Raw genomic sequence first — 72,089 nt, 5'->3', positions numbered from 1 at the left:
TAAACAGTGGTCCTCCTGGATACAGCAACCAATTCTGATTGTCAGGGATGGTGGGTGGTTACTTTTTGTTCTGCTTACTGTTGGCCGGGGGGGGGGGGGGGGGCAACACTTACACATGTTCTAAATTACATGTCTGTACTGTTGTTGTTTTTTATCCCCCAACACTATTTTAGTATATTATCAGTTCCATGCTGACACTCTTCACATTCTTCCATGACTCAGCTGTTTTTTTTTTTAAGTCCCCACACTTGTGAGCCAAAATTACAAGAAAAGGCTGTATTACCAAAAAATAAATAAATAAATAAATAATCATTAACAGTTACTTTCTTTTAACTGGGCCTCACTGTGGCATGATAGAGGTATTAACTATTTAGAATTTACTAAGAAGACAAAAAGTATGTCAAATACAATTGTGAAGAGTAGGGAGCATTAGGGAAGAAATTGCAAATTACTTATTGGTTCTTTCTGCCCAGTTTAAGAGGCTATATAAAAATGTTATTTATTTATGAAACAAAAAAGCAAATGATTTAAAGGCATGAGAAATTCACAACATATTCAGCATTCTTGTGAGCTAAAACCACCAAAATTGTTTTATTAAGGTTCAAGAGAAGAAACAAATGCAAGTATTCCAGGTAAGGTTTAACAGACAATGAAGGCTTGTACCTATATTTGCAATGGTGAGAAAAGCATCGGATAGTCTAAATCAGCAACAACATACCGTATTTATCGGCGTAGAACACGCACTTTTTAGGCTAAAATTTTTAGCCTAAAGTCTGTGTGCGTGTTATTCGCCGATATACCCCCAGGAAAGGCAGGGGGAGAGAGGCCGTCGCTGCCCGCTTCTCTCCCCCTGCCTTTCCTGGGGTCTAGAGCGCTGCTGTCGGCCCTTCTCACCCCCTGGTTATCGGCGCCGCTGCCCGTTCTGTCCCCGACTATCGGTGCCGGCGCCGACAGACAGCCCATTGCCGGCGCCGCTGCCCCGTTGCCTCCCCCCATCCCCGGTGGCATAATTACCTGAGTCGGGTCCGCGCTGCTCCAGGCCTCCGTCGTGCATCCCCGGCGTCGTTGCTATGCGCTGAACGGCGCGGCGCATGACGTCAGTGCGCCGCGCCGTGCATAGCAACGACGCTGGGGACGCACGACGGAGGCCTGCAGCAGCGCGGACCCGACTCAGGTAATTATGCCACCGGGGATGGGGGGAGGCAACGGGGCAGCGGCGGCGGCAATGGGTGCCGCTGCCCCTTCTCTCCCCCTCGCTGTCGGCGCCACTTCTCTCCCCCTGGCTATCGGCGCCGGTACCGATAGTCAGGGGGACAGAATGGGCAGCGGCGCCGATAACCAGGGGGTGAGAAGGGCCAACAGCAGCGCTCTAGACCCCAGGAAAGGCAGGGGGAGAGAAGCGGGCAGAGACGGGTTATACACGCGCACACACGCACCCTCATTTTACCATGGATATTTCGGTAAAAAACTTTTTTTACCCAAATATCCTTGGTAAAATGAGGGTGCGTGTTATAGGCCGGTGCGTGGTATACCCCGATAAATACGGTAGTTCATGAGGTCGACAAAAGTCCATCAAGTTCAACCTATATATGTCTATTGTGTCCCTACTGTGTTGATCCAGAGGAAGGCAAAAAAAAAAAAAATTATGAGGCTGATGGAAATTGCCCCATACCAGGGGGATAAATCCCTTCCCAATTCCAATCCCTCAATAAACTTTCTGTCCTTATAAATCTAATATCTCTAACCTGTAATATTACTCTCCAGAAATGCATCCAGAGCCCCTTTTGAGCTTACAATGACCACTTTCACTGTGAGAGTTTCATAGAATCAATGCTCTTACAGTAGGAAAACCAGTCTGTTCTTGTGTAGAAACTCCCGCCATCCGTTTTTTTTTTCTGTCCCTGCCTATTGCCCATCTATCCCTAACCCCTCCCTGCCTTTACTTTTTTTTTTTTTACTATATTAAAATGGCTTTTTGTCTGCCTGGTAGTGTGCTCACTACCAGGCAGACTTCCCCAGCAGGCGTGACGTCACTGATGCCTGCTGGGGCCGCCAGTCCGGCCTTAGTTCACTATACAGGGTGCCTCCAGCTGTTTCACCACTACAACTCCAAGCTTGCCCTGACATCTACTGGTTGTCAGGGCATGCTGGGAGTTGTAGTGGTGAAACAGCTGGAGGCACCCTGTGGGGAAAATAATAACTTTGTGCAGAGCAGCAGCGGCACGGCGCTTCCCCCCATACCTCTAGTGCAGAGCGGAAGCGGGTAGATGCTGGGAGGCGGGGACGGCGTGTCAAGTAGCGGCGGCGTGAGGTGAAACCCCTCACAGCGGCGCTCCCCCAAACCCCCCCCCATACCTCTAGTGCAGAGCGGCAGCGGCATTTAGATGCTGGGAGGCGGGGCAGGCATGTCAAGCCAGGGAGCCAATCCACTCTCAGCACTCGCTCCCCCCTGTCTGATTGACAGGCAGGGAGCGAGTGCAGGCAGAATGAATTAGGACTGATGCCCGGCCAGCATCAGTCTGAATTCAGGCAAATTCAGACGTCACGCCAGCCTGCAGCCGGACACTAGGAGGGAGACCCCTAGTGGCCAGTTTTCAAACAGTAAAATAAACAATTTTAATGAAAATTTTTTTTTATAGGTTTATATTAGAGATATGTTGTAGTACATAAGTACAACATATCAAAAAAAAGTTTGGTGACCGTGTCCATTTAAATAAATCATAATTCGTAATCGTAATTCTGATAATCTTTCTGAGTACTGTAGTCCCAGCATTCTAGGACTATTCTGGTTGCACGTCTTTGAACCCTCTCCAGCTCCACTATATCTTTCTTGTACACTGGTACCATTAATAACAAACCTCTGTTTGCTGTCACAGCCACTTACGCACATTGTCCCTCAGCCCAAGCATTCTCATTTTATACACCAACCTTGTATGTTGCAGTTTTAAATGCTTTGTAAAAATCAAGATATACGAAATCCAGTGAATTCCCCGGTCCATTCTTGAGCTCACCTCCTCATAAATGCTGATCGGGTTAGTTTGACAGGACCGATCCCTCAAACCCATGTTGATATGGAATCACTTATTTTCATCAAGATACGCCAACATAACATCATCGTTTAACCTCCCTTGTATGTAAATTGAGGGTTTTCTAACACGCCTATAAATTCCTGTGGACACTTTAGCCCCTTTTTTTAATATTTGCTTCATTTGCACTGAGTCAGTCCTGGGGAACACACTAATAGGGACTTGAACACTTGTCTCAGATCCCCAGAAAGCATTGCTTTCAGCTGTAAGCACATACATCTGAAAGCTTCATGTCAGCGTAAGCTACAGGACCTGCGGCCTACACTGAGAGGAGACAGGTGACCTCCGCTCCAACACTGATGGAGCCAATTACATCACTCATAGGTGCCTGCACTGTGGAGGAAATCATGTCCAGCCTGCGCTGCAGAGGAGATTGAAGGAAAATGAGGGGAGTGGGTTCCCCCCCCCCCCCAGTCTTTCATTCTTGCATCTTGAGGGAGGGTTGACTACCTACAGGACTTAAAGGGAATGTGTCACCATATATATATATATATATATATATATATATATATATATATATATAAATAATATAACCATTATATGACCTAAAAAAAAATAATTATATATATATATATATATATATATTTTTTTTTTTTAGGTTATATAATGTTTTCACATTTTTTAAATATTTAAAAAACATTTTTTACTTGTCACAAAATGAAACATTTTATAACAGGTCATGTTTCCCACTATTGACCAGCAGAGGGAGCTAACATGAGGAATCTGGGGAAGGCAAGCAACTTGTGAATATACTGTTGAAAATCTGATCTCGCCCGTCTACCTTCCCTTTTGTCTGTGTGCATGAGGGGAGGGGTTGTAGTCTTCAGTTCCACTGTGTGCACCATTTTGTTGGTGTCTAAAGAGTGGTAAAAACAGACAACAGGATGTCACCTCTAGAGCCAGGTCATTGCAGACAAAGGATATGTTCACACTATGGTATGTCCGCACAGAGAATCTGTGAGGACATCTGCAAACTGCACAGGAATACGCCGTCTCAGACACATTCATAAAATAGCGAAATAATAAGTACAGGTTTGGAGGTGACGGGAGGATAAGTGTGTTACAGTCAGACCCTGTAATTATTACAGGGCCATGAGTCATTAGAGTTTGAATGTCACACACAGCTTTCCAGGCTTCTGAATGGCACATGATCTGACTAGCACTGACACATTCCTTGCCATTCAGAAGCTATTGGAAAGTTGTGTGTGATAGACACTTATGTCTCATGGCTCTGTAATAATTACAGGGTCTAACGGTCACACACAGCTTTCCCAGGCACCTGAATGGCTAGAAATGTGTCAGTGGTAAGTAGGTCACGTGCCATTCAGAAGCCTGGGAAAGCTGTGTGTGACAGTCAGACTCTGTAATCAATACAGGGCTATGCGTCATTAGACAGCCTGAATGTCAGATACAGCTTTGACACAGCCTTAACAGACCTGCAGCCGTCCCTGGTGTAAATCCTCCTTCAGCGCAGGGTCGGACCTCATCCCACATTCTTTGTCCCTTCTCATAGCAGCAGTTCACAGCCAGGCCTGCCATGTGATCGGGTACTCATCATGCAGACAGTCAGAGAAGTGCTGTGCTGCAGACACCAGCTGCGGGGCTGATCCTCCGCACTCCCCCAGACCGAAAGGCAGAAAGAGGTGCAGAGTCCAGGTCCCAAGGCAGCGGAGCACTGCTGAGGTAGCCGGAGGGCTTACCTCACATCCTATGTCGGCTGAGAATGATAAAGCCTGGCAGGACTGGAGGCTTTATCAAATCGAGCGCAGAGCACACAAATCAATGTGGTTGTATATAAAAAAAAAATAAAAAAAAACATTGATCTGTATAGGGAATTTAATGATTCCTCCTAAGTGTCCCTTAACCCCTTAAGGACGCAGGACGTAAATGTACGTCCTGGTGAGGTGGTACTTAACGCACCAGGACGTACATTTACGTCCTAAGCATAACCGCAGGCATCGGAGCGATGCCCGTCACATGCGCGGCTGATCCCGGCTGCTGATCGCAGCCAGGGACCCGCCGGCAATGGCCGACGCCCGCGATCTCGCGGGCGTCCGCCATTAACCCCTCAGGTGCCGGGATCAATACAGATCCCGGCATCTGCGGCGGTTCGCGATTTAAATGAACGATCGGATCGCCCGCAGCGCTGCTGCGGGGATCCGATCATTCATAACGCCGCACGGAGGTCCCCTCTCCTTCCTCCGTGCGGCTCCCGGCATTTCCTGCTCTGGTCTGTGATCGAGCAGACCAGAGCAGGAGATGACCGATAATACTGATCTGTTCTATGTCCTATACATAGAACAGATCAGTATTAGCAATCATGGTATTGCTATGAATAGTCCCCTATGGGGACTATTCAAGTGTAAAAAAAAATGTAAAAAAATGTAAAAGTAAAAAAAAAGTGAAAAATCCCCTCCCTCAATAAAAAAGTAAAACGTCCGTTTTTTCCTATTTTACCCCCAAAAAGTGTAAAAAACATTTTTTATAGACATATTTGGTATCGCCGCGTGCGTAAATGTCCGAACTATTAAAATAAAATGTTAATGATCCCGTACGGTGAACGGCGTGAACGAAAAAAAAATAAAAAAAAGTCCAAAATTCCTACTTTTTTAATACATTTTATTTAAAAAAAATTATAAAAAATGTATTAAAAGTTTTTTTATATGCAAATGTGGTATCAAAAAAAAGTACAGATCATGGCGCAAAAAATGAGCCCCCATACCGCCACTTATACGGAAAAATAAAAAAGTTAGAGGTCATCAAAATAAAGGGATTATAAACGTTCTAAATTTGGTTAAAAAGTTTGTGATTTTTTTTAAGCGCAACAATAATATAAAAGTATATAATAATGGGTATCATTTTAATCGTATTGACCCTCAGAATAAAGAACACACGTCACTTTTACCATAAATTGTACGGCGTGAAAACAAAACCTTCCAAAATTAGCAAAATTGCGTTTTTCGTTTTAATTTCCCCACAAAAATAGTGTTTTTTGGTTGCGCCATACATTTTATGATATAATGAGTTATGTCATTACAAAGGACAACTGGTCGCGCAAAAAACAAGCCCTCATACTAGTCTGTGGATGAAAATATAAAAGAGTTATGATTTTTAGAAGGCGAGGAGGAAAAAATGAAAACGTAAAAATTTAATTGTCTGAGTCCTTAAGGCCAAAATGGGCTGAGTCCTTAAGGGGTTAAGGGTACTAGAAGTGAAAAAAAAAATGAAATAAAAAAAGTTTTAAAACACCCATTAACCCCCTTCCTTATTAAAAGTTGAAATCACCCCCTTTTCCCAAATTCCATATAAAAATTATGTAACCATAAAAAAAAAAAAAAAACACATGGTATCGCTGCGTGTGTAAATGGCCGAACCATAAAAACATAATTAAACCGCACGGTCAATGGCGTACAGCAAAAAAATTCCAAAATAGCGTATTTTTGGTTACTTTTTATATCATGAAAAAAATTTATAGCAAGTGATCAAAAAGTCAGATCAATACAAAAATGGTACTGCTAAAAACATCAGATCATGGTGCAAAAAATGAGCCCTCATACCGCCCCATACGCGGAAAAATAAAAAAAAGTTAGAGGGCAGAAGATGACTATTTTAAACATTAATTTTCGTGCATGTAGTTATGATTTATTCCAGAAGACAAAATCAAACCTATATAAAGTTGGGTATCATTTTAACCCCTTAAGGACTCAGCCCATTTTGGCTTTCGTTTTTTCCTCCTCGCCTTCTAAAAATCATAACTCTTTTATATTTTCATCGCCAGACTAGTATGAGGGCTTGTTTTTTGCGCGACCAGTTGTCCTTTGTAATGACATCACTCATTATATCATAAAATGTATGGCGCAACCAAAAAACACTTTTTGTGGGGAAATTAAAAAGAAAAATGCAATTTTCCTAATTTTGGAAGGTTTCGTTTTCACGCCGTACAATTTACGGTAAAAATGATGTGTGTTCTTTATTCTGAGGGTCAATACGATTAAAATGATACTTTTATATTATTGTTGTGCTTAAAAAAAAATCACAAACTATTTAACCAAATTAGTACGTTTATAATCCCTTTATTTTGATGACCTATAACTTTTTTATTTTTCCGTATAAGCGGCAGTATGAGGGCTCATTTTTTGCGCCATGATCTGTACTTTTTTTATACCACATTTGCATATAAAAAACGTAATACATTTTTATAATTTTTTTTAATAAAATTTAAAAAGTTGCAATTTTGGACTTTTTTTTTTACGTTCACGCCGTTCACCGTACGGGATCATTAACAATTTATTTTAATAGTTCGGACATTTACGCATGTGGCGATACCAAATATGTCTATTAAATAAATTTTTTACGCTTTTTGGGGGTAAAATAGGAAAAAACGGACTTTTTACTTTTTTTTATTGGGAAGGGGATTTTTCACTTTTTTTTAAATTTTACTTTTACATTTTTTTTTTTTTTTTTTACACTTGAATAGTCCCCATAGGGGACTATTCATAGCAATACCATGATTGCTAATACTGATCTGTTCTATGTATAGGACATAGAACAGATCAGTGTTATCGGTCATCTTCTGCTCTGGTCTGCACGATCTCAGACCAGAGCAGAAGACGCCGGGAGGAGGAAGGTGAGGGAACCTCCGTGCGGCGTTCTGAATGATCGGATCCCCGCAGCAGCGCTGCGGGCGATCCTATCATTCATTGAAATCGCGTACTGCCGCAGATGCCAGGATCTGTATTGATCCCGGCATCTGAGGGGTTAATGGCGGACGCCCACGAGATCTTGGGCGTCGGCAATTGCCGGCGGGTCCCTGGCTGCGATCAGCAGCCGGGATCAGCCGCGCATGACACGGGCATCGCTCCGATGCCCGCAGTTATGCACAGGACGTTAATGTACGTCCTGGTGCGTTAAGTACCACCGCGCCAGGACGTACATTTACGTCCTGCATCCTTAAGGGGTTAATCGTATGGACCTACAGAAAAAAAAAAAAGGTGTCATTTTTACTGTAAAATGTACTGCATAGAAACAAAAGGCCCCCAAATGTAAAAAAAAGTTTTTTCTTCAATTCTGTGGCACAATGGATTTTTTTGGGGTTTCACCATGGATTTTTGTGTAAAATGACTGCTGTCACTGCAAAATACAATTGGTGGTGCAAAAAATAAGCAATCATATGATTTTTTTTTAGGCGCAAAATTGAAAGGGTTGATTTTTAAAAAGGTAAGGAGGAAAAGACGAAAGTGCAAAAACAGAAAAATGCTCCATCCTTAAGGGGGTTAATGGGTTTTCGTATACTTCAGAAGGAAGGTCCATTATCTACCAAATCTGTGAGCTGACTATGAAGTAATAAAGCACACTGTTTTAAAGTGTAGGGCAGAAGTCTCATTCTTATCAGATTAGATAAATACAGGACAGAAGCATCCAGAGTTTGTTTCGGTTCAGTAGCTCAAGTAGACATCAGTCCTGTCACTACATGAGAAGCAGTAGGGGGCAGTACACACTGATCATGTCCATCTTACAACTGTATAAGCTTATAGATTTAGTCAAGGACACCTATTTCAAACACTGACTATGCATTGGCAGATAACTTGTCAGCCATGCCTTCTTAAAATGCATGTATTTAGAAATATATATTTATTATGAAGGATACTTAACCGGTACATGTGGTGGGACAATCCTTTCAACTTTTCCCTGCACTGCAAAGTACCAGTACAACGCTGAAGGGAAGGCGCACAAGCATGTTGCTACTATAGTAGCAGCGCAGTAATAGCACAGGCTCAGGAGATCAGCAGGAAGTATCAGCCATAACATGCATGTGACACCCTAGCTCCCATTCTGAGAACATCATGCAGATGGTGGAATCCATGTGGTTAGATTGACTGCGCTCCTAATGCAAGACTTGAGAATCCAGTTTGATCTGATATAAGCTGATTTTAATCTTCTCTCAGGCAGGGGGCGTGTCCCTCTCTTGCCCTCACTGTATATGACTAAGCTTCCTCCCTCAATGTGCGTCACTGAGCTGGCAGCTGTCCTTACGTAATTTCCTTAATACTGGGCTTGCAGACTAACAAACCCACTCCCCATCTCATTATTGGCGTAGATGTGGCTGAACATGCTGTCATTCCTGCTCCTCTATGCTATGGACTGACTGGTGCACTGAATCATTGTCATTCGATGCTGCTCAGAGCCGGGGAGGTGTGAGGCCTCTCAGCCAATCACAGCAGCTCACTCACTGCCAGCTATCCTCTGCTCTGTGTTCGAAGATCTTCACACAGGGAGCACACACGTTTATAAAGCCTCCCCCTCACTTCCTGTATTCCGACTGAGACGCTGATGTTGCTAGTGTCGGTAAGACCATAGTAAAACGTGTGGGACATTTTATGAGGACCTCTAGTGGCCACTTTTATAGGAGCAGTTGTCTAAGGGAAAAAAAAATGTAATAGTATTAGAGATATATTTTACACAGCTCAACATACAGGCAAGTCCGCATTCATTTACATGGGGCAATGTGCAAATGGATAACAATTTTAGGCCTGCATAAAACAATGCTGATCACTGGCTCTTTCACATGGGTGAGTTTATTAGAAGAGACACACCCCAACAAAGACGTGGTCTCAAATGGCTGGAGATGCTCAACACCAAATGCAGTTGTGCATTTATACTGGGGGAGCAGATCCTGCCCTTGTAGTCTGTTGCTAGGGGCAATGCCCAGCATACAAAATGCATGCACTAGAGGATGCCTGCAACAGACAACAAGTGCCACAATGGCATCCTACACCAGATAAACAGTGTGGATGTGTAACAATTAGAATACAATACTGGAATTTAGGTGCACTACTGTGGTAGATGTAAACAATAACCTTGGCTAACCCTCAACACTGATAAAATTGAGACATTAGCCAGTATATCCTTGTATGAAGGACATACCAGAGCCTGCACACCAACGCCAAGGTTTCTCAAGTGGCACGTGACCTAACGCTAAACCTACCTGTGCGTGATAAGCAAAATCAGGAGCCAGTGGGCAATTATTGCAGCATTAGGCCGACTCACAGCATCCTCCCAGGTACCCTCCAGCGTGGTTAAGCACACATACAATGGGAGGAGGGAGGCAGACTACACACCCCACCTAAGTTGGCTGATTTAGTTGCCGGCCTCAAAGGTGCTCCTTAATGCTGCCTGGAAGATGTTCAAGGCCCATTATATATGGAGTTTACACACCTCCAAGTGTAGAGTTTAAAGGTGTACTCCTTTGAAAACCTTTTCTCTTTTAAATCAACTGGCTCCGGAAAGTTAAACAGATTTGTAAATTACTTCTATTAAAAAATCTTAATCCTTCCTGTACTTATTAGCTGCTGAATACTACAGAGGAAATTATTTTCTTTTTGGAATGCTCTCTGACGACATCACGAGCACAGTGCTCTTTGCTGAAGTTATTATAAGTCTTTATTTATGGTTGTCCTTAGTGGGATTTGAACCCAAGGCTCCAGCACTGCAAGGCAGCAGTGATAACCACTAAGCCACCATGCTGCCCTTAGCATACATTTGCTAAAATGGACAGAGATGTCAGCAGAGAGCACTGTGCTCGTGATGTCATCGGTGTTCCAAAAAGAAAGGAATTTCCTCTGTAGCATTCAGCAGCTAATAAGTACTGGAAGGATTAAGATTTTTTAATAGAAGTAATTTACTAATATGTTTGTTTAACTTTCTGGCACCAGTTGATTTAAAAGAAAAATGGTTTTCACCGGAGTACCCCTGTAAATAAAGACTTGGTCTCAAATGGCTGGAGTTTATACTTGGGAGGTGTGTAAACTCCATATTTCTTTTCATTTCAGATACCTGAATGCGGAGGACTACGTCAGATTCGGTGGACTGCAACGATGACCAGCATTTTTTTATTTCAATAAAATGGATAACAAAGGGAGTGTTTTTTTAAACACATTTTTTTCAATGTTTTTTTTTTTTATAACTGAATTTTTAGTTTTAGTAGTGGAACCAGTCTTCTAGACAAAATCCATTACTATGCCAGGGCTTAGCATTAGCCCCAAAATTAGCCAACACTAACCTCTAATTACCCCGATACCCGCCGCCACAGGGATGCTGGGAAGAGCTAGTACCAACAGGCTCGTAGCGTCAAAAATTGCACTCCTTGGCCTAGGCGGTAACAGGCTGGTGTTATTTAGGCTGGGGAGGGCCAGTAACAATGGTCCTTGCCCACCTGGTACTGTCAGGCTGTTAAAAAAAAAAAAAAAAAGTTTGTGGTTCCCCATTTTTTCATTATCAGCCAAATACCAACCAAGCAGCAACAACCTGATGTTACCAGGGTGGGTGAGGACCATTGTTACTGGGCCTTGCCAACCTGTTACCCCCAAGGAGCGCCATTTTTTTACGCTCCAAGCCTATTGGTACCGACTCTTCCCGACACCCCTGTGGCGGTGGGTACCGAGGAGTAATAATTGGGGGTTAGCACTACCTGATTTTGGGGCTAACGTTAAGCCCCGGCTTAATGGATTCTGTCTACAAGACTGCTTCCACTACTAAGCCTGAAAATTCGATTATAAAAAAAAAAACCACATTGAAATAATGTTTTATTAATAAAAAATAAACTCACCCACAGCCCTCATTAACCCTTTTGACAAAAAAAGAAAGAAACACCGCTGGTCATCGTCGCAGTCTGCCAAATCCGACGTAGTCCTCCGCATTCATTTATCTAAAAATGAGAAGACAACCCCAACCATTTCTGTGATTTCTTCACTAAAAGCTGGTGTGAAATTTTTTATTTTTATTTTTTTAAATGTAAACTGGACTCACTTTTCGAAAATATCATGTAAAGCAGACAATATACGTGGACACTTACAAAACTGACGTGATCAGTGTAAACCGCAGAACAAAGCTCTTTGAACTTTTCGCGGCAAAATTATTTGAGAATCTCCCCTTCTATGTACTTTATGAAGACTTATGATTTTACTATTGTGCAGTTTTGTTCAGCACACAATGCTGCTCCAGCACTTCTAGCTATGTGAGCAGTGTACAGCGGGAAAATGCCACAACTCTTTGTAGTGTGAGGTAGAGAAGGAGTGCAGGGTAGATCGAGGGGGGGCGTTTCTATATTTGCACAAGTGCGTGCACAACTTTTGTAAATCTTGAGCAAGTGTAAATTTGACAAGCAGTGTAAAGGGGTAGATCTGTGTCTACAATAGACCCCTAATGATAAATCTCCCCCTAAAAGCCTTTTTATAGGGCAGCATGACCCAGAGTGTATACATTTTTTTTTTTATAATTATACATAGTTTTGTAGCAATAAGACACGTGGGTAACTTTTTAATGTCAAAATAAATAAAATAGATACAAATTACTGACTGAAATCACCGACAAATCAAAGTTAAATAAAAGTTATTTATTTGAAAACAAGTTACATACAGTACATCAATCTTATGGGCCTAGAACTAATGTGGAGCACATTATAAATGCTGCCAAGTGAACTTTCCCCAGACTAAACTGCCTGAGGAAGCAGATTTTTATTACAGAGAAAAGGCATGTAAAATATACAGGTGGCTTTAAATACCATTACTATACAAGACTGACAGCTCACTAAAGATAGGAGGTAGCAATAGTACAAGCCAGCAGGCAAGGTTAGGTGGTCGGAGGTAGGATATTAAAAGGGGTTGTCCCAACAATAACACATCATCTATCCAGCATTAGGACTGCAGCACTCTTAAGATTGGGGTTGCTGTATAGAGCGACAGTCATGCATTTAATCACATTTTATACACAGTCTATCAAACTACTGGTTACAGAACTCTGCAATTAAGGTCAGTCCTATAGACAATGCATAACTGACTCCAACTCCATTTAGATTTGGGGGGGGGGGAAGGGGAGTGTCACTTACTTATCCATAGGAAGAAGGATAAGTGCTGTAGGTGGGACAACCCCTTAAAGGGGTACTCCCATGGAAAACTCTTTAAATCAACTGGTGCCAGAAAGTTAAACAGATTTGTAAATTACTTCTATTAAAAAAATCTTAATCTTTCCAGTACTTTTTAGGGGCTGTATACTACAGAGGCAATGCTTTTCTTTTTGGATTTCTCTGATGTAAAGACCACAGTGCTCTCTGCTGACCTATGTTGTCCATTTTTGGAACTGTCCAGAGCAGGAGAAAATCCCCATAGCAAACATATGCTGCTCTGGACAGTTCCAAAAATGGACAGTAGAGTCAGCAGAGAGCACTGTGGTCATGACATCAGAGAAATCCAAAAAGAAAAGCATTTCTTTAGTATACAGCCCCTAAAAAGTACTGGAAAGATTAAGATTTTTTTTAATAGAAGTAATTTACAAATCTGTTTAACTTTCTGGCACCAGTTGATTTAAAAAAAATAAAATAAGTTTTCCACGGGAGTACCCCTTTAAAGCATGTTATTAGTTGGACAAGCCCTTGTGTTCTCAATCCAAAGGTCCAAAGGGGCAATTCCATTCAAAGAAAGGTGTTACTGAAGATAACCCTAATTTTCCACTTTCTTTATGTCACACAATGTAGGTTTCAGACACGGGAGCTACTTTGTGGAATTTGAATACTGTAAAACCGCTTAAACCATGCCAGTATGACAGAATGGGGACATTGTCACATTGGTTCCCAGTGTTCTCTGTATATTGACAGAAGTATAAAAAGTATTGCAACTCTAAATTCTTGATCACCTGAGAATGTGAAAATTTGATTTTTGGACATAAAACTAAGGCTGGGTTCCCATTAAGTTTTCCCCCATACGGGAGCGTATACGGCAGGGGGGAGCTAAAACCTTGCGCTCCCTTATGTAATTCATTTCAATGAGCCGGCCGGACTGAAACGTTCAGTCTGCTCATTTTTGTGCTGCATGCGCTTTTTCCCCCGGACCTAAAATTGTTTTCAACCATGGTTTTAGGACCGGTTGTAAAAGCGCATACAGCGCAAAAATTAGCCGACCAGACTGAACATTTCACTCCAGCCGGCTCATTGAAATGAATTACATACGGGAGCGCATATGAAGGCATTCAGGAGCCAGAGGTTTTAGCTCCGCCCTGCCGTATGCGCTCCCGTATGGGGGGAAAACGTAATGGGAACCCAGCCAAACTGAAATTAAAGGATTTTACATAATTTTGAAAAACAAATCCATTTTCATCTTAAACAATGCCACACCTATTTTCAGGCCATGTGTGGTATTGCTGCTCAGCACCATTTACTTTAAATTGAACTGATCTGCAATACCATATTTAACCCATGGACCAGTGTAGCGCACAATCCAGAAGAAAGCAGTCCATGCTTTTTCAAGTCATGTACAATCCCTTTAAAAAGGAGCATGTCTGAAAAGGGCCTAGTTTACATTTCATATTGTAATTTACAGGGAGACACTGCGGGTAGGAAACAGGTTGGTATAAGTCAATATAAACAGTTAAAAATGCGACCCTTAGTTGCCCCTTCTATTTGAAATGGGCATCGCCAAGTATATATGCTGCTGACCTAATTCGTTTTGAAACAATCATTTAGAAAAGAAGAACCATATTCGGCTGCGTGCACACTGGTCTTTGGAACTTCTGTTTTCCTTTCATTATCTGCCAAAAATGGGAATAGATCCCAGCACAGGACAGAAGGAGATTATCAGACATCCTAGAGTTGCAGCCCTGAATGACACGGAATGCAGCCTAACACTAAAGGCATTATCTGAAATAAAACTAATGCAGATTTCTCCTAAAAACAGCACCACCGCAATCTACAGGTTATGAGAGATATTGCAGCTCCACTAAAGTGAAAGATGAACTGCAATAAACCCCAACCTATGGACTGGTTGGGTGTAGTTTTTATAAGAAAGCAGCTGTGTACAATTTAGTGTCTGCAGTGTTAACAGGCACATATAGCAATGATTATATGGGAAAGCTAAAATCACCTATTCTAAAGCTGTACAGCTCACAATAAAATTCTACTTCATCTTATGAATCCACAATATCACTATACAAAATACAAGTCACTAGTCATGATGTAATCCTGTCAGATTTTTTAAGCTTGATTTAAGAGCAGTACGATGGAAGCATGAGATGGTTAAAACAAGATAAAATCTAGTGAAAACTGTCACGAACACAGTGGCGGATCCTCGATAAAAAAGTGTGTTCAGAACAGAACAGCAATGCCCTTCAGCTGCTGGAAGATTTTACACTAAGCCACAGCCATCTACAGCATTGCAGACGTTAATACTGGAAATACGCACCACATCCACACGGCAACAGAAGCATTACAAAAATAGTTTACAATTCAGAAACCTGACAGACAAGGCCCTGAAAATTATTTCCAATGATTGATGTATTGTAGCAGCATCTTATTTAGTGGAAGTAGTCCTCGGAAGACAGAACCCAAGCGTTGCGTATGGGTGAGCCTTTTGTCTAGTTGTTCCTGGGGATTAAAACCTTCCACAGGAGGAACTGTGGGTCATACCAATATAAAAATAAAAGAAAAAACACTGGTTTACAGAAGTTTTTTTTAAGGGGAAAAATATTAAAATAAAAATGGATTTGTGAAGAACATTAATAAGGCACAAGTTAGCATTCCAGCCAACTGAAGAGTTAAAATTGCAACGTTTAGTTTCTGTCTGATGAAATGTTTCATAGATCTGCTAGAAAATAAAATATATAAAAAAAAAGAAAAAAAATGTGTTTCAAATAAGGCTTTAAAATAAATCCTATCCTAATAGGATACTATTGTGCAGTATCTGTGTCATGTTCTGACTGTGTCCATTGAATAAAACCAGCAGTCTCATATGTTGCTTTCCTCCTCTTTCACTACTTCATCAGAATTCTGAGGAAGGACCGAAATCTCATTGTTGACTTTGGGCTCAGCCTCTCCACCATTTGCCTCCTGGTTTCTCTTTTTCTCTTCGGCTTTTTGCTCTTTTGCTGTGAGTCTGTAGTGGATCGTCATGCCAATAAAGAGGTAGACTGAAGCAACAATAAGCACTATCCCACAGGCTTGGTAGGTATACCTGTAGTCACCGTACATGTCATTCAGTTTTCCTAGAATTAAAAACAGGATTGAAGTCAACATTCCTTAAGAACACGTTTTCTGCATGTGTGAGCAATTGTGAGAAAAATAAATAAAAAACACAAGCTATAGAATCCCAACGCATCTAGTAGTGCTACAATGCCTAACATTAAAAAAGGCAAGACTTCAATTAGGCCAGAGAACAAGAAACTTCTATGACACAGGGTACAACCAATCCAAACGGTAATGATGTCCCAATGAAAGTGGACCGATACAGAACATATCAATCACCATTAGCCGCAATATGTTTCAGTTCTAGTATAGGATGGATTGGTGCATTTTATATTGCTCTACTTCGTGTAAACAATGTCACAGTGTGGATCGTTATGCCCTGTATCATGGAGGTCTCTTGCTCTGCAGACAGGTCCTGGACTAATCAAAGTCTTTCCTCACATCCTAGTGGTAGTCAACGGGTGGCCCCATATGGTGCAGTTAAAAAAAAAATTATATATATATATATATATATATATATATATATATATATATATATATATATATATATATATATATATATATATATTATATATAAATAATTCATGGTTTACCTCCAGTGTATAAAAATCTATTTTGTGTTCTCTGGTCCACAGACAACATGGAACACTGACAGGTTCTCTTTAATAGGAAATCTGTTATCGCGCCCCAACCTATCGATACAGGGTTAGTGCGGAGGACACTGATGAAAATCAGACTTACCAATGTTCTGTCAGCGGATCCATTCTTCCTTAATCCCCGGTCTTCCGATATGGTAATGAGCCTACTTTGTTCAAGGATCCATGTGTGCTGGCTTCCTCAATGGCCTCCTGTGTTGAATAGAGCACCTTGCATAACAGCTCTCCTCCGTATTCACAATAGCTGCAGCAAGAGCAGTTATGCGGCAGAATGGAGCTCCACTCTGCAGTATAGCAGTCTCTGCACAATGAAGCGGGCAGTGCACAGAGATCTTTAGAACACCAGGTGTCACTGTGCATAGCGATGCCTGGGAGATCTGCCCCTTGCACCAAGCAGGTTGATTGCCATATCTAGAAGACCGGGAATTACAGAAGAACTATTGCATTGACAGAATATGTATGATGAAAACCACACTGTGTAGATCGGACATATTCTGGAGAGCTGTTATGACAGGAGCTCTATTCAACACAAAAGGAGGCCAATAAAGAAGCCAGCACACCCAGATCTAACACAGGATATCACTGCATGTGGGGCTTGGGAATGCACCTGTGCACAAGTAGGCTTTTACCATATCCAAAAGACGGAGTTCACCGAAGAATGGAGTCGCTGTCAGAAAATTCTTAAGTTTGATTTTCATCAGTGTCCTCTGCTCTATAACCCTGTACAACAGGTTGGGGTGGGATGACAGATTATCTTTAAAGAGAACCTGTCAGTGTTCCATGCTGTTTGTGGACAAGATAACATTAAAGATTTTCAATTTTCCAGGCAGAGTACTTTTAAAAAAGCACCAATTCATACAACCTGAAGCTGTAAATTCGCTCAACACTAGACAATAGGTTAAATTATGGTAAGTAAGAAGGTGAAAAAAAAAAAAATCTGAAACTTTTGCATTTGTACAACTTCAATATTCACAAAATTTGCTGTAACCACAATACTTTTAAAAAAGTAACCTGCACATCTGAATGACATTTTAACTTCGTCAATCATTTTGCTTTATACTGTATCCTCTTCTGAAAAAAAAAAATCCCTATAAACATGAATTTTACAGAACTAGCAATTGTTCAAATAACCAATTTTTCTTACCTAAAAGGGGTGGCCCAAGGAGCACAGGGCAACATTCTACGATGGTTACCAATCCAACAGCACTTGAAAACCTCTGTGCACCAACCAAGTCCATCAAAGTTTCAAAGAGGACAGAGCTGAGCCAACCAAAAGCAAATCCAAAGAAGGCAGCATATAAAGCAAAGCCAACATAATTTTCTGACATGGGAGCAAAGAGGTGGCACACACCATTATAAAGTACAGCAATGGCAAAGAAATACTGCACCTTTGGTCTCACCAACTTGGTATTTGCTACTATTCCCATGGACGGTCTTGCAACCATATCTACAAAAGCAAGAATAGAAAGCAAGAAGGCAGCAGACTCATTTGAAATATGCTTGCTTTTTGCATAATTGCTAAGGAAGACTAAAGGTGCAAAGAGTCCAAAGAACATGATTGTGTGTCCAGAAAGGTAAATCAAGAATCCACGATGTGTAAAAAGAGAAAAGTCCAAAAACTTGTTGATTGTCTGGAAAAAGGTTGGCTTTGTTTTTGCTTTGCCATCAATGAGATCTTTGTTAGCTTCTCCATCTTCTTTAGAAGTGCATTTTCCAGCTTCTTCCAAAACTTCCTTGGTCACCTTCTTAGCGCTCTCAGGTTTTGGCCCAATGGGACGCATTAAGGAACCTGCAACACAACAATTTAGCAGAAGCCCTCCCAGGATCAAGAAGCTTCCCCGCCATCCAAATATGCTATAGAAGTACTGATTCATAGGAGCTAGAGTTGATAAGAATACAGGGCTTCCTGCCATGGCAATTCCATTAGCTATTGGTCTCCTCTTATAGAAATACTTTCCAATCATAGTTAGTGCTGGATTCAAGTTAAAAGCAAGCCCAAACCCTGGGGAGAAAATACACAAAAAAAGGGTAGAAATTAAAAATTAAGCTTATAATTTAAGGCAATAAATGTCTTAATCACTGAACCCATCTCGGTTGGTACATTAAGATTAAACTATAATCATATTGTTAAAATGCATATAACATTCTGTTACATTAGGGCTTCCCTACCCAGTTTAAAGTCATCTGCAATGTTACATCAAGGTTTTCCAAGCTATAATCAGAATAACGGTCTGTTCCATGAAAAATTCAGTTACGCAAGCAAATATACACTTAGGCTAGGTTCAGACTGCGGAATTTCCGCCTACAATTTCGCTTTGAAATTGCAGGCAGAAATTCCCCTTCCTAAAATGTATAGTGTAGTGAATGGTTTTCCGTTCACAAATTCACACTTCGGAATTTGTGAAGCGGAATTTGTTAACAGAAAATCCGCTTGGAAATTTCCACCTGAAGTAGTTTTTCTTCAGCCGGAAATCCGCACGGAACACATTGCAGTCTATTGGAGACTGCAGTGTCCGCGCGGTCCTAGCGCAGACTGATTCAGTCAGCACTGGCCGCACTCTGAATCTCCGGGCGGAAATTTTCTTCCCGGAGATTCCGTAGTCTGAACCTAGCCTTACTATTTTATGCTGCCATTTACAAGGACCTACAAGGTTTATAAGCATATATGCACAGGATCGTTTCACTTCAGGGTGTTAGTGACCAGGGCCTTTCCACAATTTAGAAGGAAACAGCATATATGTCAATTGGAATTTACAACCCCAGTTCATGTCTAAACCTTTATATAACTAGTAGTAACTGTTTGATAAGAGTGCATGAGAGTATTCTAAATATACTCTAAAGGGAGAAATAAGTGAGCCAATAAAGACAATACAGTGGTCCTCCTGCATGGCTGAGAAACTTTAAAAAATAAAATAAATAAAAACAAACAGTGAAGAGTTAAAAGGGGTGTTCAAAACATATGGGATAAGAAACCAATGTTTTGATCAATGGGGGTCCGACTGCTAGAAACGCCACAGACAGCATGAATAGAGGAAAATTGCTCAGCCCTGTGTAGAAGCACATACAGAATAAATAAAAAAAATGTCTCCATCTACATGATCGTGGGGGATCAACTTCTCAAATAGGGGATAACTAATCTCTTGCTGATACAGCAAGAAAATAGTGTTTAAAGCAAAAAACATACCAAGATCAGACCTTTGTTTAATTTTTTTTAGTATACAACCCTGTCTTCACATACCACAATAAGAGGGAGGGGAACTTACCACCAATGACACCAATACAAAAATATAGTTCGGTCACCGTATTACAGAATGAGGCTGCGATTAAACCTGTGCCTGCAAGAAGTCCACCAGCAATCATGATAGGTCTGCTTCCATATTTGTTCACCAACACACTGCTTATGGGACCTAAAGAGAAATAAAATAAAAATATTCAACATGAAAAGTTATTCGAACACTTAGTTTTAAGCCCATATGCCAGTCTGAAAACTGCAAGATTTTAAAAGGAAAACTGTCAGATATTTTCTCCCGCACTATCCACAGTTCTGGTGGATAGTGCAGGAGACTGATTAAAACGAGCCCTACCTTACCCGGATCCGCCCGGCTGTTCGCCCACAATTTTACTTTTATTCTATGTGTATATCTTGCTGCAACTGAAGTCAGCGCCGCTTATGAATATTCATCCCCCCCCTCTCTCCAGTTAGGAGCGGTGAAGAGAGGGGGGGGGGGGGGGGGTGAATATTCATAAGCGGCGCTGACGTCAGTTACAGCAAGATATACACATAGAATAAAAGTAAAATTGTGGGCGAACAGCCGGGCGGATCCAGGTAAGGTAGGGCTCGTTTTAATCAGCGTCTCCCGCAATATCCACCAGTACTGTGGATAGAGCGGGAGAAAATATCCGACAGTTTTCCTTTAAGATTTTATAATATAGATCAGCGTTTCCCCAATCTGTCAGGCTCTCTAGCTGTTGCAAAACAACAACTCCCTTTATGCTCTGGCAGCCTTTGGCCTTGGATGCTCGCGATTCTGTAAGGACATGGTGGATCTAGGTAAAATGTGATGACCCTGGTGCAACCTGGTCCATAGACAAAATGTGCTTTGTGCCAGAAAAGTTAGTATATCTTTTAGGATATATGTAGTTATCTAACTCTAAATGGTCATTAACCTTTCTGGACCAGACACCCAGTTACAGCTCACTAGTTCCTATAGCCTGTTTTAACCCCTTAAGGACCAAGCCCATTTTAACCTTAAGGACCAGGCCAATTTTACTTTTGCCCTTAAGTACCAGGGAGCCAAGGCATACCTGTACACTCTAGGTCCTTAAGGGGTTAAATGGGATAGGAAAAAAAAACTGCAAGTTTCTTCCAACAACAGCACCACCTCTGGCCTCAGGTTGTGTGTGGTATTGTAGCTCAGTAGCCAAGTTTTAATATTACACAACCCGAGGACAGGGTGGTGCTATTTTTTGGAAGAAGTTATCCCTGTATTTCTATCCCTTGATATCCCACTTTAATATGCAGTCTCAGGTCTATGATACCAAAATGAACCTTATGCAAGAATAAAGTAATTTTTTTGAAAGACTTATGGAAAACTTCTGGAAGCATTGCAGATAATTCAGCCTAAGCACAATTAAATGTTTGTGACTAATGTTCCCAATTAATGAAATGACAATGATGTGCTATTTCATACGATTTTAGAGCCGTTTGCTGAAGCCCCGCAGTAAAGAAACAATCTCGTCTGCTCACACTAGCTCCGCACAATTCCATATAAACCCCCCTTTCCATCTGACAGGAGCTGCACTGTGCCTTTACTGAACAGCAGGCAGGAAAAGGACAGGGGAGGTTTTCAAGGTGAACCAATGGGAAAAAGTCAGTACTTTTAGCTGAATGGAAAATATATTTTGAAGTCTGTATTACAGGGTAGGAATAAACCAAACCTAGTTTTCAAAAGTTTGTGGAAGGATAAAAAAAATAAAAAAGAAACCCTGGAGTGTACAAGGAGGTATTTTAAAAGGAAAGCAAGGGCGTAAGAGAAAAATTGCCAACCAGTCATTTGATTAGGTTTGGTCAATGAATAAGCTCTGAAGGTCTTACCTAAGCTGAACACACAAATTGTGCAAGAGGGGGAAGAAATATCTACACACTAATATATACACAGAGATATAGATACACACACACACACTGGGGAGATTGCATTTTGCAAAAGACTTGTTAAAAATGCAAGCAAACTGATTGGTTGCTACAGGCAACTTTTCCTCTGGACAGATTTTGATAAACTTTCCCCTATATGTCCTCCTACATCTAAGCTCATAGGGCACACTTGGCAGTCATATGTGCACCATTATATGTGACATGCACCTAAAAGCTATTTACTAGGCTATGACGGGTCACCAGTACTTGCAGTGAACGAGACAGACCTCCATATCTCCAGAAGATAATGAAGACCAGATAGTATAGCTAAACACTTTCAATCCTTCCTGTTAAGTATACGTGGCTTCCCCTTTAAAATCTTCCCAATGTGAACCCCATTGAAACTGCAGTGTGTTATGCATTCCCACTGAGAGCAGCAAATAAATTAGAGATAAAGCACTGCCTGAGGTTCAGGAAAACCAGCGTCGAATCTAGAGCATGACAGCAAATAGTCAATGAACCTGCAGACTGATCACGCCATGATATGGGGAGGGGCTGCTGGATACAAAGAGCATTCTATAACACAAACACTAACACTACTGTAGTTCTTGCACGCTCTTATTAAGAGGAACATAGAATACTGCCTCTTTTCTGAATAAATTCCACTGTTTTTGTTTTACAGCACTAAAAGATCTTTTGAAGACTGCAGAGTTTCCCAGGTTGATCATTTTTATCTTCGTTCCAAACAGGTGTTTTCCCCTTTATTTTTCTATTAAAAGATGCACTCCAAAATGTGATATGGGGCACTAAAGAAGTCATCTGGTGCCAGAAAGTTACTTCTATATAAAAGTCTTTGCACTTGGTGGACTGCGTCCATATTTGTCCGTTTCTGCTTTTGTACGTCTTAATAAAGTAAAGAAATATTTTCATGTTACCCCGCTGGTGAGTGCCTCCTACATCTTTGCATACGTTATAAAAATCTTAAGCCTTTCAGTACTTAGCTGCTCTATGCTCGAGAGAAAGCTGTAGTTCTTTCTAGTCTGACCACAGTGCTCTCTGCTGCCATCTATGTCCATGTCAGGAACTGACCAGAGCAAGAAAGGTTCACTATAGGCATTTGCTATAGCTATAACACACGTAATGGTAAAGTATGGTATTAAAGGAGAGGGAAGTGAAGGAAGGTATGTACCAGTTTTTTACTGCCGGCAGTTTGGACGATAATTTTCCTATTCCAGAGTTCTCCTTTAAGCAGTGGTCTCCAAACTGTGGTCTGCCGCATATGTCAACACTACAACTTCCAGCAAGCCCAGACACCACAGCCAACTTCGTATGGAGCTTTAGGGGACTTAGTGCTGCCAAGCATCCTCTACACAAGTTGCAAGAATTCCATGTCCGCTGTAGTACATTTGATTAATGTTCATAAATTTTTTGTCATTTCAAAAAGGAGAACTCCAGCAAAAGTTATCCCCTATCCTGTGGATAAGTTAAGTAGCAGATTATGGGAAGTCCAGCCACTGGTACACCCACGATCTCCGGGATGGGACCCTGGCTCTCAGTGAGGAGCATGTGTTTATTGGTAGAAACACAAGCTCCATTAATTTCTATGGGAGCACAAATTAAGCCCGAGTGCTGTATTCATGGGAGCGCCAAAAAGACCAGAGTACAGCACTCGGCTTCATCGACGCTCCCATAGAAATGAATGGGGCATGTGCAGTCTGCAGCACAAGCTCCTCACTGAGTGCCAGGTCCTGATCCAGATCACAGGGGTCATTGCGGTCAAACTCCCTGTGATCAGCTACTTGCCCCCTATACTGTGGATAGGGGGGATAAGTTATAGTTTGCAAATGTTTTCCTTTAATAAGGGTTGTGAGAAACAAAATCTGCACACAAGAACCTGGAGGCCTGAGGTCCAGTATAGCATGTATGTTTTCACATTTTTTTCTATTACTAAGCCTTACCTCCAGCATACATTACAGCCAGCATAATAGAAGAAATCCATGAGACCTCACTACTTGTCGCTCCAAATATTACTTCTATGTCTTTAAAAAAGACTGTGATTGATTTGGGAAAGGCATAAGAGAAGCCGATTGACACAAAGGCTCCAACCACGACAGCCCAACCCCAGCCTCCTTCGGGCGGTGTGTAACCAACAGGTCCTCCAATTGCAGGTGGCATTTTGCTGATATTTTAAAGCTCTTCCTTGAAACTTCTGAAACAAAAAGAAACATAGTATCAGCTAAAAGTTCTAAATGTTATTCAGGGAGGTATATTAATTGCAGAGCATGCAGAGTTTAGGAGAAAAAATAAAAAGCCACTTCAATTCATCACAGGCTACAATATGCCATCCCTTTAGGGAACTGGGATATGAATAAGGATGGCTGCCGATCAGGAGTGTCATTGTGCAAAGAATAAAGGGAAAGAAAAAATAAAAAAATCAGTGAGGAGTCTGCAGTGCTTAACCCAGAGATCAGACCCCTTCACCATAAAGCAATGGCATCTCTCACTATTAGAAAGGAACAGCCCTTGAAATGTTTTTTTTTTAAACCCTTGTATAACATTTAAACCCTTGCCTAAATATGTGCAGGGTTCCCTTATACCTCATTAGCAGCACATTCTTTAAACGGGTGCTCCGAGTTCCCCTTTAAGTCCTGAGGTGTGGCCTCCGTGGACTAGACTGGCAGAGTTAAAACCTTGGTTTTTTTACTTCAAACCATTCCTGAACATTTTTTGCTGTGGGGAAGGGAGTATTATCCTACTACATATTAAAGTTCCTACCATTAAACAATACTGTTACCACGACAAAGTATGTTTAGGTATATAGTTCAAGTTACAGTAATGTCTACATAAGTGCTAGGACCCTAAATTTCCCAGCAGAACATTACACGGCCTCTTATGTATTCTAGTGGCATAATTTTCCCAGATTACACATGGAATAGAAGAACTTGACTTTCCTGTTGCCACTGCGCCCCAGTATTGCACTACAGTCCTCTGCTGGTTGTCAACATGTCAGACCGCTAATCAGCAGCTAAGGCAGTGTGACATCAGGCCCCAGCACCAAAAAGGACAACCAGTGGCCCCACTGCTGATCAGCCCGTCATCAGTCCAGGCAGGACATCGCTGTCGCCCCCCCCCCAACAATTATCTATACAGTAGTGTGACACAACAACCACCAGAAAGAATACAGCAGAGGAGGGGGAGCAGCAATACCAGGCAAGTCTAGTTTGTTGTTTTTATCCAACAAGGGATAAGTTAAGGGTGTCACTCATCGAGTTGCAGTGTCACGGTAATCTTTATTGTAGACTCAGCATAACAGGGTGCATGCATAGACTGTCTTAACCCCTTCACGACGTGTGACGTACATGTACGACGCCGCAAAGTGTCACTTGGTGTGCGGCAACGTACATGTACGTCGCAGGGTTCCGGGAGCGCCGCGTCAACGGTAGCGGTGATCGGGCCGGGATGACTGCTGTTATCTAACTGCAGACATGCCGGCACATCGCCGAGGGGGTCCCGAGAGACCGCGATGGGCGCAAATCGCAGGTCGATTCAGACCTGCGATCTGCGCGATTCCGGGTCATACGGGTCACCCGGTAACCCGGAAAATAAGAGGGATCGGGGTGTCCGAGACACCCTCGATCCCCCTGAAAGGATAGGAGTTTGGTGGCAGGGGTGCCACCCCTCCTATTGGTCGGCCGGAGCGTCCGACCGATAGCAGACCGGGGGAGGGGGGGGGGGGGGGGGGGGGTTTAAGGTTCGGTTCCCCCGCTTTGCCCACCTATTGATGGGCAAAACGGGGGAACTGTCCAGGGACTGGCGCCGAAGGTCCCTTACCTGGATCCCAGAGCGCGATCCTCCATGCGGGGATCCCCCACATGCGGCGGCAGCAATTCATCCGGGTCCTGCCAGGTGAGTTGTTGCCTAGCAACATCCGGAGGGCCACAGTTTACAGTGGTCTCTAAACCGTGGCCCTCCGGATGTTTCAAAACTACAACTCCCAGCATGCCCAGACAGCTGTTTGCTGTGTGGGTGTGCTGGGACTTGTAGTTTTGCAATATTTAGAGGGGTTCAGGTTGTAGATCACTATGCAGTGGTCTCAAACTGTATCCCTCCAGATGTTGCAAAACTACAACTCTCAGCATGCCCTGACAGCTGTTTGCTGTGTGGGCGTGCTGGGACTTTTAGTTTTGCAACATCTGGAGGGCCACAGTTTAGAGACCACTGGACAGTGATTTACAACCTGAACCCCCTCTAAATCTTGCAAAACTACAACTCCCATCATTCAGGAACAGCATAAGGCTGTCTTGGCATGCTGGGAGTTGTACTTGCGTGCCTCCAGCCTTGCATAACTACATCTCCCAGCATGCCCTTCCGCAATCAGTACATGCTGGGAGTTGTAGTTTTGCAACAGCTGGAGGCACACTGGTTGGAAAATACTGAGTTAGGTCATAGAACCTAACTCAAGGTTTTCCAACCAGTGTGCGTTCAGCTGTTGCAAAACTACAACTCCCAGCATGCATGGTTTGTCAGCGCATGCTGGGAGTTGTAGTTTTGACCCCCTCCCATGTGAATGTACAGGCTACATTCACACTGGCGGCAGATTACAGTGAGTTTCCCGCTTCAAGTTTGAGCTGCGGCAAATTTTCCGCAGCTCAAACTCCTAGCAGGAGACTCAGTGTAATCTGCCTCCAGTGTGAATGTAACCTAAAAACACTACAATAACATAAAATAAAGAGTAAAACACTACATATACACACACATGTACACTGGGGCTGTATACTACAGAGGAAATGGTTTTCTTTTTGGAACACAGAGCTCTCTGCTGACATGACCACAGTGCTCTCTGTTGACATCTCTGTCCATTTTAGGAACTGTCCAGAACAGCCTATGTTTGCTATGGGGATTTTCTCCTACTCTGCTGACATCTGTCCATTTTAAGAACTGTCCAGAGAGCCCTGTGTTCCAAAATATTAGTATTCAGCAGCTAATAAGTACTGGAAGGATTAAGATTTTTTTAATGGAAGTAATTTACAAATCTGTAACTTTCTGGCACCAGATTTAAAAAAAAAAAAAAAAATTTTCCACGTGAGTACCCCTTTAAGACATCGTCCGCGCACCCCGTTATGCTGCATCTACAATAAAGATCGCTTTGACACTGCAACTCCGGTGAGTGATGCCCTTCATTTATCTCTTGTTGGATATTGATGAACTTCACACGGACGCGGTTCCAGTGCCCAATAGAGGTCACCAGTTCTAGGCTACTGCATTGTTCTCATGACACCCCTGTGCTTGCTCCATTGGTGAGGATTCTGTGTATTGCTGGGAGTCGAGGGGTAGCGGTGTAACTCTTACTAGTTCGTTTTAATGCTGGCAGCATGAGGATGACTGTTCAAAGAAGTTCTATGCTGGAGTACCCCTTAAATATTTTCAGCAGTGTACCGGGAGTTCAGGAGTAAAAGCTCCACTAAAACCCATATACAGTATTACAATTGAAGCTCTTATCTGTTCTCTCTGTTTTGCAGGTCAGTAATGTGAAAAATCTAACTAGCTACACCCCATGTACAAACATGGGTGGATGTTCCTTATAAAGAACAATATTAATTCTCAGGAGACAAAAAGGCAGAGGATAAAATGAATGGGTGGGTCCAAATGAGATTTAAGGATTACCAAAACATAGCAGTTTACACTTCATTTATACAAGTGGGTCGATGCCATAATAAGTGGGTTCAATTACTGTTTTTGCCTATATGTAGTTACTAGCCCTAAGTTTGCTTTATTTTAGCATAGCTGCATCTATGGGTTTCCTTACTTTAACTGTCATGTGATCACCAGCCAGACTCTCCAAATCTTCGTGCTTTATGGTCAGTACACAATTTGACTTCGGTTATGTTCACACTACGGATTGTGAACATTCTCTGTTAGCAGAATTCCGCGAGCGGAGATTCCATTCTGGCGGCCGCCAGACGGCTATGCAGTGCTCGCGGACTTTGTGCAAAGAATGAACATGTTTTCTTTGTGCGGAACAATTTCAGCGGCAGAGTTGTCCGGCGCTGAATTTGCTCAGTGTGAAAGGATCTCACGGAAGACCCATTCACACTGATGTTTATGTTCACAGCGCATCAGATTTGCCATGTTGCAAAATTAAAGAAAATTTAAATTTTGCACCAAGAAAACAAACTGCACAACAAAAACTGACACTAACCCACTTGAGTTTACCTGGGTGACCTCTAGCACCCTAATGAGATGACCATCTCCAATGGCAAAGGCAGAAGATTCATGGGAAATGTAGGCTGCATTAGAGCCCACATTGTGCATTTGTAAATAATAATGGAGAATATCCCATGGCTGGCACATCAGGAGAAAAATAAAATGTGATAAGAAAAAAGGCATAAACCATAAAAGATGAATTAACGTACTTTTCGTCCCATAGAACACACCGGCATATAAGACGCACCCAATTTTAAAGGTGCAAAATCTAGAGGGGAAAAAAAAAAAAAAAGGATTCTGGACCCAACAGTTATCTTCAACCTGTGGACCTTCAGATGTTGCAAAACTACAACTCCCAGCATGCACGGACAGCCAACGGCTGTTCGGGTATGCTGGGAGTTGTAGTTTTGCAACATCTGGAGGTCCGCAGGTTGAAGACCACTGGATAGGGAGGTAGTACTCATGTGTCCCCACCGCCTCTCCGGACGTCTTCTTCCCCGGGATCCATACGCTCCTATTGGATGACGGGACGGCGTGATGACATCGAAGGAGAGCGCCGACCATGCAGGGGATCCCGGCACAAAGCAGACACCGAGGAGGCAGGTAAGTTCCCTCCTGGTGTCCTGTAAGCTGTTCGGGACGCCGCAATTTCCCTGCGGCGGTCCCGAAAAGCCCGATTGAGCAGCCGGGATAGTGTCACTTTCACTTCAGATGCGGCGGTCAGCTTTGATAGCCATGTCTGAAGGGTTAATACAGGGCATCACCGCGATCGGTGATGTCCTGTATTAGCCGCGGGTCCGGCCGTTGATGGCCGCAGGGACCGCCGCGATAGGTGTGTATTCGCCGTATAAGACACACCAACTTCCTCCCCCCCACAGTTTTGGGGAAGAAAAAGTGCGTCTTATACGGCGAAAAATACGGTATTCTCTAACAGCCTAAGCTGCACTATAGAAAATAAAAACTCATGATTTTTAAAAAGAGACCTCCAGATCCCCATCTGCTGCCATCACGCCCCTCCCATAGACTTTCATTAAGGGGGCATGGCCGTAATGTCACGAGCAGGGCTTGACGTCACTAGCCTCCGCCCCGCATCGCCAGTCATCAGGCACGGAGCGACGACATCTTAGACACCTTATCCCCTATCCTTTGGATAGGGTATACGATGTCTATGGGCGGAGTACCCCTTTAAATAGTAAAATTAGATTTGAACACATGTTTGCCTCCAGAACAAGCAGTGAATGCGGTTCTGGACGTCTCCTGCCATGGGTTAGGGTGCAACACCATGTTTTCTTTTACTGTCAACTACAAGTATGTTTGTTTATCAGTTGTAATTTGTTTTTTTGTTTCTGATGTTTACTGATATCTATCGTTATACACTTTGTTCAGAGCCTCTTTGTGCAGTGGATGTTGCCCCTACAATTTGCCCCAGGTAGCAAAAGAAGTTTATAGCATAAGACTGAGCATTTGACCAATAAACAGAAAAATGATAAAGCAATGAGAGGATGTGGACATCTGCTGAATTAACAGGTCTCTAAAAGAGGAAAGAAGAAAAAAAATTATACATCTATATCTCAGGATATAGGGGTCAGATGGGGAAACCTCTGAGCTAGCATTTCAGCAACCCGGAACAAGCAGAAAACTTCTACTGCAGCAGGAGCATGGACTGAGGCTTTAGTGATACTTGACACTGCTGCAATGTACGTGCAGGACGTGCTTAACAGACTAACCATAGGGTTTTCCTTTAGTAAAGCACATGGGGCTTTATTCTGGCTATGAACAATTTCCTAGGAGGATGACGTGTGGCTGCTTAGTCACAAAGGGCTGGTCTGCTGGTAACGTAAGGCAGTGACACCAACAACATGTGAAAAACGGAAGCAAATATGGAACTACTACATGCACATTTCCCATACACATGTATCTGTTGTAAGTGTACAAAAAAATAACCTATTGCAGATTCTGCTGCTATTGCTTTGTTACTAATCTAATAGGGGATCTCCTGGTGTATGTTATATTGCAGTTCTGTGATCAAAGACGCTAGAACACAAGACTTCCTCACAACTCTGATCTTAATCTGAGATAAAAGAATCCTGCTGTTTACTGCACAGCCTTCACATCATCTGTACTCCTATAAACTAGGGATCGGCCGATATCTTTTTAGGGCAGATACCGGTAATCGGTGGAGGTTAGGGCCGATAGCCGATAACTTATACCGATATTCCGGTATAAGTTATCGGCTATTTATCCCCCCGCGACACCGCTGCAGATCATTGATTTAAAGCGGGCGCTTTAAACCAATGCACTGCAGTGGCTTTTGCGATGCCATAGGCCGCCGCCACCACCCGCTTCTCTCCCCCTGCCTGTTAGGGTGGTCCGGGCCATCCTTCCTTCCTGTAGTGTCCGGCGGCATTCCGGGTGGAGGGTGAACCGGTCCGGGCTGTCCTTCTCCAGGGGTGCTCTTCTCCACTCCGGGCAGGCTCTGGCCTAGTAACGCAGCAGACACGCCGCTGCGCAGTGACGCCCATGCACAGCGGTGCGCCTGACGTCTATGTAGCGGCGTCTATGGAGCGTACTAGGCTGGAGCCTGCCTGGAGTGGAGAAGAGCACCCCCGGAGAAGGACAGCCCGGACCGGTTCACCCTCCACCCAGAATGCCGCCGGACACTACAGGAAGGTTGGATGGCCCGGACCACCCCCATTACTGTTAAGTTAAAAAAAAAAAATTATTGACTCGGAGGGTGGGGGAGGGGCCCGACCAGTATAGCGGTATGGGCAAAAATACATACCGGTAAACCCCCCAGCACTACGGTGGGGGGTGCGACGCGGTGCATTATCGGCTTATCGGCAAGGTAATTTCCGATACTGCCCAAAATCGGGATTATCGGCCGATAATCGGTCGATCCCTACTATAAACCCCTTAAAGGGGGTACTCCGCCCCTAGACATTTTATTCCCTATCCAGAGGCTGGGGACCCCAGGGATCGCCGCTGCGGCATGCACTATTACTGCACAGAGCGAGTTCACTCTGCACGTAATGATGGGCGATACAGGGGCCGGAGCATCGTTACGTCACGGCTCCGACCCTTGTGACATCACGGCCCGCCCCCTCAATACAAGTCTATGGGAGGGCACGGCACGCCCCCGCCATAGACTTGCATTAAGGGGGCGGGCTGTGACATCATGAGGGGCGGAGCCATGACATCACGCTGCTCCGTCCCCTGTATCACCCTTCATTACGCACAGAGCAGCTGCAATCCAGGGGGTCCCCAGCAGCGGGACCCCAGCGATCCGACATCTTATCCCCTATCCTTTGGATAGGGGATAAGATGTCTAGGGGCGGAGTACCCCTTTAAGAACGTAGGGTTTTTCCATTTTTGAACTCTCATTTTTTCCTCATCACCTTCTAAAAATCCTAATGCTTTCAATTTTGCACCAAAAATTCCATATTATGGCTTGTTTTTTGCGCCACCAATTCTACTTTGCAGTGACAGTCATTTTACCAAAATATCCACGGCAAAGCGGGAAAAAAAAATTTCATTGTGCGACAAAATTGAATAAAAAAAATGCCATTGTAAATTTTGGGGGCTTCCTTTTCTACACAGTACATTTTTCGGTAAAAATGACACCTTATCTTTATTCTGTAGGTCCATACGATTAAAACGATACCCTACGTATATAGGTTTAATTTTGTCGTACTTCTGAAAAAAATCATAACTACATGCAGGAAAATTTATACGTTTAAAATTGTCATCTTCTGACCCCTGTAACTTATTTTTCCCCACATACGGGCCGGTATGAGGGCTAAATTTTTTTGCACTGTGATCTGAAGTTTTTATTGGTACCATTTTTATATTGATCGGACTTTGATTACTTTTTATTCATTCATGATATAAGAAGTGACCAAAAGTACTCTATTTTGGACTTTGGAATTTTTTTGCGCCTACGCCATTGACTGTGCGGTTTAATTAACTATATATTTTTATAGCTCGGACATTTCCGCACGCCGCGATACCACACGTTTATTTCTATTTTCATTTACATAGTTTTATTAAAATGGGAAAAAGGGGGTGATTCTTACTTTTATTAGGGAAGGGGTTAAATGTTCTTTAACTTTTTTCCCCACACTTTTTGCAGTGTTATAGCCCCTTAGTGGCTATTACACTGCACACACTGATCTGCTACACAGATAATTGCCGTGCATTGACATGGCAAAGATTAGTTATTGGCGGTCAACTGCTCAAGCCTGGATTTCAGGCTTGGAGCAATTAGTCGCTGATTGGACACAGGTAAGGGGACCTCCGTTAGATTTCACTGATGTTCCCGATCAGCCCGACTGAGCTGCCAGGAAGCTTTCACTTTCATTTTACACGCGGCGATCAACTTTGAACGCCGCATCTAAAGGATTAATAGCGTGCAGCACTGATCGTTGTGCCATGCGCTATTAGCCCAGGGTCCCGGCTTTCGTTAGCCACCAGGATCGACCTGGTATGGCCGTGACTCCGTGTTACATACCGGGACCGGACGCAGTTTTAAGTAGTTAAAATGGCCATACAGTCAAACGTTTAGCTTGACATGATAAAGGCTAGGGGCTGCTCTTAAGAATGCAAAGTTTCAAACACACATTCTCCCAAACCATTGCGGTTAATTTTTTTTTTTTTAATACCTTCTTAGAATTAAATAGGGATCAGTACACTGGCAGAGGAGTGGACCAAGAACACTGACCCACTTTAGTGAGAACATAGCACATAATGATAAGTGATCTGAACACTCAGGTCTTGTCCATATGAAGATTTGTACTGTGGCAGAACCACAGCAAAAGCCGTATGCGCAGGGGGGGGGGGGGGGGGGGGGGGGGTCTGATTACATGGCCTAACCCTACCAGTTTGAGCAATGGGTGAAGTTGGCTACATAAACGATCACTGAATTGTTCATGAGACCCTATTACACAGGGTGAGATCAGTAGATATTAGCCCCATGTAAAATAAAGCCCTTACAGTAGTCATTTTTTGCAGCAGCAGACTTTGCAGCCAAAAATTAGGACGTGTAAATTGACCCATAAGATGCAAAGGTGTGGTAATTTGTTGAGCAGATTGTCACTTGCTGTCCAGTAAGGTGGGGAAAGTGTGCAAGGATAGGCAAGTAGCTGCGGCCCTGCACAGGAGACCATGGTGGTCCCTACAAATCATTCCTGGCAAGAATGTTCATCCTTTGTCTGGCATCATAGATCATGAATGGTCAGCTTGACCAAAAAAAAAAATCTCATACATACCTTCCTACAAGCCCCCGTCGGTCCGGTACAGGCCTCACAGTCCGGCAGTGCTGACATCATTCCACTTCCTGGGGACGGGGACGCCGCAGAGCCGTCGGCGTATCACCAGCCGTAGCAATGTCCCGCCCCGGCTGGTGATGGGCTGAGCCGACTGTCATGTAAGGAGCTCTGGCCAGCTTCTTAAATGACAGTCGCTCAGCCCATCACCAGCCGGGGCGGGACTTCGCTACGGCCGCTGATACGCCGAAGGCTCTGCGGCGTCCCCAGGAAGTGGAATGATGTCAGCACTGCCGGATCGTGAGGGCTGTGCCGGACCAACGGGGGCTCGTAGGAAGGTATGTATGAGTTAATTTTGTTTATTTTTGAGGCTCGGGCACAGGCATATGTAAAACGGTACCACTACAGTTGTCCTTTAAGGGATGCACCGTTACCTACCACAACACTTAAGATCAATGTTGAAACCAGTTTTAATATTACTCCAAAATAACCATAACCATAACAACCAAAATAGAATACAATTTAGGCCAGGGCTATGCTGACTTTTGGTAGCCCTACATGATCAATTTTGACCATCAAGCTACAGTCCACCTTACTTGGGTGGGGATCATAGCCTTCCTCCCACTGTATATGTGCGGAGCAGGCTGTATCGGACCTAATGCCGCTGTAACTGCCAACTAGCCCCTGGTATTGCCCATACGGTACAGGTAGGTTTAGTGTTAGGTCCCAGTGCCACTTGAGAAACCATGGCGTTTGTGTGTGGGCTTTGGGGGTATGTCCTTCATATAAGGATATACTGGCTGATGTCTCAATTTTAACATCATTTTGAGGGTTAGTCATATGTCTTTGTCTACATCTACCACAGTAGTGCACCTACATTTATGTATTCTATATGTTACACATCTACACTGTTCATCTAATGTAAAATGCCATTGTGGTACTTTGCTGCAGACATCCCCCATTGTATGTATTTTTTAGGCTGGGGAACGCCCCTAGCACTGGCCCACAAGGGCAGGATCTGCTCCCTCAGCATAAATGCACAACTGCATTTGGGGTTGAGCATTTCCAGCCATTTGAACCCATGTCTTTGTTCATCAAGGCTACAGTTATGTGCAATCTTGTGGACTATGGCAATGTTGAGGACTAAGGCTGTCAATTGATCGCTAAAGTAAATCTTTTAGTGCTACAAAACGTTGCAGTGTAGGTCTGGCTTTATACATTTGAACCCAAATACTTCACTAGTTTTTGAGCAAGCTTTTTTCCCCCTTCTAGTAACTAGTTAACTTTTTTTTATATAAACAAAGTCCTCTAAACCTGCAGCGCACAGTAAAACCCAACAAACACCATTCTTGGCAAACTCACCTAGCAAGCAGAAACCTAATGATCCGGCACCTCTAAAGGTTATAAATAGGGTTAATGTTCAGGATCCGTGGAGAAACCTCTAACAAAAGGTCTATGTATGGAAAGTTATATTTCTGGTAATACTTCTACAGATCTAATGTCATGAGGAGTTTCTTTCCGATAATGGTTTCCAGTCACATACCTCAAAAAACAATCCACAAGCCTGCCCCTAAAGCTCTACAGAGCCATGGCTCCTTTAAACCAGACGCAGCTCTCTAGGCTGAAGTATGCCCTGGCACTAGCACAAGAGTAAGTGAGACTAGAACAAGCTCTGGAATTGTTCAAGTTACCACGAAGTCTCGTGACAAGGACAAGCATTTATAGTTGAAGAGACCACATGGCTGGATTAAGCATTCACATCAGATGGTTCCAGGTTAGAAATAGCACAGGACATCATTTAAAGGGAGGGGGTTTCAGCTATACAATGGTTATTGACAATACTGCACAATATTGAGCATATTCTATCAAGCTTTAGCAATAAAAAGATTTCCAATAGGATAACAATATGTTAAGCACATAGGAGTGGCCACATGGATATTCATTCTAGCATATCCGGATCCTATCACATCGCTGCGGCAGCGATACATGGCAAGGGGCCTTTGTAAAACAAAAGGAGCATCAGGAATGGGAAAACAGAAGAGCAACAAGGCCTTTCCTAGTACATAACTAGAGCCGGTGCTGCCAAACCTCCATCAATATGCACATTTATGAACATACCCTTAAAAAGGGAAACTACTACTGGCTACCAGCAGGTCTGCACTGAACAGCATCACTTTAGACATAACTGGCCCAGTGCTGGATGGAGATGTGCTGCATCTAATCTCTATACGCTGCTCAACTACCCTACCTTCATCTGCATCTCTGGCACAATGCACCCATCCAGGATTAGCCAAGTGTTTGGGCAATATTTTTAATTGGAAGGGCTGACCAAACCTTGGTACCAGCATGAAATTCCCAGTCACTCTGGCAACTAACTGATTTGTCAAAATATTATAGGAATTTTCACTTTGCCATTACGGAATATTTGGTGAATTTTTTTTCTAAATCCCAAGGCCGCAACATAAAATAAAGGGAGGATCTGAATGTGTAGTTTATATATAAAAAATAAAAATTAAAAAAAATGTATGCACCTGGTATGTAACAAAGATTCTCTCTGAAAAACCACAACACATTTACCACTTGTTAAGCAAAGTGTAAGCAAACACCAGACTTTGCTTAATATCAAAGTGGGCCAACACATTGAGCGTGTGTTGCATCAGCGTTTGTGTGTTCTATTCAAGTGAACCATTCAGTATGCAAATCATGGGGGAGATTTATCAAAAATTTTTTTTAAAAGACCTGTGAAAAATGAAAAAAAGATCTGATTGCTTTCCATGGGCAACTGCATGTACCCCCAAACAAAGCACTACTCAAGAGCATCCATTCAACTCACATATATTTATGAAATGCTACTATACAAAGTAGGTACACTTGGATTTGACCTAAATGTGGCCAAATATAATGCTCATTTTCCACCTGTATTTTTTTTTTTATTGTGGGTTTGTAGTTATAGAATCATAATAGTAAAGCGATGACCGGAAACTTTCACCATTGTGACTTACACCCCAAGGTTAACTTCTCCAAAACACTTTGCAACCTTCATTCACCTATGCACTTTGTACAGTTACTACTGAAAATGCTGAACCTGGAACAACAAGCCTATTAAACACTTCTCATCTAAATCCGTGTTTCTCAGCTATAGTTCTTTAGAGCCTATTCACATGGCAGAATTTCCGCCTCAAATTAAAGCCCATAGACTTCTGGGATTCCGCACTACCATTCAACCTTCTGAAATTCCACTTGTAGAACTTCAGAAGGTTGAATGGGAGTGCGGAATCTCATAGAAGTCTATGGGCTTTAATTTGGGCACAACTCCGCCATGTGACTAGACCAGTGGTTCTTAACCTTGTTGGAGGTACTGAACCCCACCAGTTTCATATGCGCATTCACCGAACCCCTCTTAATTGGAAAAATTAAATATGATTTTTTTTAAATTCAAAACATAGGAGGTATATATTGAAGTACGATATATATTTATACATAGGTGCACAAAATGAACAAGACCATTAAGACACATTAGGTGCAGGCAGTATTCCCCCCCCCCCCCCCCCCCCACATTAGGCAGGCCAGTGGTCTTCCACCTGCAGACCTCCAGATGTTGCAAAACTACAACTCCCAGCATGCCCGGACAGCCAACGGCTGTCCGGGCATGCTGGGAGTTGTAGTTTTGAAACATCTGGAGGTCCACAGGTTGAAGACCACTGATGCCGGCAGTGTTTCCCCACAGACATACAGCCTCCAGCCATATGCAATGTATGGCTGGAGGCTGTATGCCTGTGTACTGTGCACTTCAGTGCTCCGACCACCACTCTGGCTATAGCAGTAGGTCTCGGGACCGGTGGTCTGAGCACCGAAGATGAAATGAAGATGAAAACTTAAGCTGGCCAGCGCGTGTCTTCCTCCTTCTCTATCCTCCGATCCTCGGCGCCTTTATTTCCATGGGAGCACACACGGGACGTCAGTGATTCCGGCGTGCGCCATGTCCCGGCGGCCCTGCGTTTTTAAACTTAATGCGGGGCCGCAGTGAGTTAATAGTGATGGGGGAGGATTTCCCCATCGCTACAGGATGGCCAAACACCGGCTCTGCTCGGGGCCCTGGGCCAGCTCGGGGGCCCCAAGCAATTGCTTGGTTTGCCTGTCCTGTTGCGACCTCCCCCGCCGAACCCCCGGGACTGACTCACCGAACCCCTGGGGTTCGATCGAACCCAGGTTATGAACCACTGAACTAGACCCTTAGGGTGAATTCACAAAGCATATTTGTTGCAGAAATTTCCACCACTGCTTCATTCATATGATTAGGACTTGCAGATGTGTGTAGTCACCTATGGGGTATTTTTTATTTGTATTTTGCAATGGTATACCTGCAATTAGTAGCTGGGAGTTGTAGTTTTGCAACAGCTGGAGGCACCCTAGTTGGCAAACACTGCACTAGTGGGCACATGGAAGGAGGGAAGGAACTTTATTATAATTTCCTGGGGGGTGGGTGGGAGCAGCAGCTAACAGGAAGCTGGCGCAGGGAGTCATGGGAAATGTAGTCTTTATGACATGGCTGCTTACTGCTACAGGTGGCAATTACAGGCGAATGGCTGGGCCAAATTTGACAAATGAGGTATCGTTGGAAAGGTCTTTGAAAGAGCCATCAGATGAGGTAATTTTTATTTTTTTTGTTTTAAAGTACCAGCGCTCCAGAGTACTCCTTTAAGATTTCAGTCAAAACACTAAGCATACCACCTGTGGAAAATAGAATAATGATATAAAAATGTATTCTCCCCATGGAGCAGCACAGAATAGGCGAAACACCATATAGCACTGCACGTGGTCGACTAGTCTATTTAAATAGGTCTAACAGATAAGTACATATAAGTATCTTGTAACTAGGTACAAAGTTGGAGAAAGAAAACAAGTATTTCGTTAGCCTTAGGGGGCAGAAGTTTTCAGGCAATTTAGCAAAGTGTCAGAAACTACTTCAAAAACACAGAATGGGCTACTTGACATGACAGGTAACTTTACAATGTGACTTTAAGTCACCTTCACAATACCAAAACAGTTAAGTGAATGGACGTGTTTTTTCACACTGTACAAGTTCACTCAGGAAGATCCCCCCCCCCCCACTGAGGATATTTAGAGCTGCACATTAAAAATTCATAACCACTGCATAATGTTAACTAGACTAAGGCATAAATACACATTAGTAAAGAGCATCTAAAAGCAAAAATCACAGAAAGTTAGGTGTGACTGTGTGCATTGCAGTCAGACCCCCATGATCAGACAACCCCTAGATTGGAGATAAGTAGTAAATTGTGCCATTACCCCTTTACGGATATTTCTAGGACTGTGGTGCATGACTTTTATCATCCATGAATAAGTGTAAAGGTGTCAAACACATATCCACCCAGTCAGGTAGCAAACAAACATAGTTACATATATATCTAGAGGTTGGTAATAACCTGTTAAACTTCTCCCATCAATTAGCATCTCCTTATGAGATATTGCAACATGATGACTGACCTCATACACATTCCCTATTAAATCAGATGTGGCCTATTAGATCCCAATTCAATAACACAAGGAGATGTTACATTTAGATCCTCTCTAAACCTGCGAAGTTCTTTATGTAAAATCTTTCCAATCCCCTCCAGCAGCAACTGGGGAACTATCTCCGGTGCCGAGTAATGCAGGGAACAAGGATTTCCATTATGTTGTTTCCACAAATGTCTTGTGATAGGACTCCAGTACCTAGGCTGGTAATTCGAGGTGAGCAAAGTTACAGTGATTTGATTCCTCACAAACTTCTCAGCTCGGCAGTTGCTAACTTTATCCTATATAAATTTGTTCAGCTTTCAGGCACTCCGGTGGGCTGAGACTCTCCTAGGACTTTTCCAGCCTGGAGCGCCTGAAAGCTGAACTAAATTATGTAGGATAAAGTTAGTAACTGCCGAGCTACTAGGTTCGTGACAAAATTGAGTCACTAACTTTGCTCATCTCTACTGAGAACAGGGCCCTTAGAATAATGTTCCAAAGGCCAATTATACCCCTTAGGAACAGGTCTTAGTGGGTTAGGGAGTACCAGACAGTTTTAAGTCCTTAGGCCCAAGTGTCATACCTCCTGTGATTGAATATCCTTTCCGGCCAGGCCTTATTTCTTGTAGTGTGACTCAACTAGAGTCCAATGCTCCTGACCTAGTTCTAGAAGTTACACTTGTTTAGATCAAAACCTGTGCAGAGGAAAAGTTAACCAAAAGTTAGGTAAGCGATCTGATTGGTTGCTATGGGCAATTGCTCCACTTTTCATCTAAATAGGTTCAGATTACTTTTTAAAATAGGTTTGAAAAGGACATTTCTCATGCCTGACAGTACAGAGCAGAACAGCACTCATGGGCCACATATTAGTTCCCAGCGCTGGGCTGATAATTCATTTGAGGGGGAGGGGCCAAACCGGTATTGGTTAAGATTCATATCATGCAGCACAAAAATTTAGTTATGAACCGGTATACTGCCCAGCCCTCGTCTGTAAGGAGCCCCCGCTCTCTTGCAGAGCATCACGCCCCCGCCCATAGCCACATCCCCTCCATATATCTCTATGGGAGAGTTGAAGACTGCCAAACGTTTTTCTGTACTGTCAAGCATGAGACTAAGATTTATGTTTTAGCTTGTTCTTTTCTAACATGGGATAAAGTCCACAGCATGAGGAGAAGACTCCTAAAATCTCATCCACTATAGAATTTAGCTGCACAAATTCAGAGATCAAGTCTGCAGCTTTGAATCCAGTGTAAGCTTACCCACATGGTGCAAGAGATCAAACAAGTGTGGGTCCAAAATGCCAACTTTGTGGCAGCTAGAACAGTGTCACTGCAAACCAGGCCTCCTACCAAATGAGAGAGCTCCACATGAGTGAAAAGTTTTGGCTGTCACCCACTGCCTGTTGCTAGGCCACAATCCTAAGCTATTCTGGCTTAAAACCTAAGAACGAAGTATAAACAACTTCTATGTTACAAAAACAGTGTAGTACATACGCATTTCCTATTAAACTGAGTCTTCCCTACCAAAGTCACTGGTGATAAGCGTCTGAGTGATCACGGGGGGGTGGGGGAGACTCTAGAGACAATTGAGCACAGTACAGTACTTTTCTTCAGCTGAATGGAGCAGTACCACACATTTACTGGGTCATTTATTGTGATTGGTGGAAGTCCCAGCAGTCACTAACTATCCTGTGCAAAGGTGGTGGTGGTGGTGGTTGGCCTATGATGGTAACATTTCAATAGTGCAACAGTTGTGTCTGATTTCTTGCAATGATGTTCACCATCATTGTTCCCTAAAGCAAGGCCCCTACCAGCTAAAGGGCCCACAAAACAGTACAACAGCTCATCTGAACCACACCACAGTTTCAAAAACAACTTGTTATTTTAAAACCTAAAGATAGTATATGCGAAGAGGCCAGTCATGTATGGTGCTGTATATTTTACTGTGACTTTCAGAGGTGCTCTTGAACAAACTCACCTACAGGGTCTATATGTAAACTGTACCCAGCTCCTGAGCATAGAGTGTATTTAACCCCTTAAGGACTGAGCATTTTTCCGTTTTTTCCCCCCTTACCTTTAAAAAAAAAAATCATAACCCTGTGCCAAAATTGAAGCAAAAAACCAAACACCATTTTGTAACTTTTGGGGGCTTCAGTTTCTATGCAGTACTTTTTCAGTAAAAATGACACCTTATCTTTATTCTGTAGGTCCATACGATTAAAATGATACCCTACTTATATAGGTTTGATTTTTTCGTACTTCTGGAAAAAATCATAACTACATGCAGGAAAGTGTATACGTTTAAAATTGTCCTCTTCTGACCCCTATAACTTATTTTTCCATATACGCAGTGGCCCCGCGTTATAGAATGGGAGCGGACTCAGGACGTACAGGTACACCCTGAGTCCTTAAGGGGTTAAAATAAAAAACCACCACAAATAGTTCTATTAGAGGGGCAAAGGTCTCTGCAATAACATCACAGTAATAAGTTAGTTTTGGCTAGAGTTATCCTTTAACCCCTTAAGGACTCAGCCAATTTTATTCCTCCTTGCCTTCTAAAAGTCATAACTCCTTTATATTTCCATTCCCAGACCCATATGAGTGCTGTTTTTTGAGTGACCAGTTGTACTTTATAATGACACTCATTTTACCCTAAAATGTATGGTAAACCCCCCCCCCCCAAAAAAAATTGTGTAAGGAAATTTAAACAAAAATCATAGTTTAGCAAATTTGGGGGGGGGGGGGAGGGTTTCGCTTTCACACTGTACACTATGGTAAAAATTACATGTGTTTATTATTCCCTGGGTCAATACGATTAAAATGATGACCATGGTTACATACTTTTATATTATTGTACTGCTTTTTTTTTTTTACAAAATCAGTATGTTTAAAATTGCCTTATTTTGACCATCTCTAACTATTTTTCCGTATTCAGAGATGTGTGAGGGCTCATTCTTTGGGGCATGATCTGTAGTTTGTTTTGGTACCAAGTTTGCATGTGACTTTTTGATTGCTTTTTATAAGAAAAAAAAAAATTGTAGTTTAATGTGACAAAAAAAGCTGAAATTTTTGACTTTACATTTTTACGCTGTTGGGGGATATGATCAGCCATTATAAGTGCCACAGATGCAGTGATCTGTATTGATCATGGGGTTAATGGTAGACATCAGCACCATTGCTTATGTCCGCCATTACCAGCGGGTCTGCGGCTGCTGAAAGCATGTCCTTAAAGGGGTACTCCCGTGGAAAATCTTAATCCTTCCAGTACTTTTCAGGGGCTGTATACTACAGAGGAAATTCTCTTTTTGGATCTCTTCTGTCACGACCACAGTGCTCTCTGCTGTCCATGTTAGGAACTGTCCAGAGCAGGAGAAAATCCCCATAGCAAACATGCTTCTCTGGACAGTTCCTAAAATGGACAGCATAGGTCAGCAGAGAGCACTGGTCGTGACAGGAGAAAGCCAAAAAGAAAAGCATTTCCTCTGTAGTATAAAGCCCCTAAAAAGTACTGAAAGGATTAAGATTTTTTGAATAGAAGTAATTTACAGATCTGTTTTACTTTCTGGCACCAGTTGATTTAAAAGAAAAATAGTTTTCCACGGGAGTACCCCTTTAAGCATGTATGGGACAGGCTTATAGGGAAACTCTGGTGGAATTTTTTTTCTCAACTGGTTCCAGAATGTTCAACAGATTAGTAAATGACTTCTATTAACAGTACTCATCTGCTGATGTATACTCAGGGGTGTGGAAATGTTCTAAAAAAACATTTTTCCTCCTCACCCTATAATAGCCATAACACTTTTTCAATAACATTCTCCGAACAATAAAAAAATAAAAAATTATAATATAAATATTTAGGTGAAATTGAAATAGTAAAAACATAATTTTGCAGATTTGGTGGTTTTTTCTACCCCATTTATCTTGCGGTTGAGGTAACTTGTTTTGATACTTTATGCCGCCTGATTACAGCAATACCAGATTTGTATAGTTTACGTCATGTTTTACTAATTAAAAAAAAAAAAAAAAAAAAAAGGAACTTATTCAATTTTTTTTAATTGTCATTTTTTTTTACCCCTGTAGCTCCCCCCCCCACATACCAGGCTGTATGAGGGCTCATTTTTTGCGCCATAACCAGTTTTTTGTATTGGTACCATTTTGTTATTGATCCGACTTTTTAATCACTAACTTTTTCTGGGATATTATAAAAATTGCAATTCTGGGGTTTGGCATTTTTTGTTACATTTACCGTACGGGATACATAATGTTATATTTTAATAGATTGTACAATTACACACGAAGCGATACCAAATATGTTTATTTTTATTATGTTTGCATGTTTTTATATAGGAAAAGGGGGTGATTTGAACTTTTAACATAATGTGTGTTTTAAACTCTTAAAACTTTTTACACTTTAAGACTTTTAGGAGTAATAGAGTTCTATTGAACTCAATTGATCTGTGTGCTCTGTGATCCATTGAGAGCACCTAGTCCAGCCAGGACCCATCAATGACAGAGCCACGGACAGCAGGGAACAGAGGTAAGCCCTCTGGCTACCTCTATAGTGGATCACCCCCCTGCGATCACGCTGCAGGGGGGGGCGATCTAGCCCACCAGGGAGCATACACATGTCCCTTTAGACGCCACTGTCAGCTTTGACAGCGGCAATCTAAAGGGTTAATAGCCAGCCGCAGCGATTGGCGGCTGCAGAGTATGGAGCGGGCAGGAGTCCGGAGCCCGATCCATACAGACTGCTGAGCGCCACATGCCGGGCTATTAGCAGTGGTGTGATACTTGCGCCCCGTGCAGACATGCGACCGCTCCTCCCCTCAGCTCTCCGAAGCTAGAGCTGGGAGGAGCGAAGGCAGGGGACGCACGGGGGGCAAGAATGCAGAGTAGGGGAGATAGAAGCTGTGCATGTCCTATCTCCCCTCCCCCTGCTCTGCATTCTGAGGATGAGAGTTTCCACAGCCGGGGGCTGCAGAGTATGGAGCCAGCACGAAGCTTGCCCAAAGCCGGGCTAATGGCCGGAAAAATTCACCTGCCTGGCGTCGGGCGATAGGAATTCTACATCCCTGATACTACGGAAGTTGAGTTCTTTTCAGTCTGACCACAGAGCCCTCTGCTGACACCTCTGACCATGCAGAGTAGGAGCAAATCCCCATAGCAAACCTATCCTGCTCCCGACAGTTCCTGACATGGACAGAGGTGTCAGCAGAGAGCACTGTAGTCCGACTGAAGAGAACAACTCAACTTCCTGTTGACATCCAGCAGCTGATAATCCTCCCAGTACTTAAGATTTAATTGCAAAAACTGCAGCAAAAAAAATACATGTGTGAACGTACTTTTAACCAGTTTTCTTCCTTTGTACTTAAAAGGGAAAACTCAAGTTCACCCACACTAAACCCAATATAGTGTGGGTGAACATAGGGTTGAGTGGTATACCGGTTCATACTGAAAACCAAAATTTTTGTGCTGCACAATATGGATTTTTCCACATACCGCAATACCGGTTTGGCCCCTCCCCCTCGGGAATGAATGAATTATCAGCCTGAGGCGGAACATCGATGCGGCCAGTGATAGGCTGACTGCTCAGACGTTCCCGTTCCCAGGAAGTGCGTAAGACCGACGTAGGAATATGCGTTAAAGTTTATTTTGTTTACCTTTTGAAGGCTGGGCATGGGGATACAGCGTACGGTATAGAGATACACATGCGGCCCGCGGAGCGCATCTACCCGGCCCGCCAGGCGTTTTTGTCTCAGGACATCTATGTGTTCCGAAAGATGCTCTGTTAAGTCCCTGCGGCCCGCGTTTACTTTAAAAACGCAGGGACCACCGGAAACAGGCGCATGCAGCGACGTCACCGGCATCCCATGCGTGCGCCCATAGCAACCGAGCGCAGGAGCAGAGAAGCAGAAAGGATGCGCGGTGGTAGTAGGCAAGTGTTTACCAGCGGCACGTCCCTTCAGTGTTCTGACCACCGATCCTGCTACGGCCGCAGCAGTGGTCGGAACACTGAAATGGGGCAGTACACAGGCATACAGCCTCCAGCCATACTGTATCGCTGGAGGCTGTATGCCTGTGGCGGAACATACTGCCAGCCTAATGTGGGGGACTGTACTGCCATCCTAATGTGTGGGACTATATTGCACCTTATGTGGGGGGGAACTATACTGCCAACATAATGTGGGGGAACTATATTGCAACTTATGTGGGGGAACATACTGCACCTATTGTGGGGTGGGACTATACTGCACCTATTGTGTGTGTGGGGGGGGGGTGGGGGACGACTACCCAGTTCCCATTGAAATACTGTTAAGTTTGTCGATTTAACTTTACTTGTTCTTCATTTTAAATATTGTCTTTATTCCCATTTCTTCACTTCAAAATAAGATATCTGCAGTGTGCATAGGAATTTGTTCACATACAATATATATATATATTTTTTTTTTTTTTTTTTTAACTCCGGCCCTCCAACGGTCTGAGGGACCTTGAACCGGCCCCGTTTAAAAAGTTTGAGGTCCCCTGGTATAGTGTCAGCTCTGGCGGCCCGCAAAAAAACAGGAGGACAAGGAGGGCAGCACTTGCGGGTGATGTGAGTATTTACCCCGATGGGGACAGCGCAGCCCTATCATTATTTTATTTATTTTGGCGGGGGAGAGAAATACCGTTCTATAGTGTGGAACCGCTTTAAGTTCCAAAAAATACTGTGATATACATGTGGTCATACCGCCCAGCCCTAATTCACCCCCTTAGTTGCGCTCTGCAGGCATGTCCCCTGCTGGCAGTTATACTTTGGGTCCGGGAGGAAGGTGCCTAAGCCGCACCCCCCCCCCCCCCCCCTATTTCACATATGCATTTTCTTCGACTTCGCATCCTAGTGACGTGTAGTCACACGACCCCTGAGCGCTGCGCTCTGTATGCATGCGCTGACGATTTTACCCAGCTCACGTCCTGATCACGTGAGAATTGTGCAACCCCGGAGAGCGCTCCGCGCAGTGCAACTGAGCATGTGCCAGGCCCTCGCTACTCACGACTTCTGTAGCCAGGGCCCGGCACATGCACAGTTACATTGCAGAGCGCAACTAAGGGTGAATTATGGGACTTTACAGGATGAAAACTCTGCGGCAACCCAAAAAAAAAAAATTATAAATAAATAAGTGACCCCTGTATGGACTCCTGTTCATCCACACTATTGGGCTTCGTGTGGTTAAGCTTGCTGACCGTTTTTCTTGTGTGCCCCCAATACATGTTCACAGCTCAAGTAACAATGATCTACAAATGTCAATGACCGCAGCATTGTAGGTCAGTTGCACATAAAAAGAGGCACGTTACTAGAATCCCAACAATGCCCATTTACATGCAAATTAGAAATAGCAAACAGCTTCTTATTATTTTAAATGTATATACATTTTATATAAATAAATATACATTTTAAAATGCTAATAAAACCCTTACATGTAAACTGCATCCTAAAAAGTTCTGGCGATTTCAAATGCAAATCCTCCCCTGTATTTACGGCCAGGTTGGTTGGCGTTCATTCACACACACGAAACATTTCGCTTTTTGAACTTTACTGTCTAGTTACTACGTGCTGGGAATAAAAGCCTAAAAACATCACTTTAGAGAACTGGAGCGTCATAACTTTCATGTCGTCCGTTGCCAAGCAACCAAGACGCTCTTTCATGAGACACCTACACAGCAGCACGCACACACTAGTGGAGGAAGAGCCAGCCCTGCCAAAACCTGATGGTATGGTTGCAAGATGAAATGACAGCATCATAGGGAGGGGAGCGGGATGCAATTTACTGGAAATACACTTGTGACACCATAGCGTGTCTCCAGCTGTTGCAAAACTACAACTCTCAGCATGCCCGGACAGCCTTTGGCTGTCCGGGCATGCTGGGAGTTGTAGTTTTGCAACAGCTGGAGGCACACCGTTTGGGAAAAAACTGCCATAGCGAAAAGCATCCATAACTATAAAGGGCCCTCGCTCCAGCAACGTAAACATGCTGATAGTGTAGGCACATTAAGGCCATGTTTGGGTTAGATAAGCAAAGGCAGATAAAGCAGCAGCAACAATCCAATAGACACTACAAAAACATTCGAGCGCTTACTATAATATGTAATTCCATAACTGCACAGGTGTACGAGTGGTACCAGATTTATAATAAAAGGATGAACGTGTGGTGAGCCATGGGGTGTGAAGTGAGGTGTACGGGGCAGATGGCGTTAACCCCCTAAATGTTCGTGACGCCAGGACGTGGTTTTAACCAAGAACTACCTGAACGGTAGCACCGCTAGTCCTAGTTATTCAGGGCAAATTAGAGTCCAAGGCCCCGTCAGGGTTAACGGTAGCTATACTGAGGTAGACAGATGGTACAGTCTTTACAGCTAGGCCAGGATCCCAGAGAGGTGACCAGTAACACAGGGGACCTCGCAGCTTGCTGGGAGTTGCAGTGACTGACTTTAGGACAGCCACGCTGACTATAATAGACTTGACTGAAGATAGTGACAGCAGATAGAGATGACTTACTGACATGTGGCTGTAATTTAGGCTTGAGGCCTCCAGATGTGCTGGACACTGGCTCCGAGACATCTGGACTTGACCTCTGCAGAAAGCGTAGTGGAAGAGAGATTGTAGTACCTCCCCCTCTTATAAATGGGGTTGAGCAAGGAGCCCATAGGCTAGCTGCAGGTCATCTGGTGCTCTCTGGGTAACACCACATGTTATCAATAACCATGTGACCATATCAAAAGGTCCTTTACACATAATATACAATTATACAGATTATAGGGGTAGCAGGTAAGCCCTGGGGACGTGCAGGAACTCAAGCTGAAAGGACTGAGATGCATATCCCGTACTGGGACATCACAAATGTGATTACTATGATGCTGGGAAGAGTCCCTTTAAATTACTACATAACAGATAGCAAGGTCAATGGAGTACGGAAGGTTTAGTGGGATAGTCTTAAAGGTGCATTGTACCTAAAACAAGCAAGCCATTCCAAAATTATTCAGATTGACAAGTGTGTAACTTCTGTACAAGGCTATGGTTCCCAGCTTGTGTGCCTACAGCTGTTGCAAAACTACAACAACCAGCATGCAGGAAAGCCAAAAGGTTGTAAGGGCATGCTGGGAGCTGGAGTTACACTGACTGGGAAACATTAGTATAAAGAGAAGTATATACTTTGTTTCAAGATCCCTGGTTGCCATCAGTGAATGGAAACTTGCTCCCAGTCCGGGGCTGAACATCTAAACAGGCCTGATGCCCAATTTCACAACTATGTGCTATATAATCTAGGCTGATGTTACACATGGAGAACTCTTGTGCTGAGGGTTTGTTACAATGTAAAAGGCAGTACAGTGTGGACGAAGCTCACAGATCAGAGAAGTGTGAGGTCTGCTGAGGTTTTGAACACTCCTATAGCATAAAAAGGTATAATACCCATGTTTAGAAAACAATACTTCAAAGAACAAAACATAGGGGGGGGGGGGGGTCTTCTAGCTGACAAGCCAGCTGCCTAGTACTAGAGATCATTGGAGGGAAGAAAAGACAGACTGACTATTAGTAACTATCGGCATCATGTCTCAAGGCCAATCAGTACTCCACAGCTGACGTTACCAAGGCATTACATCATTCAGATCCTTATGAATGGAGAGCTCCAGTCTCATCAGCGACTTTCAACAAGAGGTCACCCCAACCTTGGAGGGAGAAGTTATAGGATCATGTGCTGCAGGGGTCGAGTCTCCCCTTTTACCATAGGATATAAAACATATCGGTGATAGAAGTAGTGACCTGGGATAGCAAGGGTTAATGAAAGCAGCTGTATCGGGGTCACCAGGTTACACGTGGATATCACGCCGAGCCACCCCCACCATGCGGCACGGTAGAGCCGCAGAGAAAGCAGTAGCAGCTTCTAGTTACTGCCCACACAAACTGCACCCGGTACCGCAGCCCCGGGGAACACGTATGGCCAGGGCAGAGGTCGTCAGCGCGGCGCCAGTCACTCACTCACTCACCTCTGAACACAATGTATCCCGGAGACCCTCACGAGAAACGGAGAAGAGGGCAGCAGCCCTGACCGGTGCTCACTCAGCACAGCAATGGACTAATCCCTATAGAAGCAGCGGTTAAGGTGGGCTTAGTGAGCATGCGCGCCACACCCCCCGGGCAAGCCCCGCCTCTCATTAAGACATAAAGGAGACCGCGCCGTGCTGCTCTCTAATCATGTGTGATGTAAGTTGAGGAGCAGCGCCTGCCGGTATGTGGCGTCACGGCTACCTCATGAGCTGTGCTAAGTGTGTACGGAAATGTGTAAACGGTTGTCAATAGCAACACAGCAGGGTTCCGAATTATACAGTTCGGTTTCACTAGCCTCTATTCGCCGTGCCCTTCCGGCTCCGTACTATGAGTTTGTTTTTTTTATTTATTATTAATTTTTTTTTTTATACTTTCTATATTATTTATTTCATACATTTATGTCCCTGTATGTGCACTGTTCACAGGGCTCGAGTCCTGCAGGAAGGCATGGGAACAGAGTTCCTGCACTTGTTCCACATCAGGAACACTGTTCCCCTTAGCAGGAGTCCTGCAGGACCAGCCCTTGAGTGGAAATCTTGAGTGAGTTACCTCACTTTTTTTTCCCCAGGACTTGTTCACAGCTTTTTCCAGGGTGCTGTTCTCTGGGGTTCAGCACCGCCCTGCAACTCTTAACTCCCCATCTGAGGAGAGGAACCTTGTATTTTGGCTCCTTGGTGGGCTTTTAGTTAACCCAGTGTTTCCTGACCAGGGTGCCTCCAGCTGTTGCAAAACTACAACTCCCAGCATGCCCGGACAGCCGAAGGCTGTCCGGGCATGCTGGGAGTTGTAGTTTTGCAACAGCTGGAGGCACCCTGGTCAGGAAACACTGGGTTGAACCATCAACAACGCAATAATTTTTCATTTTTGCGCTTTTGCGTATTTTTCTTTTCGCCTCCTAATAGCCATAACGCTTTCCATGTACACCTACATGAGGACTTTTTTTTTTTTTTTTTTTTTTTTTGTGTCACCAAATGTATTTTGTAATGACATCACTCATTTCACCATCTATGGTAAAGCAAAAACTAGTATTTGTGGGCCAAAATTGAAAAAAAAAAGTCATTTTGCAACCTTTGGGGGGCTTCCATTTGTACAGAGTGAACTTTTAAGTAAAAATGACACATTAGGTGGATAGTTATGAAAACCTGCATAGGGGAAGAGCCCATAGCAACCAATCAGATTGCACCTTTTATATTTCAGAGGCCTTTTTAACCCCTTCCCGCTATAGGACGTATGCATATGTCCAATCACCCGACATGTTCGCGCATTTGGACGTATGCATACATCCTAACGATCTCCGGCACTGCCGCGGGCAGTGCAGGAGATCGGCGACGGGACCCGGCTGTTAATCACAGAGGCTGGATCGCACAGGCTGTAATGTCTGCAGCTCATCAGGTTATACTGTGCTGCAGTACAAATGTATTGCAGCATAGTATAACCTGTAAAAAGTGTAAAGTGTAAAAAAAAGTTCTTCAGTAAAAGTATGGTGTAAAAAAAAATAAAAAAAATGCCCCTTTCCCAATAAAAGCCCTGTATTATCACCAAAAAAGATCAAAAACACAAATCATATTCATAATAGGTATTGCCATGTCCGTAATGCCGTGTACTATAAAACTATAATGTAAATTATCCCACACGGTGAAAGCCGTAAAAAAAAAAACTCAAAAAAGTGCAAAATTTGCAAATTTTTGTACAAATAGCGGAATAAAAAAGATCACGAGGTAGCACATAGCACAAAAATTATACCAATAAAAAGTACAGCTCATCCCACAAAAAATAAGCCCTCACTCAATGGCGTCGGACAAAAAATAAAAAAGTTACGGCTGTTGGAAAATGAATGGCAGAAAAATAATTTTGCTCAGAAAAGGAAAAAGAACAGAGAAAGCTATATAAAATGGGTATCGCCATAATCGTACTGACCCACAGAATAAACATAACCACTTTTTCCACACAATGTACACAATAAAAAATTTTTTTTAAAAATCCAGTTTTTCACAATATTTTGAGTTTTTTCACAAAAAATTCTGCATGTGTCAACAAAAATGCACCAGTTATATAAAGTACAATATGTCACGAAAAAAGAATCTCAGAATCGCTCTGCTCAGAAAAAGCGTTCTAAAGTTATTACCAATTAAAGAGATACATGTCAAAGAAAAAAAAAAAGCCTGGTCATTGAGGTAAAAAATGTCCTTAAGGGGTTAAAAATGTAAGAAGCCGTCTGATTGGTTGCTATGGGCAACTGCACTACTTTTCCTCTGCGCAGATTTTCATAAATCTCCCACATTATCTTTATTCTGTAGGATCATACAATTAAAATGATACTAAACTTATGTTTAATATTTTTTTTAAGAAGTAAACGTAAAACTATTTTTTATATGAAAATGAGTACAGTGGTCCCTCAAGTTACAATTTTAATTGGTTCCAGCACAACCATTGTATGTTGAAACCATAACTCTATGGAGACCGGTAGAGAATATAGGCAAATTTCCAGCTCACCCCCGTGTTCTGTAGCACCCGGACTAGCGTGGACTCCGCCAATGAAAGCTTGGAGACAAAGAAGAAATGTCCAGAGCAACATACTACACATCAGATGAAAATCTGGTGGAACTCGGGCCTTGAAAACTATCTTCACAAACATCTCATACCCCGTGGACTTCGTGTACAGATATTCCCTTCCTTTGGTCTTGATCATGAGACCTATATAGTGGGAAGAGGCGTGCAATATCTTCTCAAGAACCCTTATGATGATTATCATGGAGGATAATACCCAGTTGTTAACCGAACTTGGGACACAGATTTTTGTTTATTAACTGAACAATAACGGATACAAATGGATAACATCCGTTTGCATCCGTTGTCTGTTTTTTTTTTTTTTTTTTTTGAAAGTCCGTTTTTATTTTTGACGGGAGAAGAACGGGACAGGTCTAGAGGGCCGTGTGAACAGAGCCTAAGTCAGTTAAGTCTAAGAAGTTTCTGAGAGACTCCAATGACTTCTTGAACAATAAAGTTTATAAATGGAAACAAAGCATAGCAGAGAGATGCCAAAGATCTCCCTCGGTCCCATCTTCAGCCTCAACTGGAGTGGAATCTATAGCATCATACCTGGCATCTGTAAGAAATTTACAACATGAAGGGAGGAGGCGCAATTATCGTAACAGTATGACAGTGAGAGGTAGGTACCACAGCCAATAGAGTGAACACCAGGAGCAACGCCTCGACACGTAAGCAAATTTATCTAATAAGGTATTGTCTCCCGAACAGGAGCAGGTCCTAAGTTTGGGTCTAACATTCTCACCCGCTGCTGCTTTCAGTTTATTTACAGCGGTAAAAGACTTAGTTATTCGTACACAAATTTATTATTTTTTTTAAATGATTCCACTCCTCACAAACTGAAGCTCCTTTTGAGACTTTTGAAGAGATTTAAACTGTACAGACACTACATGACCTACTGGATGAACAGGAGACATATCTTGTGGGTAAGTTTCCTAAACATGTACTATTGCCTTCAAAAAAAACTTTCCCCAATTATCCCTTTATCCTAACATTGATATCTTTGTGAAATTGGTGATGGCGGAACTTGAGAAAATTCAGAATAACAGGATATATGACAATTTGAAACCTAAACAACGCCGGGCTTTGATGGATCTGGGCCAAATGGACGATGTTGTCATCAAACCCTCTGACAAGTGTGGCAATGTCGTCATTTGGCCCAGATCCATGTATGAGAGAGAGGCACATAGACAGCTGTGGGACAGTGTGTGCTACAGGCGTTTTACTTTCAATCCTTTGTTGAAATTCAAACAAGAGATAGGTGAAATTTTGGAACAAGCATGCACTAAGGAACTCATCACTAGAAAAGAGTTTGAAAGTTTGTTGCTGGAATTTCCCGCTACTGTTACACTATGTTTACTGCCCAAAATCCATAAACAGCCCGATAATCCACCTGGTCGCCCGATTGTTTCTGGCAATAACTCTTTATGTGAACCAATTTGCAGATTTGTGGACTTCTTCCTAAAGCCAATAATGGAATCACTACCCTCACATGTTAAAGATACCACAAACATTCTGAAACTGGGAACGATGTTCAACTTGATAAAGAGACACTATTGGTTACTAGTGTTGGGCACGAATATTTGCATTTAGAATTTTTATCACAAATTTGCAAATATATTCGCTATATATTCGAAATTGCAAAATTTTGCTATTTTTGCGCATAGATGAATATTTGCATATTCCTTCGTTTCACTTGTGGGCCAATTAGAATGATGCAAATATACCATATTTATCGGGGTATACCACGCACCGGCCTATAACACGCACCCTCATTTTACCAAGGATATTTTGGGTAAAAAAAAGTTTTTTTACCCAAATATCCATGGTAAAATGAGGGTGCGTGTGTGCACGTGTATACCCCGATATACCCCCAGGAAAGGCAGGGGGAGAGAGGCCGTCGCTGCCCACTTCTCTCCCCCTGCCTTTCCTGGGGTCTAGAGCGCTGCTGTCGGCCCTTCTCACCCCCAGGGGGAGAGAAGCGGCGCCGACAGCCAGGGGGAGAGAAAGGGCAGCGGCACCCATTGCCGGCGCTGCTGCCCCGTTGCCTCCCCCCATCCCCGGTGGCATAATTACCTGAGTCGGGTCCGCGCTGCTGCAGGCCCCTGGCGTGCGTCCCCGGCGTCGTTGCTATGCACGGCGCGGCGCACTGACGTCATGCGCCGCGCCGTTCAGCGCATAGCAACGACGCCGGGGACGCACGCCGGAGGCCTGCAGCAGCGCGGACCCGACTCAGGTAATTATGCCACCGGGGATGGGGGGGCAGCGGCGCCGGCAATGGGTGCCGCTGCCCCTTCTCTCCCCCTGGCTGTCGGCGCTGCTTCTCTCCCCCTGGCTATCGGCGCCGGCACCGATAGTCAGGGGGACAGGACGGGCAGCGTTGCCGACAGCCAGGGGGGGAGAAGGGCCGACAGCAGCGCTCTAGACCCCAGGAAAGGCAGGGGGAGAGAAGCGGGCAGCGACGGCCTCTCTCCCCCTGCCTTTCCTGGGGGTGTATCGGCGTATAACACGCACACAGACTTTAGGCTAAAAATTTTAGCCTAAAAAGTGCGTGTTATACGCCGATAAATACAGTACTTGTCAGAGGTTATCAACAACATCCCTAGCATCTAATAGTAAAGTTGCCCACCCCCTCACTGTTTTCTTCCTTGAATATGCGAATATTCACATATGCGAATATAACAATTACGCAAAATTCACGAATATAGGACAAATATTAATCTATCTATTCGCGAAATATCGCAAATTCAAATATGGGCAACGCCGCTCATCACTATTGGTTACGTGTGATGTTGAATCATTGTACACATCAATCAGACACACGGATGGACTGTCTGCCACACAATTCTTCCTATTAGTGTCAGATTTGGACCTGGAACTAAGTGAGTTGATTTTACAACTGTTACAATTCGCTTTGACCCATAACTTCTTTTTATTCAAGAATACGGTCTTCCTTCAACTCCAGGGGTCCTGTGCCCCCTCATATACTAATCTCTTCCTGTGGTTGTGGGAAAAGCCAATCTTCATGACAGAACCTGTGCCACAGATTAAGAAGGTGTTACAATGGGGCCATTATATAGGTGATATTCTGTTTGTATGGCAGGGGACTGAGGAAGACTTGACCAGATTTATGGGAGCTCTAAATAACAATGAGCTGAATATCAGACTGACATATAAGAGTGGATGCTCTAAAATAGATTTTTTGGATGTTCTATTTGATGTAGATCAAGATGGCTATATCTCTACCAATGTGCATCGGAAGAAAACTTCCACAAATTTATTGTTGCATGCCTCCTCATCTCACCCTCGACCCCTTATCTCTAACATCCCCACAGGCCAGTTCCTCCATATACAGAGAATTTGTCCAACCAAAGCATATTGTGAGGAACAAACAAGAAATCTATCCCAGCAATTTAAATAGAGAGGATATAGAGAAGTGGACATCAAGAAAAGTTGTGAGGGCAAAGGAAACAACGAGAGGGGCACTCTTGACACAATCTAAGAGAAGGAACCAAGTGGATCAGGTGAGATTAATATCTACATATAATAATAGATGGCGTCAGCTACAAAGTGCTTTGACAAAACATTGGTTGATATTACAAATGGATCCTTTCTTATCCCAGTACTTAACAGAGAAACCCTCGTTCACGTATCGACGATCAAAAAACTTGAAAGATTTACTGGTGCATAGCCATCACAAAGGACAAAACGCAAACAGACTTTTTGGTTCTAAGGGGCCAAAATGGGGGTGCAAACCATGTGGAGGATGCGTGCCTTGCCCAAACACAGAAACAGCTAAAGATTTTTGGGATTCTAGCCAACAGAAGAAATATTTGATTACTTACCCCATTACATGCAACACTGTTGGTGTTGTATATTTTGCTACCTGTCCATGCAATCTGATTTACATTGGTCTCACTTGCAGAGAACTACGCCACAGAGTACGATAACATGTTTTAGGAACTGAAGCAGCAAAAGAATAAATGGACATCAGCAAGTTGAAGACTTTACGTCGACATTTCTGTGAATTCCATGATTGTAACAGTAAACTGTTAAAAGTGAGGCGGATTGAAAGAGTTTTTCCAGGTCCAAGGGGTGGGAATTGGAGGAAAACATTGTCCCAAAAGGAGACGCACCACCACTCCTTGGATCTAAACGAGCATAATAGTTTTGTCCCGTTTCTGTAGATTATGGATTTTTGTTAAAATAGTTCACCCGGATTTTGATACGTTGGGTAACTGATTCTGTTATACTTTTGGTCATTATGGTTTTAATTGATTTTATCTTTGTTTATAGGTGAATTGTTGTATGTCTAATACTAGAAATGAGCAAACTTCCAGTAATTTGATTCATCACAAACTTCTCGGCTCGGCGTTTGCTGACTTTATCCTGCATAAATTAGTTCAGCTTTCAGGTGCTCCAGTGGGCTGGAAAAGGTGGATACAGTCCTAGGAGACTCTCTCCTAGGACTGTAACCATCTTTTCCAGCCCACCGGAGCACCTGAAAGCTGAACTAATTTATACAGGCTAAAGCCAGCAACTGCCGAGCCGAGAAGTTCGTGATGAATCAAATTACTGGAAGTTCGCTCATCTCTAGTATTAGACATACAACAATTCCTGCTGAATCCACACGGAACGCATAGCCGCAGTTGCATAGTGCCCGGAAGTCAGAATTTCTGTGCCAAAAACATCTGCCACTGAAATTCCGCCATATGCACAGCACAGTAGAATCCCGTTGAATTCAATGGGACTCTGCTGCTCTGGAATCTCTGTGCAGAATTCCAATTTGGAATTCTGAGGTTTGAACATAACCTTATGCTCTATCCTGTGGATAAGATATGTGTCTTATAAGTTCAGTTCCCCAGAGTACCCCTTTAATGGGAGAAAAGACAGAAATGGGTTGATCCTTTGGGTAGTATTCTACCTTTTGGACAGAAGGCCTTTTTTAAGCATTATGCATAGTTCATCCCACTATGGCATAAGCAAGTCAATGCACTGTGCCAGAAAGTCAAGTGATTATGGATTGGTTTCCTTGCTTCTATGGCCTTCAGTTTCCCTAGGTAAAGGGGTTATCCAACCAAAAATGTATCCTCTATCCACATCATAGGTAGGTGATGAGTGCCTGATACCAGGGACCCCTCGTGATCTCCAGAACAGAGCTCCAGCTCTCCCAGCAGCATGGAGCAGCAGACAGAACTATGTACTCGGGTATCGCCAACACTTTCAGAGTACGTTCACACGTACAGGATCATGCGCAGATTTGATGCACAGGATTTGTAACTGCTGATTAGAAGCTGTGCTCAGTCATTCAATTTACATTGAAATCTGCAGCAGAAAATCCAGTGCATCAAATCCTGCTTATCAAATCTGTGTACGAGTGAACGTACCCTCAAAGGCAATTGACATCTGTTGCACCATACAGCTGGGAGAGCCAGGGCCTCATTCTGGAGATCGGAGGGGGGGGGGGGTCTCAACTGTCAAACCCATTGATCCTCTCTGTATAGGGGATACGTTGTTTTTGGCTGGCTAACCCTTTTAATCCTATAGTGCAATGTATTCAAACTGTGGATCTTCAGCTGTTGCAAAACTACAACTACCAGCATGCTGGGAAATATAGTTTTGCAACACATAGAGTTCCACAGTTTGCTATAGTGCACATGCTATAGTATGTATCAGATGAAGTAGAACAGGCAGTTATGAACGTATTTGGGGAGAGTTGGCAACCAATCAGCTTGCTTCTTTTATTTTTTTCACAGGTCTCTTCAGAAATTAAAGAAGCAATCTGATTGGTGGCAACTGCACCACTCTTCTTCTGCACAGGTTTTGATAAATCTCCCCCCATTGTTTATTGTATAATTTGTGGCAATTGGAAGAATGTATGCTATTTATATGAGCCACTATATTTGCAGAATAATGGCACCTAGTGAAATCTATGCAACTTGCTGAAGTTCTAAAGTCCAACAGTAAAAGTGTGTCTTTGAAAAAAATGTCTATTTAATAAAGATTCCATTAGATCTAGACCACTTAGATAAAGCACCATAGTTTCAAAACAGAGACCTGCAAACGAGGAGACGGCGTATCTCCGAGCAGTCTGCTCTGCAGTTGGTGGAATGTCCGCATGGAAATTTTCTATGCATACATTCCACTGTGTGAACATAACCTTAGAGGTGTATATGGCACTGAGTCAGGGGTGCCAAGCTGAATCTTTTATTTTCACTGGATGACTTATTCAAAAATTATAAGCAGCCTATGTTTTTTTTTATGGGCAAATTGGAAATCATAACGACTCAAAGGTGAAAATGTCTACCATTACCAATATTTACTCTAAGCTATAAAATGCTATAAAATCCTGGTCATACAATCACAATGACTTGCTAAAACCATGGGTGTGCTCATTTTTTTTTATGGACACTGCAAAATGTCCCCTATTTTTTTATGAGCTGTCCAGGAATTTTTGAACAGTTGACAACCCTGCGCTGGGTACACTTGTGTTTATGTCATGTGTTTGTGTAGATAAAATCTTCCTCCTTTGTTGCTTTTCCTCTTACACAAGCATTAGGTAGGAAAAACCGGCAATGCCGGGTACTCAGCTGGCATACAAATAAAACTTAAAGGGATTATCCACCATAAGGTGATTTTAGTACGTACCTGGCAGGCAGTAATGGGCATGTTTATGAAGGATCTGCGCTTGTCTTGGGGCTAAATGGCTACGTTGTTAGATTACCTTAACATTGTGGCTAGCTTTTTGTGAACTGCTATTTCCTGTTTGACTCTTCTTTTTTTGACTAAAAATCCCACAATTCCATCTTCCTCCCTCCCACACATCAGCCACCCATTGAAACATAAATGAGCTGCATCATTCAAATCAGTGTGGTTTTCAATCAGGGTGCCTACAGCTGTTGCAGATTGATCTCTCTCCCACCAAGCATTCCCTCTACCCACTGAAACAGACAGGCTCCCTGTCATCAGCTGACTAGTAGTGTTGCTCGCGAATATTCGCAATGTGAATATATTCACAATTACGAATATTCGTTTTTTGTTTTTTTTTCACAGTACACATCACTGTGATCATCCCTCTCTGCTTCCAGCTTGTGTGGTGTAAAGAAGGCTCTAATACTACTGTGTGAGACTGGCGTACGAATTTTCGCATATGTGAAAATTTGCATATGATAATTTTCGCATATGCGAATTTTCACTTATGCAAATTTTTGCATATGCTATTTTTTCGCATGTGCAATTTTTCGTTTATGCAAATTTTAGCATATGCGAAAATAAAGCGCGAATATTATGAATGTGCGAATTTAGCGAATATATGACAAATATTCATCCATATATTCGCGAAATATCGCGAATTCGAATATGGCCTATGCTGCTCAACACTACTGACTAGTGAGTCAGGTCTGGGCCACATTGCAACCTGGGAAAAATCTGAGACAACAGTAATTTTGTATGCTGGTAAAAATAAATATTGGAGTGAAAATCACATAAGAATTGTGAGAAAACCGTCACACACAGGTACAGACACTATATTATTAACTACACTAACTTTACAGCCCATGTAGCATAGACAAATAAAAAAAAATCCTGGAATACCCCTTCAAAGGCTAAGATTTTTCACACTGTATGAGAAAAAAAAACAGAGTAATATTTTTTTTTCTAAAAGCCAAGGAACGTGCTCTCGAATCACCCAAAGTGCAAGAAAAAGTGCAAACGTGTTACACTAAAAAAACGTGCACAAAGGATGCGGTCTATCGCAAGCCCTTCTGCGATAGGAGAGAGGCCCCCCAACAAACCTTACCCTTCGCCTCCGGACCAAAAGGTACCTGCGAGGTTCCAGGTTCAATGTCCCTTTTCGCCGAAGCTACTAGGGGACCACAAATGCTCCCGGCATCCCCCTTGGCGTTAGCCAAGGTATCTGCCCGCAGAGCCGATAACGGTAAGTACCCTGCCAAAGCAGGAGTACCCGGGGTGTTTGCAGGGAGGTGCGGAACCTAATGGCCACACACACCTCCCCTAGACCGCCAGGAGGGACACCCAGAAGGGCTACCGCATCCTGACAAATCCTGTGAACACAAAACACGCAAAATGTGACACAGTGAGACAAAAAGAAATAAATAAGTGAATGTGTGCAGATATACTGCCCGGACATCCGGCCGGATCTATAAAAATGTCTCTGTTCCTAGCCAAAAGGCCGGGAATCAAGAGGTGAGTGCCACAAGGTGAAGAGATTATGGTGCTCGTGCTTCAACTCAGTGAGCCAGTATTCCCAGTGAGTTTCGGCACCTCGGGGTCACCACTCCCCGATTCACAAAAGTACCTCGGCTCTAGACCCTCTCAGCCTCATGGCGAGACCCGGAGGGAACAGGTCACATCAGGGCAACTGTCGAGCTGATTCCTCAGAACCAGCCCCGGAAAGCCCTGGTACACCTGCACCCTCCATGCAGCACCCATCCCCACACCGGCGTAGTTTGCCACCGGCATGAAAACTGATAAGAACAGATACTACACTTGATCTTAGCCAAAAAGCCGAGAAGCGAAAAAAAAAGTAATTTTCCCCCACACCAGTTTACTTACCTTGCCGGGGATCGGTGCAACGACGTGAGGTTGCTCCTGTCACTGCTCTGGGAGGATGCTGGAGAACTCGCAGGGACGTAGGCAGGGACAGGTCAGGTGATTGGAGTAGACGTGCATGCCTACGCGGGGCACGTGACGTCTCTACTCCCATCAGCCCCTAACCTGTCCAGCCCTGCTATGATTCTTAAGGGGCCTGCGCCCTAGAAAAAGGTAATTTCATAGAAATGTGTGGCCCCCCCGGACTATGAGGCCCGGTCATAAAAAAAAAAAAAAAAAAGCACAATATCTATTCATCAGTGGGTATGTAGATTACAGTGCTGCTACACAGCAGCTCACAAATGACATATTTTCTAATCAACGTCGTTCCTTCTTCTTCTCCACCTGGTCTGGGCTGACGCGGTTTTCCAGCATCAGCCTCAAGATTCCCTGGGGCGTATAGGTGTAAAGGGGTAACAGAGGGGTGTAGAAAGGTGTACATGGTTGACAGGTGTGTAGAGGAGTGTACATGGGTGTCAGAGGTGTGTAGAGGAGTGTACATGGGTGACAGAGGGGTATAGAAGAGTGTACATGGGTGACAGAGGGGTGTAGAGGAGTGTACATGGGTGATAGATGGGTGTACATGCGTGACAGAGGGGTGTAGAAGAGTGTTCATGGGTGATGGGCATAGGGGGTGATAGAGGGGTGTACATGGGTGGCAGAGGGGTTTAGGAGTGTACATGGGTGACAGAGGAGCATAGAGGAGAGTACATGAGTAACAGAGGGGTGTAGAGGAGTGTACATGGGTGACAAAGGAGCGTAGAGGAGTGTACATGGGTGATAGAGGAGTGTATATGGGTAACAGAGGGGTGTACAGGTTTGACAGATTGGTGTAGAAGAGTGTAAATGAGTGGCAGAGGGGTGTGGAGGAGTGCACATTGGTGACAGAGGGGTTTAGAGGAGTGCACATGGGTGGCAGAGGGGTGTAGAAGAGTGTACATGGGTGACAGAGAAGTGTAGAGGAGTTATCATGGGTGACAGGGAGCGTAGGGGGTGACAGAGGGGTGTAGATGGGTGACAGATGGCTGTAGAAGAGTGTACAAGGGTGACAGAGGGGTGTAGAGGAGTGCACATGGGTGTCAGGGGTGTAGAGGAGTGTACATGGGTGGCAGAGGGGTGTAGAGTATACATGGGTGACATAGGCGTGTAGAGGAGTGTACATGGGTGACAGTAGGGTGTACATGGGTGACAGAGGGGTATAGAAGAGTGTACATGGGTGACAGAGGGGTATAGAGGAGTGTATATGGGTGACAAAGGGGTGTAGAGGAGTGTACATGGGTGGCAGAGGAGTGTACATGGGTGATGGGGTCATAGGGGGTGAGAGTGGGGTGTAGGGGGGTGTACATGGGTGACAGATGGGTGTAGAAGAGTGTACAGGGGGGGACAGGAGTGACAAGGTGGTAACAGAGGGGTGACAAAGGGAAACGGGTGAATAAAGGGGGGACATGGGTGACATGGATGTGGTCAGGGGGGTGGACAAGGTTGACATGGATGTGGTCAGAGGGGTGGACAAAGGGGGGTGAACATGGGTGACAGGGGGATGGACAGGGGTGACAGAGGAGTGGATAGGGGGTGGCCAAGGTGGACAGGGATGACAAGAGGGTGGGCATGGGAGACAAGGGGTCAGAGGGGTGGACAGGGGGGTAAAAGAGGGGTGGACAGGAGTGACAGAGAGGGGTGGACAGGAGTGACAAAGGGACAGAGGGGGGAATAGGGGGTGGACATGGGTGACAGAGGGGTAGACTGGGGGTGGACGGGGGGGTGAACATGGGTAAAAGTGGGATGGACAAAGGGGTGGCCAAGGTGGAAATCTCTCTAAGTTGGCCATACATGGTCAAATAAAAAGGGTGACTGAGGACTTTTGTCTGTAAATTATTTGCATTTGGCCAATCATTTGCCACTGCACAAGCTCACTGTGTATAAAAATAAAATGTTATCTGGCAAATAGTCTGACATTGGATTTTGATTGGTCAGTGGTTTTAATGTTATCGTTGATCAGTATAGATAGATATGAAAGTAATGTTTTCTTCAAAAGGTACATTAAAGTGTTAAAACCGGAAAAGTTTGGATGACTATATCCTATTACCACACCTATACATTGTTAGTCAGAACAGATCATAAGTGTAGTCAGTTACCTCCAACTGAGTTCCTGGCGATTGCAGGCATTTCCTTTGTCATATCAGCAGCATGAGAGCTTTGAATTGGCAGTAAGCCAACAGATGCACAACATCAAATCTTTTGGACCAACACCCCATAGTAAGTGAACGTGTGGCTTTTCATATATCTTTTGTAACGTAAATAAATTGATTCATTTAATCAGTATTGATATATAATTTTTTTTCTCCTGACAACTTCTGGTCTGCTTGTGATTAAATACATTCTGTATACAACACTGAGCAAAAGGCTGTTGGTTTATAACTGCAGTAAGCATATTTTCACATTGCGTTTGCAGTGTACTTTGCCAGTTTCACCTGAAAAGCTTCCAGCACATACAAGAAATGTATTTATAGGCCCCTATTTTCTGGGAGAAGCCATAAGAGTCTGTCAAAGCAGTTTACATCATACTTTTTTTTTTTTTGCTGTATGCATGGCACCACAGACTGCGCTGTTCCATACAGAGGCTTTCAATGAGAAAGTGTAATCCAAACAGTAACAGATGCCTTTGGGAAATTTTTAAACACTGACTTTTGCATTTACTTTCTTAATGGAAAGTTTACTGGCGCAAAGCCTTTTTATAAATTTGGTACATCTTTTACTGTCTATACTTTGAAATCCATGCCAGCACTACGCTGGAGTAGATTTCTGCCATACCTTATGCCAATTTCTGTCATAAATTATAGTAAATCTGATGGGCCGCAGGAGGCAATGCCTCCTCCTGCTTAGCCCCATCCCCTTTAAAAAAAAAAAAAATGACGAGCAAAGTAAAGTTGTGAAAAATTTAAATTTTTTGCACAACCCGAAAGAAAAAAATGGTCAAAAGCTGGTTTCGAGCTCTGAAATATCTACCCATATGAGATCCCTTCTGTCTACCTCTCTCAAAGATCTTCTCCACCAGGTGTCACATCAGGCAGGGCTATGTTAGGCCCTGAGCTTGCCAAGAGCCACTTTCCCTACCTACCTGACAATGTGCTTTAAGTAGTGGACTCTCAAATGACGTTCCCTGTGCTGGATTAAAGTTCAGGGGCATATAGAATATTTTATTTTTAGGGATTTACTGTTTGGTTTGTATAGTTGACAGTCTCGCAGGAAAGTTGCAAACCATTAACTGAGGCCCCATACTTTAGGATACCTAAAAAAAAAAAAAAAAAACGCCAGAAGAAAATGCCAAAATAACTGCTGCTTTTTCAGTTTATTTGCCTTATCGCTGGTGTTACTTTATTTGTGTGGAAACACCAAGTTTTTTACTCTGCAGCAGTTTTACTGCCTTTAGGGTTCCACTTAGTGGGTCGGATGCAGAGCGCTCAGCCCACGTAGTGTATGGAGGTAATTAGGGATGCATAGCATCACTACTAACCTTTCACTGGCTGTATAGTATACAGCAGTGTATAGCGCACTGCTGTATACTATAGAGCAGTGCGCTATACACTGTACTGACAGGAGTCCCTGCTCCTATGGGGCTGATCTGTGCCAGCAGCTATACAGCTGGAGATAAACCTCAGGCTAGGTAGGATGTGTAAACTGTGTAAAATCTTCTGCCCAGCAAATGATTACGATAAAGCAGTAATCTGTATTGAGCACTATGCACAGGCTCAGCAAGGAAAGAGTTAACTAGCACTAATTAGTTAACTTCTTTTGGGGGGAGATAGTTGTCTCAGGAGCTTAGAAAGAAAATTATAGAGGAGCATGTTAATGGCTACAAGACCATCTCCGAACAGATTTATGTTTCTGTGAGTACAGTTGCACATTTAATTCATAAGTTTAACGGGGTGCTCCGTCCCTAGACATCTTATACCCTATCCAAAGGATAGAGGATAAAATGTCTGATCACTTGGGGGGGTCTGGCCACTGAGACTCTGGAGTTCTGAACATTTTTATTCAAAACGCCGGCTTCGGGTGGCCTTGGTCGTGACGTCACTACACGACCACTCCATTCATGTCTATAGGAGGGGGTATGATAGCTGTGGTTGAGCAACATGCCCCCTCCCATAGACGGTGCGACAGGATATCAGGGTCACGGCCACGGCCGCTAGATCTTCGGGCCGACACTCCGGCATTCTGAACATGTTCAGAACGCCAGAGTGCCAGCCCGAAACTCTAATGGCTGGACCCCATGCGATCAGACATCTTACGCCCTATCCTTTGGATAAGGAATAATATGTCTGGGGCGGAGTATCCCTTTAAGATCCATGAAACAGTAGCCGGCCTCCCACAAGATGAAAATTGAGGACAAATCGTAGAGACTGATGAGACGAATAATAACCAAAGAGCCCAGAACAACTTCCAAATACATTAGAGGTGAACTCGAAGGTCAAGGTACATCAGTGTCAGATTGCACCATCTGTCGCTGTTTGATACAAAGTGGACATAATGGAAGATATAGAAATAGACATAGACTGGGAATTGCACTTAAAAAGTTCTTTATCTCCAAATTTATCCATGTACATAACAGTAAAGAGATATACAGAACATAATCACCCGGTGCTCAATAGACTGCTCAGAGGTTATTCCACTCGGTGTCTCCAGAAACCTTCCATCCCAGACTTGCTGCTTGCTGGACGGTGTGTTCCTGGCCATGTGAACGCTAATTCTGAGGGGGTGTGAAAACGCTCGCTAGCATGCAAGCTGCTGGACGTTTCAGGAGTCTCCTCCCTTTCTCAACATAGTTCCTGTGCACCCACCACCATACACTTATACAGGTACGTTCTCTCGCGAGAATTCATTTCTACATACAAAATATAAAATAATTAAAACCAGGATTCTGATCGGACAGTATTTATAAAAAGACATTAAAATTACAGCTTTCATTAATTCCCTTAGGTGCTAGAGAATCGAGACAGAGAATCGAGAAATTTATTCCAGCACACCCATTATCATCTCACGTTAAAAAATGGTTAAGATATGTGGACAATTGTTTTGTTATTTGGACAGGGACCTCAGAGGAGTTAATGATACATATACAGTTTTTGAATAGCCATCCGTTAATAGAGTTCACATGTGAATATAGCCCAAACCTTATACACTATCTAGATGTTGAGATACGTTATGATAAAAATGAGTTCGAAACCACCCTCTTTTCCAAGAAGAGTGACCGTAATAATTTGTTACATAAGAATAGTGGCCATGCTACACAAGTATTTAGAGGAATACCGAAAGGTCAAATGATACGGGCTAAACGAATTAGTAGTACGGAAGAAGAATATGTTAAAAATAAAGAGATGTTAATTAAAAAGTTCGTACAGAGAGGGTACGAGGAATTTGAATTAATTGAGACAGCAGTAGAGGTAGATCAAATTCCTAGGGAAGAACTAAGGAAGAAAAATAAGATGAAGAAAAATAAAGAAAAATTTTTTACGTATGTGTCGACATATGACGGTCACTCTAAGTTGGTAAAGAGGTTGGTAAACAAATATTGGAATTTACTTAAAGCAGATGAAAAATATGGAAGTATGTTTAGACAAAAACCAAGATTTGTATATAGAAAAAAATAGATCTATAGCTAATCATTTGATTAGAGCAGATATAGCAGAGAAAAAGGAGAGTAGACAATCATTTTTAAGAACACAGAAAGTTGGGACGTTCCCTTGTAGGTCATGCCAAAATTGTAACAGTATAATTAGGGGTGATAATGTAATACATCCTCCACGTAGGAATAAAATTAAATTAAAAGGTTTTCATACATGTGATTCGAAACAAGTTATTTATATGTTAAAATGTCCATGTGGAATGGCATACGTGGGACAGACAGTTCGTGCAATGAAAATTAGACTAAATGAACATAGAAGCTCCATCAGGTTGTTTAAGAAGAAAACAGAGAATGGAGATAGTGTATCCGAAGATTATAGTCGAGAGAAATTTGGGGAAACGAGTCTGGCTAGACATTTCGTTATGAATGGGCATCAGATAAGTGAGTTAAAATGGTTAATACTGGAAGAAATAGAGGGCATGAATAGTGAACAGATAAAGAAAAAATTAAACCAAAGAGAAGTTTTTTGGATACACTGTCTCGATTCTCTAGCACCTAAGGGAATTAATGAAAGCTGTAATTTTAATGTCTTTTTATAAATACTGTCCGATCAGAATCCTGGTTTTAATTATTTTATATTTTGTATGTAGAAATGAATTCTCGCGAGAGAACGTACCTGTATAAGTGTATGGTGGTGGGTGCACAGGAACTATGTTGAGAAAGGGAGGAGACTCCTGAAACGTCCAGCAGCTCGCATGCTAGCAAGCGTTTTCACACCCCCTCAGAATTAGCGTTCACATGGCCAGGAACACACCGTCCAGCAAGCAGCAAGTCTGGGATAGAAGGTTCTGAAGACACCGAGTGGAATAACCTCTGAGCAGTCTATTGAGGTGATTATGTTCTGTATATCTCTTTACTGTTATGTACATGGATAAATTTGGAGATAAAGAACTTTTTAAGTGCAATTCCCAGTCTATGTCTATTTCTATATATATGGTTTACTGCACTCAGGAGATGGACCCTGAGATAGACATAGGGAAGCCACCCATTATGTGCACACCTGTAGTCTGATAATGTGGAGAAGTGGATACATAATGGAAGATAGCCAAGGAGGACACCACTTCTGAGGGTAAATTATACAAATACAAGACTGGAATTTTCCAAAATGCATATTGACAAGACAAAAACCTTCTGGAAGAATAGCCATTAGACAGATTTTTTAGAAAGTCACGTCAGCTCTATGTTCAAAGACACAAAAATGAAGCATACAAAGAAAAGAACACAGTACCTACTGAGAAGCATGGAGGAAGCTTGGTTGTGTTTTGGAACTGCTTTTGCATCAAGCCCAGGCTGTCTTGAATCGGTACAGGATGCAAAAAATTACTCTGGAGCAAAATATGATGCTGAGTGTCAAGAAGCTGGCAAAGAGTCACAGGTCATGGGTCCTCCAACAGGATAATTAACAAAAATACACAGCTACAAACAGCCAAGAATGGCTGAGAAAACACTGGACTATTCTGAAGTAGCCTTCTATGTGCCTGATCTGAATCCTATTGTACAACTGTAGAAGGAGCTGAAGCATGCAGTCTGGAGAAGACACCTTCACACCACAGACTGGAGCAGTATCTTACGAGGAGTGGGCCAAGATACCCAAGTTACTGCCTCAAAAGGTTGTGCAACAAAATATTAAGTTCAAGTACCATTATTTTTGTCCAGGCCAGTTTTGTTATATTGTTCTTCAGATATTTCTGTTGAACCACAATTCAAAAGAATGTTAAAGTACCCACAAATATTTTAAATCTGTTTATGTTATTGAAAACATCAAGGAAATGTTTCACAAAACTGCTTCCTATAGACAAATATATAAGCAGCAGTTAAATAAAGTATAGTTGTTAAAGGCAATCTGGGACTGTTTTATGAGGACAGCACACAAAGTGACAGATACCCTTTTTTCTTGATAAAATTATTGTTTCAAATCTAAGACTACCATTATTTGAATCTTTTTGTACATATGACAGAACAGACAAACAGAAATACCAACACAGATGTGAACATAGTTTAAACCTGTTGGGAAATTTGAACCAGGATGATCGGAGACCCCCCCCCCCCATGTCGTCAATTCAGACTGGCAATTTGCTGCGATTCTGAGCCAATTGGGTGACTGGTGACCCGATCGCCCGGAAAATAAGAATGATCGGAACTGTCAGAGACAGCTTCGATCATCCTAAAGGATAAAAGGGGGGTGGCAGGAGTGCCACCTCCTCCTATCCCCTGCCGTCGGTCAATCAGGAATTGGGGGCGGGGGTTAAAGTTCATTTCCCCCACTCTGCCCACCGATTGAAGTCAGGGCAGAGCGGGGGGAACGAGTGGGGGGGAGCATGGCCGGCTTACCGGGTGGCATCGGAGCGGCAGGGACATAGGGCGGCGGCAGGGGGAGGAAGCCAGAAAGTGCGGCGGTGGAGGAGGTTGCAGTGAAGATCGCTGGTAAGTGATCTTCTCTGTAGCCTTATAAAAGTTGCAAAACTACAACTACCAGCATGCCTAGACAGCCAAAGGCTGTCTGGGCATGCTGCGAGTTGTAGTTTTGCAACGTCTAGAGGGCCACAGTTTGGAGACCACTTTGTAGTGGTCTCCAAACTGTTGTCCTCTGGATGTTGCAAAACTACGACTTTCAGCATGCACTGACTGTTTGGGTATGCTGGGAGTTGTAGTTTTGCAGCATCTGAAGTGGCACAGTTTGGAGACCACTATACGGTGGTCTCCAAACTGTAGCCCTCCAGATGTTGCAAAACTACAATTCCCAGCATGCCCAGACAATCAGGGATGCTGGGCGGTGTAGTTCTGCAATATCTGGCCCTTCAGATGTTGCAGAATTACAACCTCCAGCATGCCTGGACAGTCTGGGCATGCTTGGTGTTGTAGTTTTGCAACATATGGAGGACTACAGTTTGGAGACCGCAAAGTTCTTCCCTAGTTGTTGCATAACTACAACTCCTAGCATGCCTTTCAGCTGTCAGTGCATGCTGGAAGTTGTAGTTTTGCAACAGCTGTAGGCACACTGGTTGGGAAACACTGAGCTAGAGTCTGTTTCCTAACTCAATGATTCCAACCCGTGTGCCTCCAGCTGTTGCAAAACTACAACTCCCAGAATGCACTGACAGACCTTACATGTTGGGAGTTGTAGTTTTGCAACAGCTTGAGGCACACGGGTTGGAATCACTGAGCTAGAGTCTGTTTTCTAACTCAGTGGTTCCCCACCAGTGTGCCTACAGCTGTTGCAAAACTACAACTCTCAGCATGTACAGTCTGTCAGTGCATTCTGGGAGTTGTCATTTTGACACAGCTGAAGGTTTGGGGCACTCCCCCCCCCCCATGTGAATGTACAGGGTACATTCACGCGCGGAGGTTTAGAGTGGGTTCCCTTCTACAAGTTTGAGCTTTGGCAATTTTTTTTGCCGAAGTTCAAACTCCCAGCGGAAAACTCACTCTGAACCCCCGCCTGTGTGAATGTACCCTAAAAACACTACACTGAACTAATGCTAAATAAAAAGTAAAACACTACAAACACCCTCTTACATGTCCCCACATAAAAATGAAAAAGTCTCATATGGCAACGTTTCCTAAACAGAGCCTCCAGCTGTTGCAAAACAACAACTCCCAGTATTGCTGGACAGCCATTGACTGTCCAGATATGCTGGGAGTTTTGCAACAGCTGGAGGCACCCTGTTAGGGAAAGACTGCTGTAGGGTTTTGGTGGAGACAAATCCCATCCTTGTATCCGGGTCCGCCCCTATTGCCAATTCCTAATTTAGGCCCCAAATGCCCATGGTGCTCTCTCACTTCAGAGCCCCGTCATATTTCAAGGCAACAGTTTAGTGCCACATATGGCACATATTTCCGTGCTCAGGAGAAATTGAGTTACAAATTTTGGGGTGATTTTTTTCCTTTTACGCCTTATGAAAAGGAAAAGTTAGGGGCTACACCAGCATGATAGTGTATAAAAATAAAAACATTTATATTAACATGCTGGTGTTGCCCCATACTTTTCATTTTCACAAGAAATAAAAGGAGAAAAGTCCCCCAAAATTTGTAACGCAATTTCTTCCGAGTACGGAAATACCCCATATGTGGAAGTAAAATGCTCTGCGGATGAACAACAGGGCTCAGAAGTGAGAGAGTGCCATGTACATTTGAGGCCTAAATTGGGGATTTGCACAGAGGTGGCTGAAAGTTATAGCAGTTCTGACGTGAATGAAAAAAAATAAAAAAATAAAAAAGCACCTACATGTGAGCCCAATTTGGAAACAACACCCCACAGGTCTTTGATGAATTTTCGTTAAAGTTGGACTTGAAAAAAAAATAAAAAATTTCCCTGAAATGCTGGTGTTACTCCAAATTTTTCATTTTCACAAGAGGTAATAGGAAAAAAAGCCTCTCTTTCTAAGTAAAGAAATACCCCATATCTGGAGAGAGAATTAGGCTGGAATTGAAGGCCAGGTGCATCTACAAAGCCCCCATGGTGCTAGAACAGTGGACCCTCCCACATGTGACCCCATTTTGGAAACTACACCCCTCAAAGAATGTAATAAGGGGTGCAGTGAGCATTTACACTACACAGATGTCTGACAGATTATTTGAACAGTCGTCCGTAAAAATGAAAAATAACATTTTTCATTTGCACAGCCCACTGTTCCAAAGATCTGTCAAATGCCAGTGAGGTGTAAATGCTCACTGTACCCCTTGTTACATTCCGTGAGAGGTGTAGTTTCCAAAATGGGGTCACATATGGGGGGGGGTCCACTGTTCTGGCACCATGGGGGCTTTGTAAACACACATGGCCCCCGACTTCCATTCCAACCAAATTCTCTCTCCAAAAGCCCAATGGCGCTCCTTCTCTTCTAAGCATTGCAGTTCGCCCACAGAGGTATTTCTATACTCAGAAGAAATGGGGTTATACATTTTTGGTGGCTTTTTCTCCTTTTATTCCTTGTGAAAATGAAAATTTGGGGTAACACCAGCATTTTATTGATTTTTTTTTTTTTTACGTCCCACTTTAACAAAAGTTTATCAATCACCTGTGGGGTGTTAAGGCTCATTTTACCCCTTGTTACGTTCCGTAGTTTCCAAAATAGTGTACCATGTGGGTTTTTATTTTTTTTCTGTTCTGGCACCATAGGGGCTTCCTAAATGCGACATGCCCCCCCCAAAAAAAATTTCACCAAAATTCGCTCTCCAAAAGCCCAATGTTGCTCCTTCCCTTCTGAGCCCTCTAGTGCACCCACAGAGCTCTTTACATCCACATATGAAGTATTTCCTTACTCGAGAGAAATGGTGTTACAAATTTTGGGGGGCATTTTCTCCTATTACTCCTTGTGAAAATGAAAAGTTTGGGGTAGCACCAGCATTTTAGTGTTAAAAATCTAATTTTTCATTTTCACGTCCCACTTTAACGAAAGTTCGTCAATCACCTGTGTGGTATAAAGACTGAATTTACCCCTTGTTACTTTCCTTGAGGGGTGTAGTTTACAAAATAGTATGCCATGTTTTTTTTTTTTTTTACTGTTCTGGCATCATGGGGGCTTCCTAAATGTGAAATGCCTCCCCAAAAACCATTTCAGCTAAATTCGCTCTCCAAAATGCCATTGTTGCTCCTTCCCTTCTGAGCCCTCTAGTGCACGCACAGAGCACTTTACATTCACATTTGAGGTATTTCCCTACTCGAGAGAAAATTAATTACAAGTTTTTTTTTTTGGGGGGGGGTCTTTTTACCTTTTACCATTTGTAAAAATGAAAAAAAATGGGGCTACAATAACATGTTAGTGTAAAAAAGGGAGATTTTTATTTTTCTCCTCCATTTTGCTGCTATTCCTGTGAAACACCTAAAGGGTTAACAAACTTCTTGGATGTCATTTTGAATACTTTGAGGGGTGCAGTTTTCATAATGGGGTCCATTATAGGGTATTTCCAACATAAAGACCCTCATATTCACTTCAGAACTTAACTGGTCCCTGAAAAATTCTAATTTTGAAATTTTTGTGAAAAATTGGAAAATTGCTGCTGAACTCTGAAGCCCTCTGATGTCTTCAAAAAGTAAAAACATGTAAACTTTCTGATGCAAACATAAAGTAGACATATTATATATGTGAATCAATATGTAATTTATTTGACATGTCCCTTTTCCTTACAAGCAGAGTGCTTCAAAGTTAGAAAATGCTAAATTCACCAAGAAATTATGCAAGTGTCAATGAAAATTTACCACTAACATAAAGTAGAATATGTCATGAAAAAACAACCTCGGAATTAAATTCTTAAGTAAAAGCATCCCAGAGTTATTGATGCATGAAGTGATAGAGGTCAGGTTTGAA

General features: G+C 43.1%; 2 protein-coding genes and 1 pseudogene across 4 annotated transcripts; 1 reads left to right on the top strand and 2 right to left on the bottom strand.

Moving 5' to 3' along the window:
* Positions 1-13,396: 13,396 nt before the first annotated feature.
* SLC16A1 (solute carrier family 16 member 1) lies at positions 13,397-49,033 on the bottom strand. The gene is made up of 5 exons (XM_056558301.1): positions 48,884-49,033; positions 23,838-24,088; positions 20,012-20,155; positions 17,893-18,750; positions 13,397-16,112 (listed from the first exon to the last, which is right to left on the bottom strand). The coding sequence occupies exons 2-5, from the start codon at positions 24,052-24,054 to the stop codon at positions 15,856-15,858; spliced, it is 1,476 nt and encodes a 491-aa protein (XP_056414276.1). The 5' UTR covers positions 24,055-24,088; positions 48,884-49,033; the 3' UTR covers positions 13,397-15,855.
* Positions 48,964-55,791, top strand: LOC130356583 (uncharacterized). Of its 3 annotated transcripts, none has more exons than XM_056558304.1 (3): positions 48,964-49,100; positions 54,827-55,015; positions 55,115-55,791. In XM_056558304.1, exons 1-3 carry the CDS (start codon positions 49,092-49,094, stop codon positions 55,439-55,441), a joined length of 525 nt encoding a protein of 174 aa, XP_056414279.1. In that variant the 5' UTR covers positions 48,964-49,091; the 3' UTR covers positions 55,442-55,791. The 3 variants fall into 3 exon arrangements, 2 of the variants coding, with proteins under 2 accessions (XP_056414279.1, XP_056414278.1); XR_008888924.1 differs by having other exon boundaries at positions 49,015-49,125; XM_056558303.1 differs by lacking the exon at positions 48,964-49,100 and having other exon boundaries at positions 54,026-55,015.
* A 4,060-nt stretch (positions 55,792-59,851) lies between these two features.
* Positions 59,852-60,029, bottom strand: LOC130359903 (U2 spliceosomal RNA; annotated as a pseudogene).
* Positions 60,030-72,089: the final 12,060 nt, after the last annotated feature.

Source organism: Hyla sarda, chromosome 2 (assembly GCF_029499605.1).
Source record: "Hyla sarda isolate aHylSar1 chromosome 2, aHylSar1.hap1, whole genome shotgun sequence".
Lineage (NCBI taxonomy): Eukaryota > Metazoa > Chordata > Amphibia > Anura > Hylidae > Hyla > Hyla sarda.
The sequence above is the reverse complement of the archived record's forward strand: the minus strand, read 5'-3'. Positions and strand labels throughout refer to the sequence as shown.

Excerpts from the sequence above, each read along its gene's own strand:
- LOC130356583 (XM_056558303.1), top strand. The coding sequence starts at position 54,722 with ATGGCTATATCTCTACCAATGTGCATCGGAAGAAAACTTCCACAAATT. Across the intron at positions 55,016-55,114 it reads GAAGGAACCAAGTGGATCAG|TACTTAACAGAGAAACCCTC; the intron begins GTGAGATTAATA and ends TTCTTATCCCAG.
- SLC16A1 (XM_056558301.1), bottom strand. The coding sequence starts at position 24,054 with ATGCCACCTGCAATTGGAGGACCTGTTGGTTACACACCGCCCGAAGGA. Across the intron at positions 18,751-20,011 it reads TTGTATTGGTGTCATTGGTG|GGTTTGGGCTTGCTTTTAAC; the intron begins GTAAGTTCCCCT and ends TTTTCTCCCCAG. Across the intron at positions 16,113-17,892 it reads CCTTGGGCCACCCCTTTTAG|GAAAACTGAATGACATGTAC; the intron begins GTAAGAAAAATT and ends TTTTAATTCTAG.